At 39.5% G+C, this 72,089-nt stretch overlaps 1 protein-coding gene and 1 pseudogene across 1 annotated transcript; both read right to left on the bottom strand.

Moving 5' to 3' along the window:
* LOC141331547 (uncharacterized) overlaps nt 1-1,573 on the bottom strand; it is a 3,192-nt pseudogene extending 1,619 nt beyond the window's left edge.
* A 29,070-nt stretch (nt 1,574-30,643) lies between these two features.
* On the bottom strand, nt 30,644-68,761 carry lrrc4cb (leucine rich repeat containing 4C, genome duplicate b). Its single transcript, XM_073835933.1, has 2 exons — nt 67,963-68,761; nt 30,644-36,380 (listed from the first exon to the last, which is right to left on the bottom strand). Exon 2 carries the CDS (start codon nt 36,328-36,330, stop codon nt 34,441-34,443), a length of 1,890 nt encoding a protein of 629 aa, XP_073692034.1. The 5' UTR covers nt 36,331-36,380; nt 67,963-68,761; the 3' UTR covers nt 30,644-34,440.
* Nucleotides 68,762-72,089: the final 3,328 nt, after the last annotated feature.

Here is a 72,089-nt window from a genome sequence, read left to right as displayed (position 1 = left end):
ATCTCTTCAGCTGTCCCTCTGTTGTCATGATTGGGTTCCCTGTCTTATCCTTCACAGGTTTAACTGTCTGCTGAAACTTGCCTGCTAGTCTCTTTGTCACTGCATACAGGTCTCTCTGGTTTCCCTTTCCTGCTGCCTCTTCTGCGTGGCTGGCCAGATCATTGATGTAATCTCTTTTGTCTCTCTTTACACTCTTCTTTACTTCCTTGTCAGCAGCTGTATGGTCTTCTTGTGCCTTTGCTTTGGCTGCCCTAGTTCTGCTCATGTTTAAAGCTGTTTTCTTCCTCTTCCTCTCTTCCACCTTCTGTAGTGTTTCGGCTGAGATCCACTCTTTCTGTTTTATCTTGCTCTTGCCCAGGACTTCTTCACAAGTGTCAAGCCATGCTCTTTTAGTAACTTGCCACTGTCTCTCGAGGTCTACCTCTGTGTCCTCCAGAATCTCTTTTAGCGGCTGGAATCTGTTGTAAAGGCTGATCTGGAATGTTGTCTGTACCTCCCTCTTCCTGAGCAGTCTTACGTTGTATTTGGTGCGCGTGGTGGTCTGCGTGGTATACTAAGTCGCAGCCTCATTGTCATCAGTACAAGATGGTGGTCTGATGACACATCTGCGCCTCGCATCACTCGTACATCCCGCCATGAACGTCTGAACTTTCGGTTGACACAGATATGATTAATTTGGTTCTCCGTGATGTGGTCATGTGGCTTTGTGGATCCGCTTGTGAGGGAAGATGCTTCCTCCTATCACCAACTGGTTCAAGGAGCACAGGTCCGCAAAACGTTCACCATTTTCGTTCATCCGCCCCAGCCCGAGCACTCCCATGACGTCCTCATATCCCATATTATCATTCCCTATCTTAGCATTAAGATCTCCCATGAGGACTATGATGTCTTTCTCCCTTCTTCTATCCAGTACTGTTTGCAGATGATGGTAAAAATCATCCTTCTCTTCGTCTTTTGACTCATTGGTAGGAGCATAACACTGTATGATGTACAGCTGGATCTTCTTTTTATTGGTGGCAAACTTAGCTGTAATGATTCGTGAGCTCACAGGTTCCCAGCCAATGAGTGCACGTCGCGCCTCCGAACTCAACATCAGTGCAACTCCTTCAGTGTGAGTGGCACCATGCTCCGTGTGTCCAGAATACAGCAACGTCTCTCCAGATGTTAATCTTAGCTGACCTGCCTGTAGCCATCTTGTCTCACTCAATCCTAAAACAGAGATGTTATAGGTTTTCATCTCTTTTGCTATCTGGGCAGTTCTTGATGTTCCAAGTGGCTATCCTTGTTGGTTTCCTAGGAGTCAGAAGGGGAATCGGCCTTACAGCTTCCCTTTGGCTTTCACTGCATTGCGTCATACTCCTCTGTTGTAGAGGTCCTTCCGCTCCCAGGTCTCGATGATGTAGTATTGTTGTCGATGCTTCTGTAACTCTATATTTTTTTCTAGGACAAGGTAGTTAACCCTGTGCCGAACCCCCAACCTGGAGGACCAGGGACCACTCTTTGTCTGGCCTCTAGCCTTCGACCTTTCTGGCATGGGAGGCCCTACCAGGAGCATTGAAGCTCCAGTCAGCATAGCTCTTTGGGTCACCGAGACACACAAGCCCCCCAACCGCAGCAAGGTGGTGATCCACTGGGGGATGCGCTGATGTAGGGGCTGTTTTATTTATTTATTGGGGTTTTCTGACCCCAAGACTCAGCTAATCTCTGCAGTTAAACTCTCTTTCTCATTAGGATGATATAGTCCTCTTCCAGGCAGATTTGTAACATCTTTAGTTGATTGGAACTTGTTAATTATTACCCTGAGGGTGGAAATGGGGATTTCCAATGCTTTAGCTCGTTTCTTACAGCCAATTTTTGTTTTGTGAAGCTCAATAATCTTGTACTGCACATCAGAACTATATTCTTTGGTTTTACTCCTTCTGATGGATGATTAAGGAAATTTGCCCTTTGTGTTCCTCATATTTCTTCCTGTGGAATAGGAAGTCATGGCTGGAAAATGCTCATAGTCACCCTAATTATTTACAAATGTAAATATGAATGGAAATATACTTAAGAGATATTTTACTCTCTTAAGTGTGCCAATAATTGTGGCCATCAAACATTTATTTCATAATGTTTCATAAGTTTTCCCCCACTTTTAATTGTTTTTCTTCAATGAAAGATGGGAATTTTGTGTTTTTTTTTTTAAATGAAAGATAAAAAAGATTAATGATTCCAATTTTTTTTTGTTTTTTTTTGTTGCAAGATAACATTTTCCTCAAAATACTGAGTGTACTTGCAATTATAATTTTTTTTTTATGTTTCCACCATGGAATAATAGCACTAAAAAAAGGGAAATTGTGACTTTTTATGCCAGACTTTTCCTCTTAGACTGGATAGTTTATATCTTGCAATACTGAGTTTATATCTATGTAAAGATTTGTGAGATAAATATTTTTTTTATCCCGTGGTAGAAATAAGCTTCCACAGTCTCTAGCCTTTCAAAGCAAAGAAGTTTATTTGTATATGAGAGCAGTTCTGGCAGCTGAAAGGTCATAAAAGTGAACTGTTCCTTCCTTCCCAAACTGCATAGTCTTATTGATGACGGATGACTTAGGTGCTGTTTATCATCTTGTGACCTGGATTTTCTGCCGAGTAAGACTCATTCCACCCAGCACTCCAATGAACACAGATCATACGTAATAGTACCCTTTCCCTTCCTCTATTAAGCTAATATAGAAAAGCGGCATCTGTACACATAAACATTGCACAATGAATACAACGTCTGCCCTATTGGATTCATGTCCTGTTTAATTAATTCTTGTTTATTTCACCCAAAAGCAAAAGAAAATAAGCTCAATGCATATTATGCAAGCATGAAATGATGTAGGGTCTTATCAGGACTGGTAAGTGATACATGTCCATTCTCTGTTTTTTATAACTGGATTATGAATCATCATGACACCTACGACGGAGCATCGTCTTTGCTTGTTCATTTGTTTTGCTCTGGTACATATTTCATATAAATGGAGAGTGATGAGAGTGCAGAATTTCACAATTGAGATATCCATTTCAAATGACAACACTGCACGCTCTGAAGGGCCCTTTAATTTTTCTCTAGCCTCTGCAAACCAATGAAGGGAGAAAATAATAAAGTATTCAGCAGAGGCCCCAGGTCAGTGTGTTGCAGCAGCACAGTTTGCGGGCTCATTGTTGACCCACCTTCAAAAGGAAGACACTGTGAGAGAAGCTGTTACACTCCTCAGTGATAATATTTCATGAGCCAAGGATCATAAACAACTGTAAGCTTCTGTCAAGCAACCAAGGTAAACATAACTTTTCTCAGTTCTGAAAGGTTTAGAGTTGCCATCAACAGATATACAACTTAACAGCTGTACATTAGAAGCGATTGGACTTTCAAATTATTTTGAAGCATTGTTAAATCTCTGTTTTGTTCATCATCTTTGACAGCAAAAGGTCTTTATTAAATATTAAACCCCATTAGGTTTTTTCTATAAGAATGATTGAGAGATCTAGATAGACAAGTTAATTTGTTAATCATGTATTTTATTTTTAACTCTATGAAACATTTTCACTGCAAAAAATGCTTTTCTTACTTAGATTTTTTGTCTTGTTTCCAGCCAAAATATCTAAAAGATCTTGAATCAGGAAGGATTTTCTAGACAAGTAAAAATTATTATCTTGTTTTTAGTAAAAACAAGCCAAAATGAAGTGAGTTTTTGCTTAAAACAAGCAAAATAATCTGCCAATGGGGTAAGAAAAAAAATCTTATTTCAAGCAGACAACAAGATTATTTTTCTTACCCCATTGGCAGATTATTTTGCTTGTTTCAAGCAAAAACTCACCTAATTTTGACCTGTTTTTACTAAAAACAAAACACTCATTTTTACTTGTCTAGAAAATCCTTCCTGCTTCAAGATCTTTTAGATATTTTGGCTGGAAACAAGACAAAAAATCTAAGTAAGAAAAGCATTTTTGCAGTGTTGGGACATTAAAAAAACAAAAGGTAACTATGGAGGCCTGTTTCTGCCACGGAATTATAAGAGAAAAAAAGGTTATTGGTACTTTTTGTAATACTTTTTTTTTTTTTTTTTTTAATTTTAGACCTTTCAATTTTCTGTTTTCTTTCCTCACAATTCTGAGAAAAAAGTAAAAATTTCGAAATATAAGCTTAAACTTTCCTGAGAAAAAAATCTAAATTGTCAGATATACATTACCGGTCAAAAGCTTTTGAACAGTAAGATTTTCAACGTTTTTTTTTTTAAAGAAGTTTCTTCTGCTCACCAAGCCTGCATTTATTTGATCCAAAATACTGTAAAAGCAGTAATATTATGAAATATTTTTACTATTTAAAATAACTGCTTTCTAATTTATTCCAGTGATCAAAGCTAAATTTTCAGCAAGTGTGTTTTGAGCAGCAAATCAGAATATTAGAATTATTTCCGAAGTAATTATGCTAAAAAATCAGCATTGAAATTACAGGAAATTTCAAAATATATTCAAATAGAAAACAGTTATTTTAAATAACAAAAATATTTCAAATTTGTACTGTTTTTGCTGTAAAAAATCAAATAATGATGAATGAATTTGGATCAAATAAATGCAGGCTTGGTGAGCAAAAGAGACTTTTTTAAACACATCTTACTGAAACAAATCTTACTTTAAACAAAATCTTACTGTTCAAAAACTTTTGACTGGTAGTGTAAAAAAATCAGAAATGTGAGATAAAAAGTTGAATTCTAAGATGTAAACTTAGAATGTCATAATTGTGAAAAATAAACTAACAATTGTGAGAAAAAGTCAAAATTCCAATCTTGCAATTTCGACTTTTTCCTCATTTTTATTTTTTTTATTCATTGGCAGAAACTGGCCTCCATAGATAACAGATAAAGTCATTCATTTACGCTCTCCACAATGCTCTCCTTTCCGGGCCTCCAGTATTTATAAAAACTATGAATAGACGTCACTTTAATATTCTTTTTTTCCTGAAGCTTTTTTTCCCTTCTCTCACGCACATCTCTTTCAAAAGAAATGAAAGCGCCAGTGACACCTCTTGACATGTCCCAGATATCTTTGCCTGACAGGCAGTGTGTGGCGCTGCAGGCGACTCACTCCCCAGCGTTGACAATACTGTCTAAAACTGCCGCTTCCATATGTCCATTGAGCCCACTGCGAAACGAGGCCTGAGTGTCTTGGCTCGCAATGTGGATGTTCACACATTAATGCCAAAAACTCTTGAAAGGTTGTCGAGGGATGGTGTGATGGGGCCAAAGGGTTCAAAAGGAGAAAATGGCCATATGTATTTAAAGGAACCATTTTCAAAGCTCTTTTGACATGACCTGCTTGAATGGCTGTCATGTTGAGACTGTTTTTGTGTTTTTTGTTTTTGTTTTTGGACAGACCACCAAGCCACTGGCAGATTTAGGTCTCTTCTAGTGTGCTTGAAATTGCTGCCAATTCTGGGTTTTTTACACAGACTTGGGCACCATTTGAGCCACATCAGCTAAGTCTGTTGATGTTAGAAGATGAGCAGTAATACCAAATCACATATTTACCTCCAATTGGTAGTATCCAGATACTACTAAATGTGGCTATACAATACAGATCAAATGTAGAACAAGTGAATTTTTTTTAAAGGGGTCATCGGATGCCCATTTTCCACAAGTTCATATGAATCTTTAGGGTCTTAATAAAAAGTATGTAATATACTTTGGTTAAAAATTCTCAATAGTAGTGTAAAAAACACCCTTTTACCTTGTCAAAATCAGCTCTGCAAAATATAATTTTATTTGCATGGGCCCTTTAAATGCAAATGAACTCTGCTCGCCCACCCCTCGCTGCTGATTAGGAGGTGTAATGTTTGCTTTAGCCACATTTAGCCGCGTTCAGTGGCGAAACTTGCCAACAAGCACATTAAGAAAGGCCATTTGCAAAGATGCATAAAAAACCCTTAAACTCACTTCTGCTGTGGGTGAATCTGCATCACGAATGATTCACACGAACATAGACGCATATGTAGATTGGGATCAGCGCTTTCCTTTTAAAACCGAAAGTAATGTTAATCCTCTGCGTCTTCAGATGCTCAGATGTTGGGAGTAAATGACTACAGCTTTGTTCATTATTACATCCGACAACAGAACACCTCAATCGCTCAATTAGAGTCTTCCTCTGCACCTGAGTTGACACAATGGCGATCGTATTCAGACTGTTTCAGCTCGGTGAGGGCGGGTCTATGGTAAAACGCTCATGTCAATCAACTGTGTTTCGTCACAAGGACAAGAAGCTGAGAATGACCTGATTTTAAAAAGGGGATATTACTTTTAAAGATTAAAAAATACACAAACTACCAACACACATTAATGTTCAAACAACATGTGAAAGTTAGTTTTGCATCCGATGACCCCTTTAAGAAATTTCAGAGCAAAGACACATTCATTTGATAAAAAAATTGTGAAATATTACTTTACAGGGGACATCAGATGCAAAATTCACTTTTACATAGTGTTCACATATAAAGGTGTGTGGACATAGTCACCGTATAAAGATAAAAATCCATTCACTACTCTTTTTTTTAAATATCTAAAAAACCTAAACACACCTAAACTTGACACATTATCAAGTTTTGTTATCCTGAGCAGTATGATGCCACATTGCTTAAGTCCCGCCCACCAAAGCTGAAAGACTGCCCCATATTAGCATATTTCCTCTCTGAGCCAGTTGTACACTATCCTCTATTTTCTTCACACTTAAGCAGCTGGAGCAACAACAATGTCTCGTAAGCAATGCAGGTGATTTGTAATTAGATATAGAAGTGAACATAAGAGTCGTCATTTTCTCCCGACATCAGAGCCACTAAGGAGGCAATTGATTATTTTTGTGTATTTTATTCCTGTGATGCAAAGCTGAATTTTCTACTAGTAATGTTCTACCAGGATATTATCTGTTAAGTTTACATACATTTCCTTTAACCCTAAAATGCAATGAAATGCATAATTTAAAATACAGCTAATAACACCTGTCAAAAATCATCACAGAAAATTCCTTCATATTAGCACAGTACATAGTGACCTATTTTTATGAACTCTCCTTTTCTAACTTAAAAGCAGTAAATTGACAAATCTCTGCTGGTGTATCTAGCAGCATCTGACACTTTGCAAACATCTAATTATGTTGTAGCATTGCTCACTCATTACCGTTTGATCATCGCATGTCCACTACTAAAGTGGATAGCAGCTTTGCCAATTGACTGCCATCACGACTGCTGTGTAGCAAATTAGACCAATCGTTTAAAGGCTGACTTTTTATCTGGCAGGTTTACAGTGACATGCAGAGTTGTTTGAAAGATATCTGCTTAGTAAATCAAAAAGAGATAAAAAACACAGTAGAGAGTCAATTATGTGTAAGGTAGCCATTTAACACAGATAAATTTGACAGACGATACTGTTCCTCAGTTAAACCTGTTAGAAGTTACAGTTTTTCTCAATTGCTTAAACACATTTCTTGAAATTATGCCTCTTATTTGCGAAACTCTAAACACAAATCCACAACTCCTAACTCAATTCCCCAAACTTCCTATATTGAGGTCAAAATGAAGCTCTCCACTCAAAACAACTCAATCTTGCTGAAAAACCAAACTTTGCTCTCAGACATGACACACAAATCCTCAAAAAAACTCACACTACAACACAGTTTTACACACTGATGAGATAAATTCAAAACAATACTACTAAAACAATAAAAAAAAAAAACGTTTCACATGATGAACACAACAAATGTATGTATTTGCAAGTGTTTTATTTCTTACTTTACAGTAATGTACTGTAGAAAACAGAACAAAACAGCAAACAACAACAAAATAATTATTCTGCCCAACATCCTGTGTTTGGTCTGGAACAGGCCAAAGAACCTCTTCAGCATCACAGGCTAAATTAGCCCTGACCAGGCAGCAGGGGTCAAATCCTCTTGCATGCCTAATCCAACCCTGGCACCCATCAACTAAAATATATGAGACTGCTTGTCTTCTTTCCCTTGCCCTTCCTGTCTCTTCCATGTTGTCGTTGTCGTCATCATCCTTCTCCTTCTTCTCCTCCTCTTCCTCTTTCACCTCCTACTCTTCCTCTTCAAAATTACACATTACTATAGGTGGGATATTGATTGAAAAAGACTGAATAGGATTCAAAGTTACACTTGTACTAGTGGTCTGACAAAAAAAAAAAATGCATTACAACGTCATTGTGAAACAGAAAAGAAAAGGAAATATGGGCACAAAGGTGAAAATAAAAATGAGAAAGCCCACTGTCAGAATTTGTAACTCCTGCGTTGTCCTCTGTCTATATATGCTTTCCAATTGAAGGTTCATGAAATGTACCTTTGAGCTTTTTCAGAGAACTGCTTTATCATTGGTTGATCTATATTATTCTTCATTAGTGAAAGTCAAGATTCACTTGAATAATTCATGGCAAATTTACAAAAAGTCAATAGAAATGTGTAGAATATATGATTGACAGTTTATGACAACTAGATCAAAAATTTTGCATTTACAGTAGGTAATGACTTATACGATGAGCTAATGACTTGATGTTTTGAGGGGTAAGACTTTTGCACAGAGAAATATATAATACATTTTGAGCAACATGACAATAGCAACTGATAATGTAAGAAACCGCAGACAAATGTATATAATCAGTTGTATGAATGTGCCAAAGCAATCACAACTTGATCAGAAGAAAGAGACGCTTTTTATGATGTGCACAAGAGACTAGATGATGTGGATGTTGAACAAGTAGTTTTGGCAATTTCATTTCTGATCTGAGAAATGCACCAAAGTGACTGAGAAACACTGTAAGCTGACTTTGGCTCTTTTATCTCCATTGAAGATTCTGATTAGTGTGTGCTAAATTTTGACTCCTAGTGTTTCCAGTTGGGTAATTGTGTGCTAATTGAGCTCAAACTTCGCAGACTTGAGTGAACAATATTGAATGCTTGTGCTTTCTAAATGACCACATGGTGTAAGCACTGAGAAATGTAGGGATTTGTGTGTAGAGTTTTGCAGTAACAGTTCACCAAATATAACTCATGTGTCAAAGCAGGGAATAGTGTTTAATGTTTAGGGAAATGGGTGTGCTTTTTGAGAAATGGCGTTATAGTTTTGAAATTTTAGTTCAAAAGACTGGTTATAGTGTTTTAGCAATTGAGAAAAACTGTAATTCCTCAGATCTACTGCATCATAATTTTGGGATTAGTTAACTTCCAGAATGAAAATTTCCTCATAACTCACCCAAATGTCATCCAAGATGTTCATGTCTTTCTTCAGTCACAAAGAAATTAGAGGCAGGGTAGGTGATTTGGTTCAAAAACATTTTTTGTTATGCTGGTTGAAAGTCTCTTCATATCCCGATAGTGGAGGTCTTGCTTTCAAAGCTAGCTTGCTATTGCTAGCCTTTCCAAAATCATTGTTTTACCTTATTTTGTAAAGGGCATGTGTCTTTTTTTGCATGTTCGCTTTGTAAATACTGGGTCGGTACCTCCACTTACATCACATGTAAGGTTGTGGTTAGAAAGTATATAAAGTTGTATTTTTTTGGGGGAAATAACCGATCGTTTCGCTAGATAAGACTCATAATTCTTGGCTGAGATCATGTAGAGCCCTTTGAAGCATTGAAATTTGGACCTTTAACCTGTTAGGTCCAATTGAAGACCGCTATATGGAGAAAATTCTGGAATGTTTTCCTCAAAAACTTTAAAGGTTCCATAGAATGTAAAACTGTATTTAACTTTGCCTTGTTGAATAATAACAGTTCTGTACATGGACATGACATACTGTGAGTCTCAAAGTCCTCCTTCTTATATAAATCTGGTATTTGCAAAAGACCACTGAAAAAGAGGCCAATTTCAACATAACAGCGACTATGACGTAAGAGTCGCGATCATTAATAGTTACGCCCCCAACATTTGCATCGCCCAATCATCAGAAGTTCTGCAGGTAGGCTATTGTGAAAAAACAAAGCGAGGACAATAGCGAAAATGGCAGATCACTGGAATAAATGACATCTTCCTGGTTGTGCAGGGGATGTTAAGTGCAGGGATGGCTTAAAGTCTGTACTCAAAAAGGCACGGAAAACAAATAACGCGTTCTAATAAAATAAGGCGAGCCACTAAAGGGACACGGTTAGCTTCTTGCTAGCGCTAGCTTGTTACATTGCAGTACATAAGATTTCACTTACCATATGAACAGAACAAGGAGAGATGACTGCGCGGATGATGGCGAATGATTTGCAGATCCTGATCACCGCTGACAGCATCTAAACTTGTCACATGTGGCAAGTACTGCCGCTGTAGTATAACGTTACGCAGAGCACCTGTGATCACAAATCTCAAATGATTGTGCATTCAAAAAGGCAGTTTCAATGCCCCGCATATTAATAGCGACTCGAGCTCTGTAATTAAACATATGTTTTCCTCCATGTGCTTCCTTCCTGCTATGTAAGCTATTGAAATAAGCCGCTTTGTGAAACAGCCAATCAGAGCAAAGCTCGTCTTTATTATTCATGAACCTTCCAAATAAGGTAATAACAGACCATTTCATTCTATGGACAAATCACAGGGTTGTAAATGGACTCGTAAAACCGTTTCTAGAGAATTTTTGCCCTTTCTTATGCCATATACCTTCTATGTAGATATCAGAGAACAATTTAAAATATTGTATCGATGCATTCTATGGCACCTTTAATTTCTTTTTGATTGAACAAAGAAAGACATGAACATCTTGGATGACATAGGGATTAGTAAATTATCAGGAAGTTTTCATTTTGGAAGTGAACTTCTCCTTTAATTGCATTGTGTGCAGTGCAAGTAAATATGTAAAACAAATGTTTACTTAATCCATTTGTGTTGAGACTATATGCATAATTTTGTTGGCATTACCTGAAACTGAGCAGGGTATTTCCAGTTCCCAGCATGCTTTGCTCATTACTGGGGTGAATGTGTGGAATAATTGTATTGGTTTGTAAGTAAGTTGTAAAAGGAAGAAACTCTATTGGTAATTTAAGTCAGCATGAAATTAATTTTGTGCTCATCTTTTCTTCACTATTGTGATATGTATAGAAGTTAAACAAGAACAAGAAAATGTGGGGAACGGGACTTGATGTTGTCCATCGGGAATTGATTGGATTGTTGTTTGCTGCAATCTCTTGTGAGTCACAGGTTGCTGGAGGGGATGAATTGCAGAGCTGCTCTGAGAAGAAATGCCATTGTGCTAATGTTAATTTTAATGAAGATGATGTTATGATTAAAGCTTATGAGAGTGCAAAATAATGATGGATCAATCATTTAAAATAAATGCCAATCTTCTATAAAAATAAGAATTGCTGATATCATGGTGACTTTAATATCCTTGTTTTGTTAGGATTGAGAACTGCTACACTAGCATTTTGAGGGTTACCATTGTGCTGAGTTTGTGCTTAGGTTGAGAGTGGCTACATAAAGACTCTACTTTATGATTTACTCAGTGAGCAATTGCTGTGCAAATGCGAGTGCAATAGCCTCTTTTTATTTGATAATTATTTGAGTTACTTTAGCATTTCTTATTTTATTGGACTCAGTTCAGTTAGAAAGTTTCTGCTATAGACAATAATTGAATTTACATGGCAATTTCATGTAATGAAAACTCATTATCAGCATGTGGAACCACTGTCCACAATTGAATTTAGTTCATCCAAAGACTAATTTTCTATTGCTTCTGTGAAAAACAAAAGAGATTAAGCCACTCTGCAGGTGTACAAGTGCTCTCTACTAGTACTAAACTCGTTTGGTAAAGCAGAACAATCACCCACTCAGTGAGCTAGTGCCAAACAGAGCCTTAATACATAGAAGGAAATCAAAGATTTATAAAAAAAAAAAAAAAACAGATGACAGTCTGTCTGCACGGTGCGGTGCATCGTTTACAGTGTGCCTTTTTTGTATGCAGTCATAAAGCAAAAATATATTGGTTGAGCTGACTGAATTTATACTACTTGGGAAATCCAAAAATTTAAGCTTTATTTTTTATGCAGATTAAAGGGATAGTTACCCAAAAATGAATATTCTGTGATAATTTACTCCCAAACCTGTATGTGTTTCTTTCTTCTGCTAAACACAAAAGAAGATATTTTGAAGAATGTTGGTAACCAAACAGTAACCTGTGGAAGCCTGTTTCCACCACTGAATAAAAAAATAAGCTAATTGCGACATTGTATCTCACAATTCTGACTTTTTTCTTGCAGTTGCGAGGTTACATCTCGCAATTCTGACCTTTTTCTCTCAGAATGAGGAAATTAAGTCAGAATTGCGTGATATAAACCTACAATTGCGAGTTATAAAGTCAGAATTGTAAGATATAAACTCGCAATTCTAAGAACATATCAGCCCTTTTCCCCCCTCAAAATTGGACTTTTGAGCTCTTAATTGCGAGATTGTATCTCACAATTCTGAAAAAAAAAAAAAAGAATGGCAAGAAATGCAGTCAAAATTGTGAGTTTTTATCTTACAATTCTGACTTTATTTCTTGCAGTTGTGAGTTTATATCACGCAATTCTGTGTATAAAGTAGTTTATATCACAATTATGAGAAGAACAGTTTTTATCTCGTAATTCTGACTTTATTTCTGGTAACTGGGAGTTTATATAACAATTCCGAGAAAAAAAGTCAGAAATAAGGGTCTTTATCTTGCAATTCTGACTTTATCTCTCGCAAATGTGAGTTTACATCACGCAGTTCTAAGAAAAATAGTTTTTATCTTGCAATTCTGACTTTATCTCTCGCAAATGTGAGTTTACATCACGCAGTTCTAAGAAAAATAGTTTTTATCTTGCAATTCTGACTTTATCTCTCGCAAATGTGAGTTTACATCACGCAGTTCTAAGAAAAATAGTTTTTATCTTGCAATTCTGACTATTTCTTGTAATTGAGTTTATATCACAATTCTGACAAAATTGTTTTTATCTCGCAATGAGTTTATAATATGCAATTCTGAGAAAAATAATCAAAAATGTGAGTTTTTATCTCCTAATTCTGACATTATTTCTCATAATTGTGAGTTTATATCAAGCAATTCTGAGAAAAATTGTTAGAATTATGAGCTTTTATCTCATAATTCTGACGTTATTTCTGGCAATTGTGAGTTTATATTATGCAATTCTGAAAAAAAAAATAGTCAGAAATTAGAGTTTTTATTTTGCAATTCTGACTTTATCTCTCGCAAATGTGAGTTTTTATCACACAATTCTAAGAAAAATAGTTTTTATCTTGAAATTCTGACGTTATTTCTCATAATTGAGTTTATATCACAATTCTGACAAACTAGTTTTTATCTCACAATTCTGACTTTATTTCCTGCAATTGTGAGTTTATATTACGCAATTCTGAGAAAAATATTCAGAAATGTGAGTTTTTACCTCGTAATTCTGACATTATTTCTCATAATTGTGAGTTTATATTATGCAATTCTGAAAAAAGGTTTTTATCTTGAAATTCTGACGTTATCTCTCATAATTGAGCTTATATCACAATTCTGACAAAAATAGTTTTTATCTCGCAATTCTGACTTTATTTCTTGCAATTGTGAGTTTATATTATGCAATTCTGAGTTTATAGCACACATTTCTGAGAAAAAGTCAGAATTGCAAGAATTGAAAAAAGATTGCAAAAAAAACAAAAAAAAACAAAACAAGCAATTGCAAGAAAAATAGTCAGAATTGTAACACAAAAAGTTCAGTGGTAGAAACAGGCTTCCATGGTAACCATTGCCTTCCATAGTATGATTTTTTTTTTTTTACTATGGACCTAACATCTTTTCATACGTTTTTTTGGGTGATCTATCCCATTTGGATATTTTTTCAAAATGAGCATATCGACAATGTATTAAGACGCTGTTGTTTAGTCTGGTCCATTAGCATTTGATGAATGATATGCACTCTTAATTATTTCTCATAGGATGCAAGCAACCTTATTATACATTTCATTCAACAAAAGAGGGTTGGTCAAGGCTGTTGATCTGAATATCATAATGATTGCCATGCACTGTGGGAGTAAGCAAACTTCTATAAAAGGCTGAAGCCAACAAACGACTGCCTGGGGCTTGAGAATTTCACTCTGTAAAATGGCCTTTTTCTCAGATCTCAGAGGGCGTTTGTATGTTCTCTTTTTGTAACATGTAGCCTCAGGCGAGTTGAACTGTGAACCCAAGTGTAGATATTTATGATCTTTCAACATGGAATGGAAAACTTGATAAGAGAAAAAACTATAAAAACAAGACTCCACAAAAGACGAGCAAATGCAAAGTGTAATGCAGCTTAGATGTCAACCATACGGAGCATTATTGGTTCTTTGGTGTCATGAGAGAGATGAATGAGATATGACAGCTACTGTGGAGGGGTGGATTTTTTCATTTCCATTTATGTTTTGATTCATTATGAGTCACAACATCAGTGTAAACGACAGTAGCAGGTGCCAGAATCTCAGCAGTGTAAAAATACCGTTTGCACAGAGATTAATGACATGCAGTACGTAATATCAGCCTCGCCCCGCACTCCACGAACAAGCGCGGGTGACAAATGCTCAGAGCACAAACCTCCATTACTCATTCCAGTATCACATGTCCATCTCTTCCTCAGTAAGAGATGTCATTGTGACAGTGCCACCATTGTGTCTGTGTCAGACACCTCTCTTTGAACCGCCAAATCTTAGTGCTGAGGTGGATCTGTCCCACTCCTCTCTTGTTCAAATTGGATTTCTTCCCCACTTTGTTCCTATTTAAGCTACAGGGGTTGATGTCAGATCTCAGGCCTGCTGTTGAAATAAATTCCTTGTCAGCTGAGCTTTTACACTCTGCCATTTGCAAGGATTTACGACGGAAGCTGTTTTGTTGCATGATACATACATTTCTGTTCTGTAGCAGGGCACTTAGTGCTTAAGGAGCTCTACAATTCTGGCCTCTTGCATATTTTATGTAGCGCATGTGTTTGGCTCCTCATTTGCAAATGTCACACGGAGACTGGATTTTTCAGAGAATAGAGTAGAATAGAATAGAATTGAATAGTAATATCAAACAAGCATTTGTGCTGTTGTTACTTTGAATATCAGCATATGATTATGATTCAGACCTTCTGATATTCAGAACAACTGCTATATAAAAGTTTAACTAACAAGATGTTAATATTAAAAGGAATATTTCACCCAAAAATGAAAATTCTGTCATTAATTATTCACCCTCATGTTGTTCCAAACCTGTAATACCTTTGTTCATCTTTGGAACACAAAGCTTTCTAACCCTGCATAGACAGCAAAGCAACTGACATGTTCAAGGCCTAGAAAGGCAGTAAGGACATTGTTGAAATAGTTAATGTGTCGTGGATACTCTTTTGAACGTGCATCGCTGTCTATGCAGGGTCAGAAAGCTCTCAGATTTCATCAAAAATATCTTAATTTGTGTTCTGAAGATGAACGAAGGTCTTACAGGTTTGGAATGACATAATGGTGAGTAATTAATGACAGAATGTTCATTTTTGTGTGAACTATCATTTTGAATTTGACACTGGCAACACTAGCTATGTTTCCATCCAAAGCTGTGAATTTAACTCATGTACAAAATTTAGTACATCGCATCAAATATTTATGAATAAAGCACTATTTCCATCTAGTGCGTTGAAAAGAACAAAATTGCAACTTCCTGATAAATTGGCCCCAAATATCACTAAGAAAAATGGAAATTGCTGCAGCAGGAGAAGCTGGAGTGGGTATTGAGAATGCAGATGAAATGCAATCATGCACGGTCATATTATCTTATATTCTGATGTTTGGTAATCATGTGAGATCTAGGAGGCAATTATACCAAATAATTTTGATGGAAGACCTTGGCTCAGGCATTTCTGAATGATTTAAACAACATTTTATATTTAAGATCAATCCACTGGTTAATCTAGTTGTCCACTCACAAGCCAGTTGAAGTCTCCAAGCGGGAATGGGATCTCCAAGCTCAGTCCTGGGGGGCCGGTGTCCTGCAGAATTTAGCCTAGAAGTTTCTATCATGACTAGTAAGAACGTGATTAACTGGTTTTGGTGTGTTTAATAGGGTTGGAGCTAAACTCTGCAGGACACTGGCCCTCAAGGACCGAGTTTGGAGACCCCTCTTGTTGAGCATTAAGGGATTTATGTGGTTAATTGTGTTTCCATCGTAGTGTGTGTGCATTGTGTTTGTGAGTTTATATTACGCAATTCTAAGAAAAAGTTTTTATCTTGCAATTCTGATGTTATTTCTCATAACTGAGTTTATATCACAATTCTGACAAAAATATTTTTTATCTCACAATTCTGACTTTATATTATGCAGTTCGGAGAAAAATAATCACAAATTTGAGTTTTTATCTCTTTTACGCATTATTTCTCACAGTTGAGTTTATAGCACACATTTCTGAGAAAAAAAAGTCAGAATTGCAAGAAAAAAAACTTGCAATTTTAAGAAAAATAGTCAGAATTGTGACACAAAAAGTTGCAATTACCTTTTTTTTATTATTCAGTGGTAGAAACAGGCTTCCATGGTAACCATGGCCTTCCATATTATGATTTTTTTTTACTATTTTACTCATTAATTATTCACCCTCATGTCGTTCCAAACCTGTAATACCTTTGTTCATCTTTGGAACACAAAGCTTTCTGATCCTGCATAGACAGCAAAGCAACGGACATGTTCAAGGCCTAGAAAGGCAGTAAGGACATTGTTGAATAGTTCATGTGTCATGGATACTCTCTTGAACGTGCATCGCTGTCTATACAGGGTCAGAAAGCTCTTAATGACAGTAATTAATGACAGAATGTTCATTTTTGGGTGAACTATCCTTTTAAATTTGACACTGGCAACACTAGCTATGTTTTCATCCAAAGCTGTGAATTTAACTCATGTACAAAATTTAGTACATCGCATCAACTATTTATGAATAAAGCACTATGCATTGTGTTTGTCGTTGCTATCCAGTGTTTTTTTATGCAATGTCCCCAAAAATCCAAAAATAGCTACACTGTTGCCAGTTACTTGGTCTAGTTAAACAAAAAGGAATTCCAAACAATTTAGAACAGTTCAGATAGAAGTTTAAGGGTTGGTTAAGGGGTCAACAATGTACTTGGGTCAATTTGATTGAATTTTGATGTATGATTAAAGGAATATCCTGTTTCATGATACACAATAGTATACTTATATACAATAGTATAAATGTGACCCTGGACCACAAAACCAGTCATAAGTAGCATGGGTATATTTGTAGCAATAGCCAAAAATACATTGCATGGGCCAAAATTATAGCTTTTGCTTTTATGCCAAAAATCATTAGGATATTAAGTAAAGATCATGTTCCATAAGGATATTTAGTAAATTTCCTACCATAGATATACTAAAACTTAATTTATGATTAGTGATATGCATTGCTAAGAACTTCATTTGGACAACTTTGATTTTCTCCATATTTTTTTTTTTTTTTTGCACCCTCAGATTCTTGATTTTAAAATAGTTGTATCTCGGCCAAATATTGTCCTTTTGTGACTAGTTTTGTGGTCCAGGGTTACATTTGTTAGCATTCAAAAGTACATTAACAAATGTATAATTTCTGTTAAAATCATTTGTAGATAGAACGTGCATGATAATAGTTATTATAAAGTGTTAGATCAAATCAAATCATTTACTTTTTTAAAATTTGCTATTATTAGATTAGTAGATAGATTATTAGACAGATTACTTATTAAATATAATAGTAATATGACAATATTACAACATACTTTCAGCATATCTTCAAATTTAATTTTCACACGCATTCATTTATATCTTATATAATTGTGCAGAAATGCTGAACTTATTTTGCTGATTAATTCTTAGCATTACAATCCATCTGAAACAGATCAGCATTATACATAAAGTAATAATCGCCTTTATAATGCTGTGTGCACATCTGTATGGATGCGGCATTTCTAATCACTCCATTCTCTCTTTTTTTCCTTCATGCTTGCATTACTTATTTATAATAGTAAAGTGCCAAGCCTTTGCACTTAACTAAGAATCTGTTCCACAAAAATGCGGCTTTATAATAAATTCTTCATTATCTCTGAAAAACCTGAACTAAAGCATGTAGTGCATGCACTTTTATTGAACAGAGAAGTTTTCCTACAACCACCCCAGTCTTTACAGCTCTCATAAGTTCACAGTGTGATATTCCCAACAAAGAGGATGAGGCAATCAGAGGCAGAAATGGAAGCTTAAATTATATTATATTCATACCTGACATTTACAAATGAATGCAATGGAGAAGTTCCTCTGTAATCTGGAGTGCACAGCAGGTGTTTCTATCTACACAGATGGCAAACACCCACTGTTGTCTCCGTAGTAAGCCTGGAACAAAAACACTCACAAAGAATGCCAATTCCGGAGGCAACACATCATCAAGAATGCTTAAAGACACCACAATATGTGCCAGATAGTCAAAAGAGTGTCCCAGCAGTGCTGGCACTCCTTATGTAGGGTTTTTTTCAACTCGCTGTCTTAAAAACTATACTAGTTACTCCAAGCCATGTGATCTCTCTTTGAACAAAGTAAGTCACATATATACACTGAGCTAGGGCTTTATGCTGATGTTTGCCATCTGTGACCAAGAAAAAGTGATTGCACTTAGACGCAATTAGAGGAGTGAAACGACGAATTAAGCAAGGACGCAGGCTCATGTAGAATACAAAACAGGTAAACAGAAGAAGAAACATATCAGTCAGTGGTGGAGTCTAGACAGTTTCCTGCTCCACAGGTCTGAGGAGTGATTCATAAATGAGAACAAATGAAGATACTATCTGTGAATATGAAGACTTTTCAGTCTCACTGAAAAAAACAAATATTACACATTTCAAATAATATCACATTAAAATAGACAATGTAAGAAGGTACAGATAGTGAAGTTTCACAGCTTGTATAAAGAACCACAAATTATGGTAATTACTGCTTTTCTGTATTCAAAACTGAAAGTATCAGTTTTTGAAGATCTTCTTCAAACCAAAGCACTTATCCTCTTAGGATTCTAGTAAATTAGCAAGCACTGTCAAAGACTCTAGAAGATGACTAAGCTATGACAAATTTTGAGAGTAGTTCTTTCACTGTAGCTTTTGTACCGTAAATTGTAACCATCCTCTCTGAAGAAAACAGCTAAAGAGTATTAGTAGGTTAAAAACGCAATGAATGGACCGTAATTTTGTGTAGGAGTGGCATCGACGTGTAATTCAGTTTTGTTGGAAGTGGGTAAACATCAAGCAAATCTCCCCTGAAATTCTTGGTGGTGCAATAGTTTGCATAAATCTTGAGAATGTAACACCATCAAATTGAATGAAATGCTCTCATCTTACTTTTCAGACCGCTGTATGAGAAATGCTAATTGCTTTGAACGCCCCCTTGGAGTAATGGGACTTGTAATTACAGTTTAGCACCAGACAGACTCTTCGTGCTAGCTGTTAATTACTCTCTGCTAAAGATGAAGAGACCGAAGATAAGCATTATAATCACAGCCGCTGTTTGAAGAAGGATGTTGTGACTTCAGAGAGCAGGGAACATCAGTTGCCCGAAATGTCTGCCCCCCGGGTCGCGGAGCAATCTCTGCGGATGTTCCAGGGTGACCCTGGCCTCAAAAACCCGGAGCGCTCAACTAGAAGCTGCTCAGCATGGGACCTATACAAATTACTCACATCAAATATTACGCAAATTGCCATGTCAGTTTCTTTAATCAAAGAGGTGGAAAACAGACCTTGGAATTTATGCAGCTGCAACACTGAGTCGGGCTGGTTCTCTGGCATTGAGGCAGCTTTTCCTCATTAAATAATAATGTCAAATAAATAAAAACAAAACATTCTGAAAGTTGCCTACAGCAGATATATCAGCATGGAGTTCTGTGGCCAGTAAACTGATTTAATTATTTACTTTGGAACACCTGATTCTGATTGGTCAGTTGCAGCATTCTGTGATTTCAAATTTCTTATTTGCTGTTGCCATTGCAACAAAGTATATCAGACCACTCTTTAGGTACTGAAACTGGCGCTATTTTCATGTTTCTTGTATCACACTGTGGACTCATTTTCTCCTGTTTTATTTAAATGGCATCTTACGACTCAGTGATTGTAATGAAAATGACTGCAGAGGACTTTGCTATATGTGTGGTGTTTGTTTAGTTGCATGGCTGATTGTTTTTTACATTGTAATAGACTATTACATTTTATAGCAGAATCTTTAAAGGAATAGCTCACCCAAAAATAAAAATTTGCTGAAAACTTACTCACCCTCAGGTCACCTAAGATGTAAATGAATTTGCTTCATCAAAACAGTTTTGGAGAAATGCAGCATTACATCACTGGATCCTGTCAGAATGAGAGTCCAAATAGCTAAAAACATTACAATAAATCACAAGTAATTGACATGACTCAAGTCCATCAATTACTATCCTGTGAAGTGAAAATCTGCATGTTTGAAACAAACAAATCATCATTAAGATGTTATTAACTTCAAACCGTTGCTTTCAGCTAAAATGTGAGTCTTCTATCCTTAATTCTCCAGTAAAATAGTCATCTCGACTGAATGAGTGAAGTATTCACAAATCAAGCACTGTTTACAAGTGACAAAAAGTCCAGAACAGTTATTTCGGTGGAACTGATGTGAGAGGACAATGGAGGATGGGGATTGCAGTAAGCAATATTATTGATAATGGACTCCATAGCCAGAAGTAACGGTTTAAAGGATTAGTTCTCTTTCAGAATAACAATTTCCTGATAATTTACTCACCCCCATGTCATCCAAGATGTTCATGTCTTTCTTTCTTCCGTCAAAAAGAAATTAAGGTCCAGGATTTTTCTCCATATCCACCATTTTCTTGAGTAACTGATGAGCACCCCCATTATGGAATCTAAGGCCTGTTCACACCAAGAACGATAATGATAACTATAAATACATTGATAACTATATTTGCGTCCACACCAGTCCCTGGTGAAAAAACAGCTAAAACCAGCCTAGGTTTGTTGGCTGGTTTTAGCTGGTCAATCAGCCTGGTTAGCAGGCTGGTTTTAGAGGGGTTCTGGCCAGGCTGGGAATCCACCAGCTAAAACCAGCCTGACCAGCCTAGCCAGGCTGGGAGACCGGCTAAAACCAGCTACTTACAGCTTAAACCAGCTAAGACCAGCCAACCAGCCTAGGCAGGTTTTATCAGTTTTTTTTTCAGCAGGGGTGAACGATAACTGTCTGTTTTTTGTTACTCTATTTGCTGTGCAATGTCTTTTTGCTTCTTTACAATGTTGCCTGCTATTTTAAACATGCAAGCCATTTAAATCTGAATGAAGTCTGATTCGCAATATGTTTTATCGTTCATCAGCTGTAAAAAAAAATCTGAAAGTTATCCCAATGTTATCGTTCCTCTGTATCATTATCGTTATAGTTCTGGTCTGAACTCTGCTATTCTCTTAAATTTGAAACGATTTTTACAACATTATTTTTATAGTTATAGTTATCGTTCTTGGTGTGAACGGGCCTTAATTTCCGTTCGGGTGTTCTCATGTTCCGGTCTCCATAGAAATCCATGTTAAAAAGGGGAAAAAAGAGCGACTGAATTAATTAAACTGAAACTTTTTAAATACTAAATATAAAAATGTGTGCAGGGTTAAGCTGTGCGTTAATTTGACTAGAAACACCAATTCATACGTATTTTATGAGGTGGCTAATTTGTATGAATTCATATGACCTTGCTTGTATGATTTTGTACATTTTCTGTGAGGGCAAAGTTTAGTAGTGGTCATTCATACGAATTCCTACTAATTTGCCACGTCATAAAATATGTATGATTTTTCACAAAACATATTAATTCATACGAGCCAGGTCATGTGAATTTGTACGAATTAGCCACCTTGTAAAATATGTATGAATTGCCATAAGATCGGGTTGCATGGTTAGTTCTTTGTCGGTGTACTTCCAGTTTAAGGTAGGGTAGGGTGAAAAACTCCATCTCATTTTCTTGTAAAGGGAATTTGAAGTTTTTTTGCATGTTTGCTTTGTAAACACTTGTTCAGTACTTCCACCTACATCATGCATAACCTTTGCAGCGTGACTAAGTAATGTGTGAAGTCGAGCTAGTGCAAGAGCAGAATTTATGATTAAAAAGTATTATATATATATATATATATATATATATATATATATACCAATATTTTCAACAGATAAGACCCTTATTCCTTGGCTGGGATTGTGTAGAGCCCTTTAAACCTGCATTGAAACTGCAATTTAGACCTTCAACCCATTGATCCCCACTGAAGTCCACTATATGGAGAAAAATCCTGAAATGTGTTCCTTTAAAAATCCAGAAGATTCATTGGTCAGCAAGTGATGAAATAGTAAATTTCTCCAAATCTCCAAGGTCCCATAAATAACCTTTCTGTTTCACAAAAGGTTCTTTGTGGCGAAGGAAGGTTCTTGAGATTATAAAAATGTAAGAAAGAGATGTTTTTTTAAGAACCTTTGACTGAATGCTTTGTGGAACCAAAAATGGTTCCCTTCCGGAGGGAACTTTACGCTGCGTCCTGGTTCAGGACACTATGGGAACTGCCTTCAGCATGACCGGTTCTGAAACAAGCTATAGAACAACGACAGTGAACTTGACACTGTCCGGCGCCAGCCTATGACATCATCAACAGGCGCCTGCTAGTATAAAAGCAGGTGCCTGAGAGCACAACACCATCTTTTTGTCTTCAGAGTCCTCTGTTCTAAACGAGTGAGTACAGCGATGCCTAGAGAAAGAAAACTGTTTAGGAAGTGTGCGGATCCGTGTCAGAGAAATCTGACACTTGATGACGCACACGACCTTTGTTTGGTGTGTTTAGGTGTAAGAGCACGCGCGCTTGGCTCTAGAAGAGCTGAGCGCGTTCATTGTGAGAGTTTCACTTTGAAGAAACTCCGTTCTCGTCTGGCCCTTTTCTCGAGGGAATCGGGCCATCCATCTGCCCCACGCTGCTCCGGTCCCGCCACAGCTGAGGCTGCTCGGCGGCTGAGATTGCGGGGCTTACAGGTGGAGCTGGCTGACGAGTTTGAGAGAGCGTTTAATCGCTCGCGCACGTCAGCCGGAGACGAGAATGCGCTGCTAGCGGATGATGTGTTGTCTCTCACATCCTCTGGTTCTGCAGCGAGTGCTCTTTTGGCTTCAAGCCAGGGCGAGCAGGAGGTTGAAATGGAAACAAATATGAGCTCGTTTGAGCCCATGCAGCCTCTCTACCCCGCATATGAAGAGTTGATGTCTGTTATGGACCGCGCGGCTGTCCGCTTGCATCTGCAGTGGAAGCCCGCGAGGGAAGAGGCCGCTCTCGGCAGACTAGACGAGCGGCTTCTTCCGGGCCATGACAAAGCCAACTCCTGTGAGCCTCCCATTCCTTCCTGATCTGCTTAAGAGATCGAGAGGGAATGGGACAGGCCATATTCAGCCCGCATTCACAGGCATCGGCATGTGAATAATGCTGATGTCGAGGGAATGCATGGGGGCGGATATGTGACGATGTCTCTCGCTGACGGTTGCGAACTAACTCTCAGAGCGAGGGACATCGACCCTGAAGGCTCCAAAGGCACATATGCGGCAGTGGCCGGTGCTCCTCTGCACACGACGGCAGTGTTGCAGAGGCGCACCAGGCTGATCTGCTGAAGGATCTGGACCGAGCCCCGGGGGTTTGCATCCCTTGCCGGTCCACGCCTCCACCTAAACACCGGGGGGAAACCAGGCCCGTCCTGGCCCAAGGGCCAGAGACGAGGCCAGGTCGCCAGTGTGGGGCTACCTGCCCCTTCCTTTTTCCCCTTGACTCCGGGGCTGGGCCAACGATGAGACTGAGGCTCCATCTGTTGGCCCGGTATGTGAACAGTAAAGACACTTTAATAAAATATTCAAGCGTGTATGTAAAAACCCCCTCGTGGGTTAAGCGTTGTCAGGTTTTGAAACCTCCGCTAGAGTGAGCTTGGTATAGACATGATCCAACATACATATACATACGAGAATAACCCTAAAAAACTTGAGCATTGTCAAGCTGCTTCAGGCGGAGTATCGCTCTGCCGAAGCCTCCGCTCACTCAAACCCTGCTAAGAGTAATACTCTTTTTGCATGAGTGTGGTCAGGTACCTTCCCTGTGTATTTTCATATACACATATGTGAGACCTCCACTCCTGGGAGTTTGTGTGCTAGGGTGAATAGAGCGTTGTCAAGGCTCCCTCTCTGAGAGAGAGGTGTATTACTGGAGCCTCCGCTCTCTTTAAAAAGCCCCGCTTTGAAGTAGAATTGAGTGTAGCAGGCCTAGAAGGCCTCCTCTCTGTGAAGTCCTCTGTGAAGAGAGACATATAAAGATAATACTTCTTAGCGCTGAATGTAGCCAGGTCATTTTTAGACCTCCATTCATGAGAGCTTTTTACTGGGTCGAGTGTTGCTAGGCTCCCTCTATGTGAGGTGTTTCTGTTAAGCCTCCACTTCCCAGAAATACAGGCCGGGAGAACACAAGGTTAAGGCAGCTTGTGAACTCTTTCTGTGGACCTGTCACTACAAGCGTTGAGTGTAAAACAAAGTAGGCCTCCCTTCCATGAGAGGGCGTGTATTCCAAGGCCTCCACTCGATAGAGCTTCCTCAGTTGAGCGTCGTCAGGCTGGTTACGTTCGAGAGCTTGTAAAACCATTAAAGCCTCCCTCACTGAAAGCTCCGCTTCCGGGTTCTGCTATCACCCGGGTTAATACAGGTGTCTTTCTCGCGAAACGCTTAGAGCACCTTCTTAAATCCACGTTTGTGGTGTTTGCTCACGCAAAGTCTTTGAGCACTCTCTGAAATCCACGCGAGTGGTGAGTGCACTAATTCAGGCACTTAACTAAAATCCATACTTATGGTAAGGTTCCTCCCGTAAAGGCAGGTTCCTTTCTCCTACGGACCACGCAGGTAATCCTCCGTGCCCGTTTTTCGAGTTGGTTCCAAAACCCTTAAGTTTTACAACTCCTTCGATAGCACAGTGTAATAGGTCTCCCTCTGTCACAGCCAACAGTACTGAGACCTTCACTCTCACAGTTATAGCAGCTAGCAGGCCCATGAGTGCCTCGCTGACTATTTTTTGGGGGAGTGCGGTCTTCCACTCACCAAAAACTAGTGTTGTAGGCTTCTCTCCTTGGAGATGTAGTCTCGGAGCCTCCACTACACAGAGCTAGATGATAAATGAGAATTTTTCATTATTGGCTCTGACTGTGAGTATCTGCCTTTCTTGAGCGTCGAGTGTAGTCAGGCCTCCTCTCGCCTAGAGCGTTTTACCTGAGGCCTCCACTCTGAAGAGTTTCCTAGGGAGAGCGTCGTAGGCCTCCTCTCGCTTAGAGAGTCTTTCTGCTGAAGCCTCCCCTCTCCAGAAGCTCCGCTTTCAGGCTCCGCTATCGCCTAGAGACTGCAAATCTGGTGATCCTCGCTATGCTCAGGACACCTACTCAAAACCACATTTGTGGTGTTTGCTCACGCGAAGTCTTTGGGCATTCTCTAAAATCCACGTGAGTGGTAAGTGCATTGTTCAGGCACTTCACTAAAATCCATACTCATGGTAAGGTCCCTCTCGTAAAGGCAGGTTCCTTTCTCCCATGGACCACGCAGGGTTCCTCCGTGTCCATTCTCTGAGCTGGTTTTTCTCAAAAACCTTTTAGTTTTCCAGCTCCAATCCAGATAGCGCTGCTAGCAGGATCGAGTGTCGGGCCTCCTCAGGCCTCACTCTCCAGAAGAGCTCCAAAATGAAGGTATTTCTGTCGCACAGGCTAATCAGCCTCGCGGATGACCTTCAAGGCTAGAGTGTAGCTAGGTCTTGAGACCTCCACTCTCAGAGCTCTTCCTTGCTAAGCACGGAGGTGTGTTAGGCTCCCTCTTTAGAAAGCCTCCACTCTCCAGACTCCACTCAGGCAGTACTGTCGTTTAGGCTGTTCAGCTTCGATGAACGCCTGCAGTGTTGAAGTGTAGTAGGTCTTGGGACCTCCACTCTTAGAGTCCTTCTGCTGCTCGCAGAACATTGCCAGCCTCACTCACAGAGTGTTGCCAGGCTTCCTTTCGGCGAAGCCTCCACTCCTCGGGAAGTCTCCACTTAGACAGGCCTGCTGCACAGGCTATTCAGCCTCACAGGCCGTCGTCAGTGTCAAGTGTAGTTAGGTCATGAGACCTCCACTCTGTAGATTCCCTCTGAGCAGAAGCTCCACTCGGGTAGTTCGGGTTGCATAGGCTATGCAGCCTCACTGAATACCCCCAGTGTCGAGTATAGGCTTTTTCCTCCGGTCGTGAGTGTAGACAGGTCTCCCCTCACTGAAGGGCTAGTGAGACCTCCACTCCTAAGAGCTGGTGGACTGAACGTTGTCAGGTTTCCTCTCTTTTTAGAGAGTCTTCTGTGAAGCCTCCGTTCTCCAGAGGCTCCGCCTCCAGTACTTCTAGGCGTGAGTGTAGCCAGGTCTCCCCTCACGGCAGGGTTATTTGAGACCTCCACTCCTAAGAGCTAGTGGATGGAATGTTGTCAGGTTTCCTCTCTTTCAGAGAGTCTTTTATGAAGCCTCCATTCTCCAGAAGCTCCGCTTTCAGTACTTTCAAGCGTGAGTGTAGCCAGGTCTCCCCTCACTGGAGGGTTATTTTGAGACCTCCACTCCTAAGAGCTAGTGGATTGAATGTTGTCAGGCTTCCTCTCTTTAGAGAGTCTTTTATGAAGCCTCCATTCTCCAGAAGCTCCGCTTCCCCATCTATACCTGTAGCACTGAATGTTGTCAGGTCCCTAGAGCAGGCGTTTGCCCTGCCGAGACCTCCATTCCCTAAACTCCGCCCCTTATGGTCAGGGCGTTTATGAGCTCCTTCACTTAGGGAGCTAAGTGTAGTAGGCTTCCTCTAGGCCTCCACGCTTGAGAGTTGTGTGCACAGGTAGCCGGGCTAGCCGTGGCAGGTCACTGGGCCCCAGCGACTCTCGCTGATGCAGGGGTGATTTCCTTCTTGACTCCTCATTCAGTCAGTTTGATCACCTATCCCTCGGCATGGCGGTGTTGGTATAAGCGTTCCCATAGTGTCCTGAACCAGGACGCAGCGTAGAGTTCCCTCCGGAAGGGAACGTCTCGGGTTACGTACGTAACCTTAGTTCCCTGAGGACAGGGAACGAGACGCTGCGTCTCAGGGCCATGCCTCGGGCCCTGCACAGACCTCCGTCCGACAAAAAGATGGTGTTGTGCTCTCAGGCACCTGCTTTTATACTAGCAGGCGCCTGTTGATGATGTCATAGGCTGGCGCCGGACAGTGTCAAGTTCACTGTCGTTGTTCTATAGCTTGTTTCAGAACCGGTCATGCTGAAGGCAGTTCCCATAGTGTCCTGAACCAGGACGCAGCGTCTCGTTCCCTGTCCTCAGGGAACTAAGGTTACATACGTAACCCGAGACGTTCTTCTATGGCACTGCTGTAAAGAACCTTTTAAAACACCTTGATTTTTAAGAGTGTACGTCTAAGGTGCCCTGTGGGTAAATAAATTTTTAGCAAATTTTTATTTTTGGGAGAACTATTTTGTTGTGATAATACATAGAAGTAAAATGATAAAAACATGTCAGCTCAAATATTTGATGTTCTCATATTTTTATTTGTTTGTTTGGTTAGTTGCTGTGTAATAGGCTTAAGTGTGAGTCCTGATCTCCTTGTCAGTGTTTTGTGTTAAAAGACTGTACATGACTGCTTATAATCTATGCAAAAGTTTTTATTTTACGTTTATAATTCTTTTGTCAGATTGATCTATTCATACTGTATATCTTCTCCTCCGGCAGCCTAAAAATATGAGATGAAGATGAATTGATGTGATGCCTAAATGTTCTGCTGAGGGAGGAGTAAGTGGACTTCCTGGCAGAGGAAAGCTTAACGTATTTCATCGCCTCTTCGCTGCCAATCCACCAGAATAGATCATAACGGCAGATAACTATATCAGCACTATTTAAAAGATAAAGATGCCAAAGTCTTCACGGTTTCTTTGTAGAAGAACCAGTCATCTCTTGAATGATATGTTGTTGTAATTGATCCCTTCCATATCACAGTAATTGCAGTGATAGGAGATACTGCTACCTGTAAATGTGACGAGGGGCTGCTGACAGCTTGTGTGAATCACTGAAGAGATTAATTATTACAGGCGGCGCTGTGGGCTGGGACAGGCAGACACACAGACTGCACCTGTATTCTATTCCAGCGCACACCCGTCCTCTTCCTGTGTGGCTAATGGCGTTGTCCCGGCAAAATTAATTAACTGATGTACTTCCGTCTGTCAGGAGGCCCTGCACAATTAATCACGTGGGGAACGAGACAATGCAGGGCACCTATAAATTCAATTCACAAGTTTCAAGCGCTGTGAAGACCTCAGTCTAAACCCAATGGATTAGATGTCAAGTGGCTCATAACTCAACAGAAGGTGCTGTAAAATCAAGTTCATCTTAAACCAAAATATGCCTGTGGAAGTCTAGGGGTCACTCGTCTCTCAATTTGATGTCGGTGCTATAAAGTGTTCGCTGTGAACCTGTGGCTTTGCGTCATGCAGGCTTCCTCATTTACATTAATTAATGCATGAAGACTTCTTGGCATGGGAAAACGATGTCTAAATGGGTTTGTGGATCCTTGGGTGTTCCTTAAATCATCCTAGATACATTACTTTGTGCAGATGTTTGTATGGATGTAATATTAACATAAAGGGATAGTTCTCCCCAAAATGTCCTTATTTACTAAGCCTAATGCCATCCCAGATGCATATGACTTTTTTAGAAAATGAATCCATGTTTTTGAATCCATTTAAGCGGAGTCTTCATAAATCACACAAAAGTGAACACAATGGAAACGGAACAGAAACAGAATGGAAAATACTAACCAACTAATAACACATTTTTTTTAAACTATAAATGATCATTTCTGGTCTTAGACTGTCCTAGACGTGTTTGTTTTGCTTCAGAAGACATTGATTCATCAACTGGGGTCATATGGATTACCATTGTGTTCCCTTTGTGTGTTTTTTGAAGTGTGAACTTCAAGGGTTCCATATGCTTAAAAACATCATCTGAAGAAAGAAAGTCATACACATCTTGAGGGTGAGTAAATGATGAGAGAATTTTTAATTTTAGGTTGGAGTAGGATCATTCACCCCAAAAAAATGAGAATTCTGTTAATTAATTACTCTCATGTGGTTCCAAACCCGTAAACCCATTGTTCATCTTCAGAACAGAAATTAAGATTTTTTTTTAAATGAAATCCAAGAGCTTTCTGACCCTGAATAGGATGGGATTTCATCAAAAATATCTTAATTTGTGTTCTGAAGATGAACAAAAGTCTTAGGGGTTTGGAACCACACGAGCGTGAGTAATTAATTGACAGAATTTTCATTTTTTTGGGGTGAACTAACCCTTTAAGTGCTTTTCTGAAAAATAACTTAATTGGTATTGTGCAGGACACCCAACCTTATTGTGGAAGACTTATATTCGTGATTGCAGGATCTAAATAATCTATGATTCACACAGGAAATCATAAACGTGGCTTTCTCCAAAGTCCCGTTAAAACAAGTCAGTTCACTTGGCAGCCATATTCTTAACGCCCACAGAAAGCTATTTCCAGCTTTGCAAGTTCAGCTCATATTTACTTGAATGGGGAAAGACAGAAATCTCTGCAACAGTTTGTTGAAATTACATTTAAGTGACATATTTCAAACCAGGAATCAAATCTGACGACAACAGTAGTATCATATTGTGCTCATGATTTCTTCTATTTATATATGTACTGTACAAGTGTCTCTGCTTTTCAAACAGACAGGGTCATCCTTTGCATCAATTCATTTTCTAGTTAGAAAATTATTCATGCAAATTCAACACCTGTTTAACACAACAACTCAATGAATATTAAGCTGTTGTTATATCCAACTTTATCTTCAATGCAGAAGTAAGCCTATAGGTGAGACTTCCGGTTCATTAGCCGCTATAGGGAAATAACGAGAAGAATAAAAACGTGCTGTAAACGGTAAAACTGTTTGCTCTACAAACCAGTGTGCTCATAATTAAAATAATATGGTAAGACACACCAATGAACAATATCAAGCAGCAAAACAAGCTGTTTTGTATAGCTAAAAATAGCTGGACGTGGATGAGACTGGATGCCTGACCCATAAAATTTACAAATGGCCGCCCAACTCATTAGTACTATTGGTGTGATATGAACAAAATATTGAAAACATAGTTAGAGCTTATGCATCCTAGGTCCTGTTTAACAATGTATCTCACTACCAATCAAGGCTTAGGCCACAAGTCAGAAATCCAGTATTTCTATTTATGTAACATATTATTACGTCTCAGAAACAGCTTATTATATACGGTTTAAAATGTAGTTCAATGCTTAGACAAGGTTAACATCTACTCTAGCAGAGACCTTATGGCATTCTATGGTATGGATACACCAGCTGTTATTAGTCTGAATACAGAGAGAGAAAGAAAGAAAAACATGTATATATAAATTATAGGTTTTGTGGAAATGAGCATTAAACCAAAGCAAGTAATACTGAAAAGCACAGTTTAAAAGTCCCCACACTTGACACTTTAGAAAAAAACATTTTATTTACATTTACAGCATGTACCGTATGAACTACAATCTCTGGTATTTTATATATTTTTTTATGGTTAACGCTTAGTTAGCTGTATCCCCATACAGTAGCATTATGAATTGATCAGCAAGTGTGTAGTTTGACAGAAATATTATTGGTTATTTTTCAATAACAGTTCTTGTAGAAATATGTCAATAAAGAGACATTCTCTTGCCAAAAAAATCACTTCAGTTCAGCATAGAAATCTAAAATGAGTTACCAATAACAAACAAATCACAAGAAGAAAACAAAAGAGAATCTGCTTAGTCCAACACCACAGATTTTCTATGTAGGCCATGTAGGTATCAATGATCTAGTCATAGTAGCTTCTGTAACTGATGCAGTGCTCGGGAACACTGAAGCAGATAGGAGCAAGCTAGCATTCATATACAGACCCTCTGAAAACAGAGACATTTTAGTCTTTTTTTCAACAGCTTTTTTCTGCTGTCCCAATTTATCCCACCTATTATGTACAATAAAAATGGTAGGAACATTTTTTAATTGGATACAAAAATTAACTAATTAAAAAAACACATATGCTGGGAAGCAACAGTTTATCCTTTTATGAAATGTTTAACGTGGTTACAATTCATCTTCCATATATGAACAGCAAAGAGGGTGAAAGTAAAACTCCGCTGCCACCAAAAATGAAACATGTAAAATTAAATATAAAAGGAATCAATACGTTTTCTTAAAGTGCCCCTATTATGCCTTTTCAAATATGATATTTCATGTAGTGTGTCATGTAGCTGTATGTGAACATAAACTATCTGCAAAGTTGTGACGCCGACAGTGCACGATAAATGAAGTTTTTGTCTATCAAAAAAAAGAGTCGGCTCACATTCGCCTAAACGAGTCGTCAGCAATTCGAATCTTTTTCTGTTACGGCCACACGTCACGAACTACCACATTTGCATAATGTCCGCCCACGTTCTATGTCGCGAACAACTTGCCCGCCCACAAACAGTACAATTTTCACGTGGATTACATCATGCCAAGAAGACGCTGTATCCTGCGCTTTGAGAGTAAATTTGTTTTATATGCCCTTCTGAAAGATGAATCTACAAAGAATGAGTGGATACCATTCATTTTTTCAACAACACCTCAGCAGTACAATTCCAATCTTGTGTTGTGGTCATTTTACTGATGACTGCTTTAGTTTTCCAATCTTCCAATCAACGTGGGATTCACCAAACGCTTGGTTTTAAAAAATGGATCAGTGCCCAGTTTATTTGGACCGGCTTGCTCCTCTGAACTTCTACCTGTAAGTAGGCTATGATTAATAATTGATGATTGTATTTTCTAGCGATCGTTCAAAATATGTCTTTGTGTACGTTATGGTGTTGTGTTTAACAACCACGCACACGTCTTGGTAACCGGCTAACTTGCGTTTCTGTAGTTCTGTTGTTCAGCTGTGAGTGCAATGTAGTCTAAAAATTGTGATTGATGCAGCTTGACTGTCTGTCTGCCTTATTAGTTTAAGTAATGATAATGATAAACGATGGCTTAACGCAGTGTTATGCATTATACAATGTTGAAGTTCACAACGTAGAGGTGTGCCCGGTTCGCTTACAAAAGTGAATTGCAAGCACTTTCCACAGTTAACATATGACACTTACCACTGAGAAACGTCCTGCTCCAGTCATGCTTGCAAAACAGTTTCTTGTCGATGTGCCACTTCAACCATTTCATCGTCAGACTCTGGCTCGAATTGATAGGGTAAAATCGAGGCCATCTTTTCTATGTATTGACAGGTCTCCACAGCTGTCATTCAGTTATGGCAATGGGCGTTTCGTTTTGCGCTGTAGCGGTAGACCAATCTAAAAGGACTGCGCCATCTGACCAATCACAGCAGTGAGGGCTCACGGAAAGGAGGGGTTTAGAGAGACTGATTCTTCGAACTGCTTCACACGAGTCGTTTACGAATCATTTAGAAACGGGGTAAAATTAAATCTATTTTTGGAGAAAACTAAAGTGTTTTTTGAACTTGCATACATGTAAACCTGTTTTAAGAGACTCATAAAACAATATTAGCTATCTTTAAAATGGCATAATAGGGGCACTTTAAATCCTGTCACATTCAGTAGATGATTCTGTTAATTTAATGCTAAAATGTAAGATTAAATCCTTACATACACAATGCTGTGTGATGAATTCCCTGCTGGCAAACACATCTATTCAAAATGACTTGTCAGCACATGTGATGAATTAGAGGTATATACTTCATGTACCGTTCTGATGCCTTTGACATATGAACCTATTAGGTTTACTTCAGCAGTTGACTGGTGAGACCAGTATCACATCTTCTTATCATGCCGTCCAAAATGATTAAAAGGGGGGAAAGAGACATCACACATCAGCTTTTATCAACGCTGAGAAACATTTTGAGAAAGCAATAGACAAGCAGGTAAAAAACAAGAGTTTCATGGTAGGGCATATAAGCACACAACTCTTTGCACATATGGACACAGACACATTCACACACTCATCATCATCATCATCATGTTAGGTGAGGTATGCAGTTGCCAGTCAAATAAACCGTTCCAGAAATAAAAAGCGATTTTTTAAAATACAGAATAGAATGAATGTAACATTCCATAGACAAATAATAATTCACAAACATACAAAAGCACACATACACAATAAAAAACAGTGGTTTACAAATCACGTCTATTGAAAATAATGCAGTTCTCAAATAAACAAAGCTCTGGGCTGCACTCTGATTTTGTCCAGTGTGTGGTTTTTTTTTCACTAGGTCATTGGTTTCCATAGTGACATTAGCAGGCTATTTTTATTTCATTATTTATTTCCCCATAGCCATTTTTGTCTGAAACTCGCACAGCAAACAATCTTAGAAATCATGTTCCCTTGTCCTCAGCCACTCAGGGTTATTTCATACCTTGCATTTTATTATCATACTATTATATCCCACACACATGTGGCATTGGGGCTATAATAGTACTAGCCTGATGTTCACTGATGTATAGAATTCATTATTTATTCATAGGTTGTTGGCATTTAGAGATATAAACAGATTTGCAGATTTTGTGAAAAAATGCAGAATTTCCAGTGCCGCATTATAGATAGTACCTTGACTTGAGGACTGTAATTCAAGGCAATTATGCAAACCCATTTTCTGAATTGAAGTTAATTGATGTGTGTTCAGAACACTGGCTTCTATAAATACTAGAAATGTTTCCTATCCCACAAGCTGCATTTGCAGCATAATCCAGGCGCTGACAATGAAAGCTTTCCCTTTTTTTGTTCAGTAACAGGATTTTTCATGGGGAAATGTAACCATTTATACACCTCTCTCGATCCGCGCCATCCATCAGGCCCACCATTCATATCTAAGTCTGCTGTTTTCAGTGGACAGTTTTTGTTTCCAGTATCTCAAAAAAATGAAAACACATTGGTGCAACAGGATGTAATATGCCTAACTAAAAAAAAAACACACTCTCTCCTGCAGTTACCTTAATTCTACCAACACATGAAAGCAAACCATTCATTCCCCTAGTTTACAAAATGTAGAAATAAAAGGAAAAGAGTAGATCTTTTTTGTCTTGTGATTTCATGATACAGTCACTTCACATATCTTTAAATAAATAAGATTTGTAAAGACACTTGTTAAAATAATTATACATACACCCTGGCTCTCGCTGACATTGCTGAAGGTCTTAACACACACTGTCATCTTCATTACGACAGTGTGTCCACAACCAAAAATTAAACAGCATTAGTAGTTCAGTTCATCCGACATGGTTAAATTTGTGTCTCCTGCACGTTATCCTTTGAGCTGGCTTGGATTAGTAAAGGTTCATGCACTGAACTATGCAGCGAGCTGAGAGCGGACACATGGTTATATTTGTACGAGTTATAGTGGTTGTAATGCTCATGCTCCAGAGGAGGAAGAGTCAGGTGACTCTCCATGGCCGGAACCCTCGTCAGCTCCTCGTGTACATTGATGATCTCGATGGTGCGGGCCGGCCCATCGTGATCCTGCTGGTGGTGCTGCTTGCGCATCTTGTAGAATATTATGAGCATGACGGCCGCCATGAGCGTGATGGCAACAAAGCAGCCAATAATGATCTTGGTGGTTTTCATCACCTCCTCCAAACCATTGAGAGCGCCGTCAATGTCTATGTCAGTCACGGGAATGGTGTACGCTCTCTCGGTGGCAATAGGTGTTCCCCTTGTGGTTGAGGAGGACGCCCAGCCGAAAGAAGGCTGCACAGGTGTCCTACTCTCCCCATCGATAGAGGTTTCAATTGTCTCTACAGTGACCGTAGTGAAGTAACTAAAGCCGCTGTTGTCAACAGACGTCACATTAAGGACAGCAGAGGCTGAAATGTTGCCTAGCATGTTGGTCACGATGCAAGTGTAGGTTCCCGTGTCCTGGATGGTGACGTTGGTGAAGTTTAACGTTCCGTCGTTTTGGACAGAGATGCGCATCTTGAGTGCCCCATGCGTTATGATGGAGCCATTTGGTGTTAGCCAGCTGACCGAGGTCACTGAATTCGTCCGACATTTGAGCTCTGCCGCCATTCCTTCAGTCAAATTGAGGTCGGCAGGCGGCTCGACGATAACGGGCGCGTAGCACTGAAAGTAGCTCTGATCTAGCTCGCCGATGTAGCGCCCCTTAAAGCTGGGAGGGGAATTGCAGCGGGCGCAGCAGCTGGTGTTCGTCGGAACGGTCTCTCTCAGCCACCAGCTCAGCCAAAGGATGTCACAGTTGCAGTTCCAGGGATTGTGATGCAAATGCACTCGCTGCAGGTGGTGCAAAGGCGTGAAGAGATCATGGGGCAAAAAGGAAAGGTTGTTGTGAGCCAGGTTGAGCTCTCGCAAAGAGTGCAGGTCGTCGAAGGAGTTCCGCTCTATGGTTTGGACTTGGGCATGCATCATCCACAGCTTCTGAAGATGGACGAGACCCTTAAAAGAACTGGGCTGAATGACGGTGAGCTGGTTCCCAGACATCTCCAGCTCGTCCAAGCGAATCAAGGGCTGAATATTGGGGACCTCTTTGAGGTTACACATGCCCAGATTCAGGTAGCGAAGATTACTCAAGCCCTGAAATGCTCCGCTTGAAATGTAGGAGAGCCGCTTCAGCTCTCCCAAGTCCAACCGCCGTAGAGAGGGCAAGCGACTGAAGGCATCAGACGGTATGCTCTCAATAGGGTTATTCCTAAGCCAAAGCTCTTTCAGTTTTGATAGATACTCAAAGGCGCCATTTGGGATGGTCGTGAGGCGATTGTCAAAAAGCTCCAGAGTGTTAAGGCTGGTCAGCCCGTTGAAGGCGCCGATCTCGATGTTGCGGATGTGGTTTCTGCTAAGCTGAAGAATCTCAAGGTGTCGCAGATGCTTGAAACTGTCTACTTTGATGACCTGGATCTGATTGTCCTGAAGGTTTAGATACCGTGTGTTGGTGGAGACGCCGTCAGGGACATCCTTCAGACCTCTGCGTGTGCAGATGACCTTACTAAACTGATTACTGCAGGAACATACGGACGGGCAGGTTTGTGCTCGTACCAATCCAGCGACGACAAGCAACTGCAGGGCTAAAAGCAGGAGAAATAAGGGGTCAAACCAAGCCCCTTTCCATCTAGGACCTCTCAACATCTGGCGCTGATGGTAAGAGGTCATCTTGTTCAACATTCATAATTTAATGCCCGCTGATTTTCTCTCCCCAAACATTTATAGGCAGTCTGAAAAAGAGGAAAGAGGAAAATAAATCTGTTAGCAAAGTATGTCATGTCGAGTTGTCAGCGTAGCATGATGACAGTCAAACAGAACATCAAATTCCGCTGATGTTCTGCAATTTATCAAGAAGAACATTCGTCTGTCAAATGGAAATGCGTGTACATTTCTGATCTTCTGATGATGTCAAAGAAAAACAAGCATTGCTGTTTAGGAAATGCACATGAAATGTGTTTTCCAATGTGATTGATGAATTGTGCATCATTACTGTCACTGTTAAATGAGCCTGTACATGGAAGCACACATCACAATACATTCAAAGAATAAGTGACTCAAGGATGACATTTTTTCATTTCTTTCTAGCAAACCTGAGCTTAGTCAAAACTTCCTGCAATTAACACAGGGGAAAAAGATGGTGAAAAACTGGGTTTTAGTTAGTTTCAAAAGTAAATAATAATAACAATTTCTTAAGAGGAACATCATTTTCTAAGAAAAACTAGCCACAACCAGTAAAGTGAGTTGATGTGACGTTACTTTAATGCATACAAACAAGATAATTTTTGTCCATTTGTTTCATGTGCCTTGAATGTGAAATTCCCTAAACCATTCCTGAATCTTTTATGCTCTGCAGTAAAATGAGATATATGGAAATCATGTCACAGCAAGCTGTCAGAGAGGTGGATTAAGGTGCAGACAGGTCCATCACTGAGCATATCTAGGAGATAAGGATGTGTGTTTGGCTTGTATTTTCGGCGCTATGTGCTTGCACATGCTATGAAGATACATAGCAACCGAATTGTCAAAACCCACAAGAAATGTGCCACTGCTACAGCACACACTAAATTTAAAATCCCTTCACCCTGCAAGTCTCCGCTCTCATTACCTGCTCAAGTGTTCTTATGAAAAATAAGATGTCTTATTACCTACGCTGTTTGCAAATAGGTTACTATAATCAGTATTGCTACAAATAATGAGAGAGAAATAAAAGGAAAAAATAGATTCAGGACATTCAGGCAATTGAGTATCTTGAAATACATAGAAATGCATTCATTCAAGCAAGATATGTTCCAATTACTCTCATAATCTCTTAACACAGTAGGACATGAAATAAAATATGAGATAGAGAGCTTTCCGATCAGTAAGTCGCATGACACAATAATAACAGCAAACTCAATGCATGAGTGGGCTGTATGTACAGTATTATACAGTAAATAAATGTTGCAGATGATTGTGAACTTGACTTTTGTCAGTATTAGATTAGTCTGCTGTTAGAAGCAGTCTGAATCCAGACTGAAAAAATATCACATGCTTGATGATCAGTCAGTGATGATCAAGTCTCCTTAGAATAAAATTAATGATTCAATTTGAATTATTCGTCCTTCTTGTCTGTGATATCCTATTATATTGTGAAATGTCTCGGATGGTCTCACTGTGCATCTGTGCTGCTGATCATCTTATAAAATTGTTAAAACTCAGGACTCTGATTGATTTAGTCACAGTGAGACGTTAATCTCACTAGTAGGCAATGAATGTTAGTTAGCAGCAGCAGTAATTGACACCTTACTGTGAGAAGCTGAGAGAACTTCCAATGGGCGCACATTTAATGGGATGCGTGAGGTAATCAGGGCATGTCCTGGCAGGGGCCTCTTTTTCATTACCAAAAATAACCAAGGAATTTACAGAGGCACACACTAATGTCTTAGGTATTGATTGAGTGATTAGTTCGAGGCCTGCATCAAAAAATTAGAGCCACGAGAATTAGTCTAAAATGTAAAACTAACATTATCATGTCATTAATTACATAATAGCAATCCACACATCATCCTACAAGCACAAGTATAAAATAGCAAGTCGTAGGCAGTAATTAAGTTTTCTGACACACACTTAAGATGACATTTTCACAATTTTCACATTCAAACTCACGGATTTGACATATTTCAAACCAGTCTCTATCTGTCTGATTGTGCAAGGGCCTCATTATGCATTCAGAAAAAAGGTACAAAACTGTCACTGAGGAGTGAGGACAGTTCTAATATGTGCTATAGGTACTAATATGTACCATTTAGGGGTACAATTTTTAATATGTACCTTATTAAGAGTGTATGTTGTTATATACTAAGCATTTATTAGCAGAAGTTACAGTTAAAAGGAAGGAAAAACTATGCATTAAGAGACAGGGGTGTAAACATTTGAACAGAATAAAGATTTTTCTATCTTTTGAATTTATAGATCAGGGTAACTTATTTTGTCTTCTGGAAAACATGTAAGTATCTTGTAGCTTCTGAAGGGCAGTACTAAATGAAAAAATATGATATTTAGGCAAAATAGAAAAAATGTACACATCTTCATTGTGTTCAAAAGTTTACACCCCTGGCTCTTAATGCATCGCTTTTCTTTCTGAAACATCAGTGAGCGTTTGAACCTTCTGTAGTTCCATATTAGTTGTCCTCAGTGTGAAAATATGCAAAAATCATTGTTGCAAAGGGTTCAAATAAACAAAAATGCTAAAAAACACAGCATTTGTGGGACCTGAAGGATTTTTCTAAAGAACTGCGGGCAGTTTAACTGTTTAGGACAAATGATTTATGAACCACTAACACTGAAAAAAACAGCTGTGGATCATACAGGTAACAACACAGTATTGAGATTCATGTGTATGTAAACTTTTGAATAGGGTCATCTTTATAAATTCAACTATTATTTTCTCTTGTGGACTATATGTTAACGCCTTTTATGTGAAATATTTTTTTCAGGTCTGTTAAATAAAAAATAACATATTTTATTATAACATATAACTTATTTTGGTAAAACAACATTTAGCAGATTCTGCAAAGTGTATGTAAACTTTTGACGTCAACTGAATATTATGAAGATCTAAATAATTTGATATTTGCATAATATTTAGTTTCTTAGAAAACTGCTGCCATTTCCTATAGGAATCAATACTTTTTTTAATCACAAGCAATAGGAGCATTTTATTAATCCTAAGCAATTTCAAAATTATTCAAACACATATACAAGGCTTGTCCTTGCTCTTTGCTTCTGATGATGATGAATCTTGAGAGTGAGGCACTAATTTAATGCATTTTGACTGAATTTTTCCCTGCAGTACACTTTCCAAAGCCTGCATATTCCTTGAGGTCTCTTATGCCAATCAAATTAATTACTTTAGTGCTCCACAGATAAAGCTTTAACGCATATATAATAACACCCACACACACAAACACACGCACAAATAAATAAAGATAAAGATGAAGCTGATGAAACAGATTCTAGAGTAAACAAATTAAAATAAGCTTGTTTATAAAGTTCAAGATGAATATAATAAAGCAACGTCAATATACAAATCTAACAAACAATGTGTTTTTTCAGCTTTTTTAGACTAATTTATTTTAATATGTTCTCAAACAGACAACCTGCTCTTGCTTAAACATTATGTTCACATGAGTGCTACAGTCTAAGCTCATTCGCAATCAAAAAGCACGGCTGAAAGAGTCCTGTAGGTTCACTGGTGGCTGATATCAATCTGATAGCCCTTTGAAATGCTAGGATTTAGAGGTTAAATGAGTGGACTGGCAAATGATGAATGTTTCTTTTTTTTATCAGCTCCTATAGGACACTGGGAGGAACACTGATTAAAATCATTATATCAACTGCACTCTATTGCACTATTGCTCATTATCATTTTATGTTGTTTATCACCAGATTACAAAATAAATATTTTAAAAACAAATAAAAACAGCTCATAATGATCTGAATGATTAACCGAGAGTTCATTTCTAGCAGGGTTATGTATTTGGTGGTAAATCAGCCAATTAATATTCACAGAATCTTATAGCTTATCCTTGCGAGCAATCCTTCGGTACACTGTGCTCCTCTGTTTGTTATCTCAGTAAATCTCTGTTTCCTACATTTAGGACGCCAAGGGTCTCCACAAGGACATCAATCGATTCAGTGATATGGAGGAACATACATCCAATGCTGTCAAGTCATGGCTGTGTTATGAGTACAAAGCACACTAAACAAATGTGCACCTAATAAAATAGCTGTGAAATATTTAACGCTTTCAAATAAGGTAAATGGTATGTGCGTAATTTCTCTTTTGCATTTTTATTGTTGGGGTTAGAGGCAACATAAAATTGCATAAACAGTTATTAACTACATCTAAATATTATGTAAAAACACAAACACACAGTACAATGTTGTGGAGTGTGCTCTGCTTACTTGCCCTAGAAGTATAAAAGGACAAACCAAACAACACGCTAAAGTGAGTTCTCAGGAGACATTGTGTTGGCTCCTCAGGACCTGGAAACAATGGCTTACAGAAAGGATTTTGCTTATGGGATGCTTGCCAAGGTCTTTACTTAAATGGGAAGACTATGTTGAAGCCAAAGCAGAGGCTTTACAAATGGAAGCCCTCCATTTACATTTACAAAGACTGAAGTGCACAATAAGTACATGTCATGTTCACCTTGAGTACACAATAACATTAAACAATGGGATAAAACTGACGTTTCATTCTGAAAGAGTGTGATTTCAAAGCAATTATGAAAAGTATGATCCTTCCGCAATCTATTTCACGCTCATTAAAATTATCGCAGTGTTCCAGCTCAAAGAAATCAAACCTTTACTGCATTAAACAACAGGGAATATGGTTACACAATTAAATCCAGCATCTGAACGTCAGTATATTCTAAAGAGAGTGATGCACATCTTTCAAATGATCGAAGTCCCAGCCTACCGGTGTGTTTAAACAAGTAAAAAATCAATAGCTTACTTGCCTCTTAGAAGGGCTTTTCAAGCAGTTTAGCCGGAGAAAATAGATACAAAACGAGGGAGTAATGCAAATTACTCCCACATAGATCTTCCTCGGCTTCCTCTGCGCATCCAGTAGGAGTCTTATGCTGTAAAGTCATTTAGACTGAAGCATCTATGGCCAGGTATAATCGCCATAATCATTGGATTGTGCCAAAATAACTTATGCTGCCTCCATTATCATAATGACACTGATGAATAATCAGATGAAATGGCCGTAATCACTCTTTTTTTCCCCCTTGCTATTCTCTGGCTGTGTGGGTGGATCAGGCTGCAGGGAAATATTGTCCATAGATCTAATGTTCCCTCCAAATATGTCTAAAGCCAAAACTTTATAATGTTAGTAACTCTAGATTAGTTTTGGTCTCAAGAAATGTCGTTCTTGTCATGTTATCAGCTGCATTTGCACTTGGTCTTGTCTTGGTCTCAGACTAATACACTACACGGTTTTCAAAGTTGTCAGATCGCTGTTTTTTTCACACTACATGACTGTTCATGAAGCTGCTGTGGTTTACACATTACAGGACAGATTGGCAGCCATGGGTTACACCATATTTCTCTATAGGAAGAATCCCATACTGCATCGTTTACAAAATGCATACGCTAGAAGAAACTTGCGATCCAGTTTTTCTTTGTGCTGCAGTGTAAAAAAAGAAAAAGAAAAACAGAAATATTCTTTGCCCTGTATCCTGTTCTCTCATTGGCTGTATGTCATAGCTGGTGTCAATTTAAGTCATAACACAGGCTCAGAGACAGATATAAGGCCTGCTAAATATGTGCCTTTATATTGTGCCTTTTTTTATAATTCACACTATGCAATCTTCCATAGATTACTATAGATTTTGTGGATTGATCGATCTTCAGAAAACTGTCAGAGAGTAAAAATTGACCCTAAAACATCCATTGTAAACCCGGTTTATAAGGATTTAATTTCAGATCACTAAATTGCAGATGCAAAAACTATAACATATTAAGATGTTCAAAACTATCGTATTACTTTAGCTCGACTAATGTTTTCTAATTTGAGTGATACCCGTAGGTTTCTGTGGGAATTTTGAGCATGCTGTGGTGTCATTACCGGCTAGTAGGCTATATTGCTACATTATATCGTATATGAGGATGTTATAGCCTTTTCTCACAGCAGCTGGAATAATTAAAATTATTAATTTGATTTCAGATTGTAATCCAGAAAGGATTATGAGTTTATGAAACACATGTGACTGAAATTAAATTATATTCCAGTTTTAAAAGTGCTTCTGATTACAGATAGACTATGAGGGATTCCATAAGATTTGTATTTGAAAGAGAACCAGTTCTAAGGAAGAATAAATAGCTTTTTGGGTTAATATTTTTTTTTATATGAAATTATAATGGTTTGACAATTAGAGATTATACTGTACAGAAATTGAAATCTAGGCTACATGCTAATACACACTATATAAACATAGTCACGCAATCATGATGTTATTGACACAATTTGAACAATTGAACAATTTGGGAACAAAGTGTATCGTGATAATAGTTTACAGGGTTTGATGTGATGTGAAAACTTGAAGTTCAAATAACACGTTGTACGTAAATATATACACTTGTTTCTAGTTTTAGTTTTGATTGTTACTTATGTGCTGAATAAATGAATTGGGTTGACATTTTGGTGATATTTTTGACACAAAATGTCTCCAAAATGTCCCCCTATTAATTAAAAAAAAAAAAAATCATCAATTAAAAGCCTACAAAATTCAAGATACGATTATAAAAAAGTACTTGTATGAGATCATGTTTTTTATATTCTAACATATGATGTAATTAAGCTTTAAAGGGGTCATCAGATGCAAAACTAACTTTTACATGTTGTTTGAACATTAATGTGTGTTGGCAGTTTGTGTACACAACTACCCTACAATGATAAAAATCCACCCAGTGGTATTTTTTTAATCTTTAAAAGTAATACCCCCTTTTTAAAATCAGGTCATTCTCAGCTTCTTGTCGTTGTGACGAAACACAGTTGATTGACATGAGCATCTTACCTTAGACCCGCCCTCACCGAGCTGAAACAGTCCGAATATGGAAGAGGCAGAGGATAACGTTACTTTCGTTTTTAAAAGGAAAGCGCCGATCCCGATCTACATATGCGTCTATGTTCGTGTGAATCAAGCTTCACCCACAGCAGAAGTGAGTATAAGGGTTTTTTATGCAGCTTTGCAAATGGCCTTTCATAATATTGTGCTTGTTGGCAAGTTTCGCCGATAAATGCAGCTAAATGCGGCTAATGTGGCTAAAATAAACATTACACCTCCTAATCCAACAGCAGAGAGGGGCGGGGCGAGCAGAGCTCATTTGCATTTAAAGGGCCCATGCAATAAAATGAGCTGATATTTTGCAGAGCTGATTTTGACAAGGTAAAAGGGTGTTTTTTTACACTAATATTGAGAATTTTTAACCAAAGTATATTAGAGACTTTTTATTAAGACCCTAAATAATCATATGAACTTGTGGAAACTGGGCAGCCGATGACCCCTTTAACACTTAACACTTTACAATAAGGCACATTAGCTCACATTAGTTAACTACTTTAGCTAACATAACTTAAGAAAAAAATACTTCTATAGCATTTATTAATCTTAATTTCAACATTCACTGATGCATTGTTGAAATCAAAAAATGTGCTTGTTAACATTAGTTAATGCACTGTAAATTACTGTAAAATGAACTCAATGAACTTCATTGTTCATTCATGTTAGGTAATACAGTAACTAATGGAACCTTATTGTAAAGTATTACCAATTAAGCAATATCACAAGAGCAAGAGAGCTGTTTTCGCAAACTAGCATGAGTGCAAATGTGATACTGATTTTACACAAACATTCGATAAACAAAAAGGTATTATTAAGTGACTTTTTAGGCTTTTACCCCAATAAAAACAGTTCTAAACAAACCCATAGCAGAACTGTTGTGTATTTCTAAGTGACACACACCACTGTTTTGTTACTGACTTAGCTTGATTTAGCTTCTTTGAACAAATCGGTTGAATAAATGATTCTGTGACTCACTCATTAGGTGATTTGCCACCACCTTCTGCTGGTTTTAGTTTCAAATTATTTAGTTATACTTATGTTTCATCATATTTCTGTCCACCTTACTTTTACCATAAGAGCAGCTGAGGCCATTTGTAAATTTTATGGGTCTGGCTTCCGGTCTCATCCACGTCTAGCTATTTTTAGCTGTACAAAACAGCTCATTTTTGCTGCTTGATATTGCATGTCTTACCATATTATTTGCATGTCTTACCTTATTGCATGTCTTACCATATTTGTTAATGTATTATCCTAAATATGAACACTGGTTTGTAATGCAAACAGTTTTACCGTTTACTGTGTGTTGTTATTCTTCTCGTTATTTCCCTATAGCAGTCTTCCGCCTTGAAAAATAAGGTGGATATTTAAAATGTAATATTTCAAATACTGATCTTATAACATTGTTTATGCATTTGTAATTGTAGTGAAAGTTACTTATTTAAAAAAATAAATAAATTCTTAGGCGGTAAATGTGGATCTTTCAGATGAACTTCAGCTGGTCTGGTCTTGGTCTTGACCTGGTCTTGCTCTGCCTTATTCTTGTCTTGGTCTCAGTTTAGGTGGCAACACCAGTTAGTACTGGGATCCCCTTATGGGATCCTGCTAACATTCATCTACAATTGTCTAGCCTTTAATTATATGTTCACGTAATTACTATTGATATTTGATCATTCAGTTACTCTTGCAGCTTTTAATATCACTACTAATAGTATCAATCTGATGAACTTGTTAAAGAAACTACCTCAGAATTATCATTAGCTCAGCCCAGATACCCTTGGGCCTTCAGCCGAGGGCTCAAACTTTCAGGAGTTTGAGTCTGCGGAGATAAACATAGGCACAAACACACAGAGAATCACTTGCAATTTAATTGTTTTTCCTCTGGCCTATTAAATCAAGAAAATGAAATTGCAATCATTACTTGTAAGCATGTTAGCAACCCTCACTTGGGAAATTATGACCTTCCACAGTTAATTTAGTCACCTATTTATATTCACAGCAAAAGAGAACTTGCATTCTCTAATGAACAACACTCAACTCTGCAATTCTACAGGGAAACTCACAGTTATAGATGAGTTACAGATATTGACTTAAATCAAATCCGCTGTCTATATTTACGGCCGGTTGCTAAATCATTAGAGGACCCCATGCCGATAGTCAGTTTTATGGTCGTGCGATGGCCTTAAATATTGACTGGAATCATTTAACCATGAGATATGGCATGTACTGTCCTACAGAAGGCTATTTGGATTTGCTGGAGAATAGATGGTGCAGTGCTGTATTAAGCACGTGACTGCAAAATTGTGGCGGAAACAGGCGGTGGGGGGTAATTCATTTGCTGTGGGATGGTGCACCCCCATGTTTCCTGATGTCGTGAGGGCCTTGTTAGCAAAAATATTGGTGCACTTTAAACTGTCAGGATTTCTGCCAAAAACGCATCCCACAGCACTGCAGCAGGTTAGTAAGAAAAAGCTGGTTAGTGAAGATTTAATCACCATCTTGATCATGTTCTTGCACTGAAACCATAACGCCATAGGAAATGAAACTAAAGCACGTATAGTTCTGTTGCGCCAGTTAACGCGGTTACTGAAAGCAGCTTTCGACAAATTGATGTTGTTGTGGCACCGAACATTTCTGTGTAGCTATTCTGAACACGCTACGTGGGAACATCAGGACTTTATCAGATTTGCGCATATAATGGCATTAGTCATCTTCATCACAATAGACCCTAGCAGATAATCTTTTAGAGAGGAAGTGTTCGAACGACTCGTATGTGGTTCTCCAACCACATCCCTGGGAGACAATCCATATTGTAATGGGCTAAGTTGTTGAGTAAGAATACAATTACTAGACAAAGAGAGACTTGGCAGGAGTCGGCCTGGGTGGAAATACACAGCTAGAGGGATGAGCATCTCGTATTTTCTCATTGTGTTTTGGAGATTTTTTTAGGGAGCTGTTCACAACTCAACTGTATCTATGTGAAAATACAAAAATACATTACAAAAACTCCCCCAAAATTATGTTAGTTACACTAACTTCCGCTTAGTTAAACACTCATTGTCCCTGCTGTTTCCCCCTGCGGTTAATCCAAAGTACTTGTAATATCTGTAGTGACAGAGCACAAGACGCTTCTTCCAGACTATGCGAACAGAGCGATAACTCCTGGCCTGGCCCCTTCAGTTTACTTCAGTGTTCAAATTGAAAATCAGGGAGGCAGAGTGCTGACCATGCTAAAACACAGCAGACAGCAATCTTTAAAAGCGCACTGCACTGACCCCTGAATGCAATATAAACGAATCCAGAATCAGAGGGACTGTACCTCATGAAATATGAAATGTAAAATCAAGAGTCACCTTTCAACATGTACCTGCAGTATTCTAGACCTCACACTATGCCCGTGTGCACAAAATATACTGTACAATGAGAATCTTATATATTGTATTAGGACCTTTTTTAAACCTGGAAAGTTTTTGCACTGAAAAATAATGCAAAGAATGCATAACAATATTAAAGATACTGCACTATTTTAAGCCATTGATCCAATGTTATTTATGCCAGTAAATGTAAGGCTCTTGGAGTTCAGCCTGCTCAAGTGCATTAAAAAAATAAATAAATAAATAAACAAACAAACAAACACATTTTTGACTCCAACTGTTATGCTGCCAATATATATTATTTAATAATAAAAAATGACACTAGAAAAATGAAAAAAAAAAAAAACTGCCGCTCAAAAGTTTGTGATCAGTAAGATTTTTAATGTTTTGTAAAGAATACTGGAAAAAAATATAGTAATACTGTGAAATATTATTTTCATATAATCTACTGTTTTTCTATTTTAATATACATTAAAATCTAATTTATTCTTATAATCAAAGATACATTTTCAGCATCATTACTCCAGTCTTCAGTGTCACTTGAACCTTCAGAAATCATTCTAATATGCTGATTTATTATCAGTGCTGGAAACTGTTGTGCTGCTTACTTTTTTCAGGATTCTTTCTTGAATACAAAATGAAAAAGAACAGCATTTATTAAAAATATAAATCTTTTCGAATAATACACACTACCGTTTTAAAGTTTAGGGTCAGTATATTATTGAAAGAAATGAATACTTTTATTCAGCAAGGGCAAATTAATAAACGTTGATAGCAAAGACTTATATTGTTAGAAAAAAATTATATTGTGAATAAATGTTGTTCTTATTCATCAAAGAATCCTAAAAAAATCTCAGAGGTTCCAAAAGAATATTTGTCAGCACAACAGTTGCCAACACTGATAATTGTAATTATAAATCAGCATTTTAGAATGATTTCTGAAAGATCATGTGACACTTAAGACTGTTGGTGCTGATGAAAATTCAGCTTTGCATCACAGGAATAAATTCCATTTATATGTATTATAAACTATATATTAAGTATATATTATATACTATATTAGAATGTATATTAAAACAAAAAACATTATATTCAATTGTAGTAACATTATATAACAGTTTTTTTCTGTATTTTTGATCAAATAAATGCAGCCTTGCTGCAAAAAACATTACAAGTCTTACTGATCCCAAACTTTTGAGCAGCAGTGTATGTTCCTCTTAGGAAGCTAGGCCGTTAGATGGTATGTGGAAAGCTTTTCCTGTGATCTTGCCACATCTCATGTGCGCAGGTGCTTTTTACACACTAGAAACGTGTTCAAAGCACAACTGGTTGCTGTGGTAACAAACACTGATGCGTAAGAGTGAGGGAAAATATCTGATACTGAGGCTATATGTACAGTCGTGGCCAAAAGTTTTGAGAATTACATAAATATTGGAAATTGGAAAAGTTGCTGCTTAAGTTTTTATAATAGCAATTTGCATATACTCCAGGATGTTATGAAGAGTGATCAGATGAATTGCATAGTCCTTCTTTGCCATGAAAATTAACTTAATCCCGAAAAAAAATTGCCACTGCATTTCATTGCTGTCATTAAAGGACCTGCTGAGATTATTTCAGTAATCGTTTTGTTAACTCAGGTGAAAATGTTGATGAGCACAAGGCTGGAGATCATTATGTCAGGCTGATTGGGTTAGAATGGCAGACTTGACATGTTAAAAGGAGGGTGATGCTTGAAAACATTGTTCTTCCATTGTTAACCATAGTGACCTGCAAAGAAACGCGTGCAGCCATCATTGCATTGCATAAAAATGGCTTCACAGGCAAGGATATTGTGGCTACTAAGATTGCACCTAAATCAACAATTTATAGGATCATCAAGAACTTCAAGGAAAGAGGTTCAATTCTTGTTAAGAAGGCTTCAGGGCATCCAAGAAAGTCCAGCAAGCGCCAGGATCGTCTCCTAAAGAGGATTCAGCTGCGGGATCGGAGTGCCACCAGTGCAGAGCTTGCTCAGGAATGGCAGCAGGCAGGTGTGAGCGCATCTGCACGCACAGTGAGGCCAAGACTTTTGGAAGATGGCCTGGTGTCAAGAAGGGCAGCAAAGAAGCCACTTCTCTCCCAAAAAAAAAATCAGGGACAGATTGATCTTCTGCAAAAAGTATGGCGAATGGACTGTTGAGGACTGGGGCAAAGTCATATTCTCCGATGAAGCCTCTTTCCGATTGTTTGGAGCATCTGGAAAAAGGCTTGTCCGGAGAAGAAAAGGTGAGCGCTACCATCAGTCCTGTATCATGCCAACAGTAAAGCATCCTGAGACCATTCATTTGTGGGGTTGCTTCTCATCCAAGGGAGTGGGCTCACTCACAATTTTGCCCCAAAACACAGCCATGAATAAAGAATGGTACCAAAACACCCTCCAACAGCAACTTCTTCCAACAATCCAACAACAGTTTGGTGAAGAACAATGCATTTTCGAGCATGATGGAGCACCGTGCCATAAGGAAAAAGTGATAACAAAGTGGCTCGGGGACCAAAACATTGAAATTTTGGGTCCATGGCCTGGAAACTCCCCAGATCTTAATCCCATTGAGAACTTGTGGTCAATCCTCAAGAGGCGGGTGGACAAACAAAAACCCACTAATTCTGACAAACTCCAAGAAGTGATTATGAAAGAATGGGTTGCTATCAGTCAGGATTTGGCCCAGAAGTTGATTGAGAGCATGCCCAGTCGAATTGCAGAGGTCCTGAAAAAGAAGGGCCAACGCTGCAAATACTGACTCTTTGCATAAATGTCATGTAATTGTTGATAAAAGCCTTTGAAAAGTATGAAGTGCTTGTAATTATATTTCAGTTAATCACAGAAACAACTGAAACAAAGATCTAAAAGCAGTTTAGCAGCAAACTTTGTGAAAACTAATATTTGTGTCATTCTCAAAACTTTTGGCCACGACTGTAGTTTGAGTGACAAATGGAGCTCAAGCGCGGTTCAGGCAGAACACGATGTGACAGCCAGCATCAGCTGATGCTCAGCTGATTGTAACTCTTCCCAGTACAATTAAATCAGTTAATCCATACTCACACTTGCCTTAGTCTGTCACAGAGACAAGTGCCTATCCTCCTCCATCCCCAGCTCCTCCTTTTTACAGGCACATGATCACGTAGCATCTTGTCCACAGAAATTAACAGGTCTCATTTACTGACCTGTATCACTTCTGCATGGAATGTTATATCTGCATATACAAAATTCTGGTAAAAGGCTTTGGGGAGTTTCCAACTGAAATACTGAAAATTAGTAAATTCAGGAATTTTGCATATTTTTTCATATATGTTGTTTTTGATCATGCATATGCTCATTTGTTTCTGTGAAGGACCCAATTAGGGGTCATTTGCAGTTCCTCAACTTTACCACAGTCACTCTATCCTACCAGCTAAAGTTTTTAGCGATTTCTCTGAGAAACTTACACGTCAGTGTTTTAAGTCTGGATGTCCTGTACAGAGCACATTCAGGGCTTTACAGAGATACCAAATAATTGGGCGTTTCACCATGACCACTCCCTCTCCTTGGTCTTTAAAAATGGCTGACATTAATTTAGTGATCAAATTTAACACCCTTATGGAAATATGATAATATTTTGTAATGATAATTTAAATCTGAATAATTTTCACTTTGTTTCTTATAAAACAACATCTCAGGAAAATGTTATGGGGTTTCAAATTAAAATATTACTTTCTGTTATGAAACGGACATTAATTTAATGCATGTCCACTGTAGACTTGGTGCATGTTTTTTACACATTTTGGGAAACACAACAAGTGAATAGGGAAAGAAATTGTATTTCAATATTGCTATGAAATATTAGACATTATTATGAAAATCTTTCCAATTATTACTCCCAGTATTACACTTATTTGTTTATAATGGGAAAACCTGTTCATGGCCATTTTACACAATTTTTTTTCATAAAGAAAAATGTATTATCAAATCATTCTGTAAATATCTTTTAAAAAATAGTTGAGAATCATCTTTATATAAAGTTTGGTATGAAAAATAAAAATTGGTTTGTGATTAAAACAAAATTGGACTGTTTTTGCCTTTTTATGTCTAGTCATGTCTTTTTATTAAAAAAAAAAGATTTTTTTAAAGCCCCGATGTCCTCTGCAGAGGACATAGCATAACATATAAATAAAATATCATTTTTCAAAAATATTTTTTCAATTTTGTCCTTATACTCTAAACCAATGGTTTTCAACTCTGGCCCTCAAGGTCCACTTTCCTGCAGAGTTTAGCTCCAACCTTGATCAAACTCACCTGCCTGTAACTTTCTAGTGATCCTGAAGACCTTGATTAGCTTGTTCAGCTGTGTTTGATTAGGGTTGAAGCTAAACTCTTCAGGAAAGTGGACCTTGAGGGCCAGAGTTGAGAAACCCAGCTCTAAACAATGTAATGACATGAAAAAAAAAGTAAAATCTGAAAACGTCTCGGGTTACGTATGTAACCTCGGTTCCCTGAAGGGAACGAGACGCTGCGTCGCAACGCTGGGAACGCCTCCTGCGTGAGCATGTCCTGAATCATGTGTGCAACTAGTCCAATAGGAGTGTGAGACGTCACGGGCGTCATGACGTCACCGACTAGGAAGTATAAGAGCATGTACGGTGAAACACAGCGCCAGCTTCTGGAGACAGCAAGCGCTGCAGGGATGCCGAAGTATGGCTTCGAGACGCACCGTCTCGTTCCCTTCAGGGAACCGAGGTTACATACGTAACCCGAGACGTTCCCTTACAGGTAACTCAAGCTGCGTCGCAACGCTGGGAATGAGAATACCCATGCTGCCATAAGAAGAAGCCTGTCCCAGCCGGTCACGGCGAGAGGACGAAGGAGCCAGGAGAGGCTCTAAGATCCAGGCCATAGTACCTGGTAAAGGTTAGGGGTGTAGACCAACCCACTGCATTACAGATGTCAGCAACAGCAAGGCCCGAAAGTAGGGCTTTAGAAGAAGAGACGCTTCTAGTAGAATGAGCCTTGACTCCCAAAGGTGAGGGGAGACCAGAGGACTCATAGGTTACTGTGATGGCATCCAAAATCCACCGACTTATGGAAGGCTTAGCCTCTGGACGGCCTCTCCTCGAAGGGCCGTAACAGACCAAAGGTTGGTCAGCCTTCCTCCACAGGGCAGTTCTGTTTACATATGCGTCCAGTGCTTGCACTGGACACATACAATTAAGCTTCACCTGGTCGATCACCCGAAAGGGAGGATGAAAGGCCTGCAGCACGACAGGCCGTGGTGCTACTGTGGGGACCTTCGGAAGGTACCCCACTCGGGGGTACAGAAAAGCTTTGGCCATGCCGGGCGCAAAGTCTAAAAAGGAAGGGGCCACTGAAAGGGCCTGAAGATCCCCAACCCTCTTGAGGGAGGTAATAGCCAGCAGGAAGGCAGTATTAAGAGTGAAAAGACGGTCGGAGACCTCTTCTAAAGGCTCAAATGGAGGCTTGCATAGAGCGTCATGCACCACAGCCAAGTCCCAAGGAGGGACGCGAGAGCTTGCTGGAGGTCTCAATCTCAGCGCACCGTGGAGGAAACGTGTAACCAGGGGGTGTCTGCCCACTGAAATGCCACCGAGAGGGGTGTGGTAAGCAGCTATGGCCGCCACATACACCTTCAGGGTGGAGTGGGTCAGCCCAGTGGAAAGACAGGCCTGTAAAAACTCCAGTACTGTACCAACTGGGCAGTTAACTGGGTCTAACTGGCGATGTCCACACCATGAAGTGAAAAGTTTCCACTTCGAGGCGTACAGTTTCCTCGTAGAGGGAGCTCTGGACTGGAGGATGGTCTCCACAACCTCGGCTGGGAGACCAGAAGCTATGAGTTGTGCCCCCTCAGGGGCCACACCCAAAGTTTCCATCGCTCCGGGCAAGGGTGGAGAATCTCTCCCCCTGCCTGCAAGAGCAAGTCCAGTCTGACAGGAATCTCCCATGGGGAGCCATCTAGGAGGGATATCAGATTTGAGAACCAGACTCGACCCGGATGAAGAAGAGAGAACCAGAGAGGACATTGCGCATTCTCCTGAGTCGCGAAGAGGTTCACCTGAGCCTGGCCAAAAACTCTCCAGATCTGCTTCACCACCTGTGGGTGAAGCATCCATTCCCCGGGCCTCAGCCCCTGCCTCGACAGGATGTCTGCTCCCAAATTGAGGTGCCCAGGGATGTGTACTGCTCTCAGCGAGAGGAGTTTCCCTTGGGCCCACACAAGGATCTGGTGCGCCAGCTTGTACAAGGGGCGCGAACGCAGACCTCCTTGGTGGTTGATATAAGAGACCACCGCTGTGTTGTCGGTGCGCACCAACACATGGTGACCTCTTAGGTCTGGGAGAAAGTGCTTCAGAGCCTGAAGCATGGCCATCATCTCCAGGCAGTTGATGTGCCACGTGAGGTGATGGTCCCTCCATCGACCATGACCACTCATGACCGCTCCCCATCCAGTGAGAGATGCATCTGTCGCAAACGTGATGCGGCGACAAGGAGCTCCCAGCACTGGGCCCTGAGTCAAGAACCAAGGCTTCCTCTACATGTCTAAAGCACGAAAGCATCGCCGTGTGACTTTGATCATGCAAAGTTGATTTCCCCTCGGGGAAAACCCCTTGGCTTTGAGCCACCACTGTAGAGGTCTCATGTACAGCAGACCAAAAGGAATCACGTTGGACCCAGCTGCCATCAGACCTAGCAGTTTTTGAAACTGCCATACAGTGAGTGACCGGCCCTCCTTCACTCTCACGACCTGGGTGCGAATTGACTTGATACGAGCGGGGGACAGGGTTGCCCGCATCGTGGTAGAATCCCACACCACACCGAGATAAGTGGTTCTCTGAGCTGGAGAAAGCACACTTTTCTTGGCATTTAGTCTTAACCCCAGCACTTTTATGTGTGACAGAACAACATCTCGATCTCTGGATTTGAAGGAACAGCTAGCTGGGAGTCCCGAAACTGGGGACTGAGAGACCCTAGCTGTTCGAGGGACCTCCGAAGAGGTCGCGAGCCTCCTAGCACCGCTACGAGATTGGGCGGGGACTGAGAGATATGCTCGCTGGGGGCCACTGCGCCCTGAAACACCATAGGTGGCAGGGTTAGCAGGGTGGCCCCCTGAGGACACTGAGGAGAGACGGGCACCATAAAACGAGGTGTGAACCGCTCTTTCCCAGAGGGGACTGTCCTCATTGGCCCTGGGCCACAACCATCAGGGCTTTTTGGCCGAGCTCTTCTTGGCCCGCAGAACTTCCCTCAGGTCAGTCTGGGGCTTTGAGGAGCTCGCCTTAGAGCGCCGCTGGAACTCCCACTCCCTGCTCTGCGGGGGGAGATGGGAGGCAACGCTCTGCTTCTGTGCCTCCCTGTGTGAGGAGCCAGGGGGCCGCTGGAGGACGGCGAGGGAAAAACCGCTGGAACGCTGCCGCTTGACGTTGCGCCTCCTGGTGCCTGTCGATGACGGCGCTCACAGCGTCGCCAAACAGACCAGAGGGCACAAGCGGGGCGTCCAGAAGGAAGACCCTGTCTTTTTCTTTAATATTAGACAGGGTCAACCATAAATGTCTCTCCGCGGCCACCAGGGCTGCCATAGACCGCCCAATGGAACGAGCGGTCTCCTTGGTGGCACGGAGAGACAGGCCGAGCCTTCCGCAGAGCGGGCTTCCGAACCCAAAGAGAAAGCGACAGATCGAGCAGGTGAGGAAAGAGATAGGGACTCGCCCGTCTCCATTCCCTCTGCAAGATCTAATTGCGAGCCCCACGAGTGTAATCGCCGCTCCGCCTCAGCGGAAGTGGGACCAGACCCGCGAGGAGCACTAGTGAAGACTCCCTTCTCAAAGAGAGCCTTCCTAGAGCGAAGCACCTGCAATGGCATGCACAAGCAGTGCGGGCAGTCAGCCCCCTTGAAGGCTGAAGCCGCATGCTGTGCACCCATGCAAGCAACACACAAAGTGTGTGTGTCCTCACTCGTAATGAAGCGAGTGCAAGGAGGAACACACACTTTGTAGTGCTGCTGCTTATTTTGTTGGACAGACTTAGACATACTCTCAAAACAAAAGCTATGCTAACTTGCACAAAACGGAGAGCAATAAACAACACACAGACACAGAGCGCTTACTGAAACGACAGAAGCTGGCGCTGTGTTTCACCATACGTGCTCTTATACTTCCTGGTCGGTGACGTCATGACGCCCGTGACGTCTCACACTCCTATTGGACTAGTTGCACACATGATTCAGGACGTGCTCACACAGGAGTCGTTCCCAGCGTTGCGACGCAGGTTGAGTTACCTGTAAGGGAACATTTTTTTTCTGGTAGTCAGGAGGCTATTCTCTCAGACACATCACTGCGTGTATTTCCTTTCTTAGTTGAACTAATCCTTTAATTGGGTATTTATTTTTCGTTACATTTGAATTTTTTGTTAAAATATATATATTTTTTTACATTATTACAAACCCAGGCCTCTATATACATTTCTGAAACACCGTAAACAGACAGTCAATATGTATGTTACAAACGGGACTCGACGACAGCGTTGATAGATACAAATGCAAGCTTTTATTAAACAGATCGTGGTCGAATAGGCAGGGTCAAACACCAACAAACAGGAATGTCCAGGGCAAGACAAAAGAATAATCCAGTAACACAGGCAGGGGTCAAAATCCAAGAGGGCAGTCCAAAGTACCAAATGAAATAAAACAATGAAACGAGGCAACACTATGACTACGACTATGACTGTGACTATGACTAAGACTATGAAACAAAACAAGGCGAATCAAAACAGGCAAAATGCTTGGTAGAGTCTGCAAGAGCAAAACAATACTTTGCGAAGGCTTGTTTGGCATGGCCCTCCTTAAATGGCTGGCAAACAGGAAATAACCATAGAGGCAGCAGAGGGAGCAGCAACAGTCAGTGTGAGTAAGGGCTCCCTCTGCTGGCCTGGCGTTACAATGTGACTGTGGCATGTTTTTATTATGTATTGCTGCGTTGAGGTATATTGTGGCTTTTTAGAATTCAAATATCTGGGGATTGTCGCTAAAAGGTTAATGCTCTATTGTGTTGGACATATCCCCTACACCAAACCCAACCCTAAACCTACTTGACAGTGTTGACAAATGCAGAAGTGATATAAAAACGCATTTGTTGATGCAGCTGTGTTATTTCTGCTAACTTCATTATGCAGATTTAAGCTGTTTTGTCGAACCATAGTTTCACTGGGTTCATACTAGGGTTGTGCCAGTAGACGATAGTCGCGCAGGATGTTATATTTGTTTTGAAGTCATAATATTCTGCAAGTGATTGTGTGAAAATTAGGCTTTATAAATCAAAACTCTGTACCTGTTAATCAGACTTTGTGTGAAAAGGAATAAAACATGTCAGAGTTTTATTGCCTCTAGTGTTCATTTCAACTGGAAACTGCAGTGATTCGTACATATAGGCATGTTTCTTCAGTTTTACAGAAATGTATATAGAAGCATGTATTTCCAATGAGCCTAAGTTGATTATTACGTAGGCAACTGCACAGAATATTTACCTCACAGCACCACCTAATTTCAAACCACTAGTAATACCAGTTTAATCCATCCAACCATTCTCCAAATCACTTGTCTTACTGTATGTAGGATCGCAGGGATGCTAAAGCTTATCCCAGCTTCTTGTGCCGAAGGCAACTAATTGTCTATAGCTATGTATGCATATGTACAGTACCATTTAAAGAGTCAACTAAGTGTATGTTTAATAGCCTCCTGGCTATAAATTAACTTTAACCTTTAACCCGCTGAATTTTCATATGCCTAATTCAGCAAGCGTCATGTATTCTGAGCTGCCTGTACTGATACGACTTGTAAATGTAAATGTCCATTCTTAACTCCAGGGAAAAAATGTTCTAAAGATGTGAAGATGCTAAAAAAATGTAGTGTCATATGCTGAAATCGATCCTTGGGTATTAGTTGTAACAAATTAAGTCTATTTACAGTTTTCTCCTCACAAGTTCCATAGTACAAAGGCAAGCTTCAAATCTAAAAGAAGACATCTAAAACCAGGGCTAAAATGTCCGACCAGCTCTGCTTTGCTGAGGCCCCTGTTTGACGTGAGTATGATTTAAGAACAAGAGGGTGGGTGGAGTGAAACACGCTATGTATCATGGTTTTTCAGAGAAGCGTGCCATGTTTTGCTGCAGTGAATGCAGGCTTTCCTCTTTTAAGTTGCTGTGATTTTAATTCAACGACTGGACCCCACATTGTGTCCAGGCTGTTGCACAGCAGTTGTGAGTCAGAGCTTAAACTCGCTCTCTCTCTCTCTCTCTCTGTCTGTCTGTCTGTCTACTTCTTTCTGTCTCCCTTTCTCTCACACAGACAGCTTGCTTAGGAATAATTCATGGTTTTGCATTAGAGCCTCTACAGTCACTACTAAACAATTTCAAAAGCAAATTGAGATACCGTTGTTTACAGTTTTTATGGTCTGTATCTTTGAAATGGGTGTTTTAATAATGGCTGAGATCAACCAAGTTCAATTCCACTTTGAAGTGCTTGTCATTGTTTCCTGTTAAATCTATTGCACAGCCAGTCCATAAAGCAGTGCTCTGGCAATGAGAAAGAGATACTGTCACGAGTATACAGCATGACTGTTTTCATCTCACATCAAACAGAATGCGAATTTACAATGCTGCATGGCACAATATGTTATGTAAACACCTGGGGTCCTTCTCCTCCATTTGTGCAAGATACCTCTCATATTCAGTGTCCCTTTAAGGCAAGTCACTCTGCGACCATTTCGGTGATGCCCCTGGGCAGCTATTTTCAGTGTGGGCAATGAGCATACGAGTACAGCTACTGAATGGGGAAGACTGAAAGCTCCCAAAATTTAAATAAAATTTCAGAAAAATGATACTGTAAGTTTTACTTCTTTAGCTGAAATCACAGAGTTTGTCCGGCTGGATCAGTTAATGTGCATGCTAGAGTAACAATCTCTATTTACAATTTGCCTTTTAAACTAAAAGACAAGACTTTCTATTCCTATACAGCAGCTTCTAAATTTCTATGTGTGGCCCATTTCCATCCTCTATACTGTCTCTGTAGACACAAGAACACTTTTACAGACCTTGAGAGTCACAAAACTTAACTGTCATTTAGGCTAAGCTTCAACATGTAGTTGTCTTCTCTCTAGGGCATTTTCTAAGGGAAACATCACATTGATACAAATGAATTGTAATGGTTCCTGAGGAAGAAACTTTTGAATATTTAAATGAGCATGGGATTTGAGTGTTGTGGTAGAGGGAAAGATTTTCAGTAAATATCCAACCTGATCTCATAGCAATTCGTACATATTTTACAAGGTGGCTAATTTATACAAATTCGTACAAACTCACTTGTATGAATTTGTATGATTTGTGAGAAATCGTACGTATTTTACAAGGACCACCCCCAACCTTAAATGTGAGGTCATGCAAATTTATACAAATTAGCCACTTTGTAAATACAGTCCAAACCAAAATTTATTCAGACACCTTCAACATTTCTCATATTATCACAGTTTATTCACTATAGTTTAGAAAATGGTAACAAAATATGACAAGAACTCAGAGTTAAACTGTCACAACAAATTCATCTTAATAATGTCAGATAACTTTGTGTATAATAAAACTTTTTTTTTTTTAAATAAACTTTTTAGTCCCAAATTTTTTTTTCAAAATATCAAAAATTATATCTGGTGTTTAAATAATTTTTGGTTTGACTGTACGTACAAATTGGTTAGGCTTAAAGGGACAGTTCCCCCCAAAATGTTATCATTTACTCACCATCGTGTATGACCCATATGACTTCTATGACTTTTTTATGTGGAACTTACTAAGATATTATGAAGAATGTTTTACTTAATCCATACAATAAATCTTAATTATTATTTTTTTTATTTTGTACTGTATTTCTGATCACATTAAGTCAAACCAAAATTATTCAGACACCAGATATCATTTTTCATATTTTTGTTTTACTAGTGGGTGCAGGACACTATAGTTCATTTATGTAAGTGAGGATGGCAAAATAAAGTAAACTATGACATATTATACCCAAAAAAATTCATACCATGCACTACCAGTAAAATTGATAAAAAAGTTGGGACCAAATGTTCTTACATACCTTTCTATCAAAGTTATCTGACATTATCAGGATTATTTTTTCTGACAATCCTTCCAAACAAATAGAATCTACACTTCCATTCATTTTAATTTATGCTATTTATTTGTTTTTAAAGAAATTTTTATTTTATTCAGCAAGGGTGCATTAAATTGACCAAAAAAGCAGAGAGGCTTTTACATTGTTGGAGAATATTTAAAATGTTTCAATATTTCAAATAAATGCTGTTCTTTCGAACTTTCTGGTTTTGACCTTGATAATAATAAGAAATGTTTCTTGAGAAATATACATTTCTTTATTTGTTTTTAAATATAAATTTTATTCAGCAAGGGTGCATTAAATTGACCAAAAATGGCAGTGAGGCTTTTACATTGTTGGAAAATATTTAAAATGTTTTAATATTTCAAATAAATGCTGTTCTTTTGAACTTTCTGGTTTTGACCTTGATAATAATAAGAAATGTTTTTTTGAGCACCAAATCAGCATATTACAATGATTTCTGAAAGATCATGTGACACTGAAGACTGGAGTAATGCTGAAAATTCTTGCCGTAACAGAAATAAATTACATTTTAAAATGTAAAGTTATTTATTTTTAATTATTTTTTATTTTGTACTGTATTTCTGATAACATACAGTCAAACCAAAATTATTCAGACACCAGATATCATTTTTCATATTTTTGTTTTACTAGTGGGTGCAGGACACTATAGTTCATTTATGTATATGAGGATGGCAAAATAAAGTAAACTATGACATATTATACCCAAAAAAAATTCATACCATGCACTACCAGTAAAATTGATAAAAAGTTGGGACCAAATGTTCTTACATACCTTTCTATCAAAGTTATCTGACATTATCAGGATGAATTTTTCTGACAATCCTTTCAACCAAAATTGAATCTACACTTCCATTCATTTTAATTTATGTTATTTATTTGTTTTTAAAGAAATTTATATTTTATTCAGCATTAAATTGACCAAAAAAGCAGAGAGGCTTTTACATTGTTGGAGAATATTTAAAATGTTTCAATATTTCAAATAAATGAAGAACACTGAAGACTGGAGTAATGCTGAAAATTCTTTCCATAACAGAAATAAATTACATTTTAAAATGTAAAGTTATTTATTTTTAATTATTTTTTTGTAGTACTGTATTTCTGATAACATACAGTCAAACCAATTCAGACACCAGATATCATTTTTAATATTTTATTTTACTAGTGGGTGCAGGACACTACAGTTAATTTATGTAAGTAAGGATAGCAAAATAAAGTAAACTGTGACATATTATACCCAAAAATTCTTCATACAGTGCACTACCAGTAAAATTGATAAAACAAAATTTGGGACCAAAAGTTTCTACACTTGACCTGACCATGTTTTCTTACATACCTTTCTATCAAAGTTATCTGACATTATCAAGATGATTCTTTTTTTTCCTGACACGGTTCTTGTCATACATTACCATTTTAGTGTATTTCAAATACAAGAGCAATGTTTTGGCAGTGCAGCATAAAAGTCACTAAAGCGAGTTTTACTAATGAGTCTATGCTATTCTGCCCATAATCAAAAAGAGTCATTAGCTTTGCTTCAATTTCCTTTCAATATCTTCTAAATCCACTTTTTTTCTGGCAAGCTGATGTGAAGATATATCCATTCTGTCTGCCTCTTAAACCGAACTCAAGAGACAGAGGAAGATAGAGCAGAATAGAGAGAGTCAGGAGACTGAGGCAAAGAGTGATAGTGGTGCATTAAAAGGCAGAGCACATACAGTGCAGAGCCACATTCATTATTCATTAGCTAAGTTACCATGTGTAGTAATTAAAACACAAAAACAGAAATCGCTTTTGTAGAAGTTTCTACACTGAATTGCAAAAATCATTCCAGGCATTAGATTCATAGATAGCTTGTCTGAATGTACATCAGGCATTAAAAACAACCATTCAATGGTGGTTAGTCACTGCACAGATACTACAGATGTGGCACATTCAGTGTTGCCATGAGAACTTGGTGTTTTGCTTTGTGCATCTGCTTAAATTAAACTCGATGATTGTGGAAGGCAAAAATAGAGCAGCCAAGAAGGAAAAAGACGGCCTGACCCTCCTGGTTGGGCACAAATGAAGGAGCCACAGCTAGCATGGTGCTCATCCCGTGCATACAGATTGCATTACACAGCCAATCCACTCAAAGAGCCTTTGCTCTTCTAATGCACTGACATGCCTTAGTGTGTGGAAGCGGCCAGTTTCACTCAGTTAAGTGGTCCCCCATGGTCGATTAATACAAGGGAGACTGTTTTACTCATCAACCACCATGCTCAATATCGATGAAGGCCCCGTTAGTAAGACACTAGCCGTTGTCATTATCACACCTACCACTGTTGCTCTCTGAAAAAAAAAAGTAGGACATATAGCGACTGACGCTTCTTATATTGACTCGTGGTGGATGAACCAAGGCCTGTGTTTAAGTGTTCAAATGAGATGGGTGGTTGGTGATGACAATCTGCTTGATTAATTTAGCGACGTATGGCACGCCCTCATTTGTTTGCACTCCTGTCAGCAGAGGGATTATCCAGCTGGACACTCGGCATCCATTTGCGGGAATGAGATGTGGCTGGAGCGCCGCCTCTGCCGAGGTATCTATCACACCGACACGCCGCTGTCACATACAAAAAACATGAATAACAATGTGAGCTTCTGCTGCATGTGCTTTCAAGCAGCAGCGAAGTAAGGGGAATGTGCTGCAGCAGCCCAACATCTTACTTCTAGTGGAGAAACATGGTGTGAAAACCGCACACTGCCCCAAATCTCATTCAGCACACCTACATGTTCCTGTGAGCTATGTTTTTCACTGTTCAAAACAAATATTTCCGCCTAGTCATTAACCTTAATGACTGCACAACAAAGACAATGCAGAAGAGAACTGGGGAGGCAAACAGTGGTAACCATTACTTTCCCTGCTTGAGATGACAATAGGAGCAGCTGAGGGCCTCCAAGCTATAATCTGACTGTGGCCGTATAGTCTCCTCCGTCATTAGTATTGACTCTGCATGAAGCCTGGCCAATTGAAGCACTCAGCTGCAAGCATGCCGGCACACATAAATCCAGTGTGTTTCAAGACCCTGAGTGGCTCTCCGAGGAGGTCGGTACATTACCTCGATTCGTTCTGTTTTCCAATTTCATAAAACAACTGGAATATTTGGATAGTGTGGGAGAATCTCTGATAGAAACCAACTGAAGTGGCTTAGGATGAAATTGTTGAATTTGTTCAAAATTTATTCAACATTTTTCAAATGATCACAGTTTATTCGCTGAGTTGAACTGAGAACAAATTCATCTTGATAACGTCAGATAACTTTGATAGAAAGGTATGTAATCGATACAATCAAACTGTTAGTATGACAATATTTGCACAACTATCAAAACTTTGTTGACCAATTACCAAGGAAATGCTTAATTTTGTTCAGTCTGTGGTGTAAAAAGGTCGCATTAGCAATTAAAGTAAAAACTCTTGAGCAAAGCATGGTCAGGTCAAAGTGTCTGAATAATTTTTGGTCCTAATTTTTTATCAATTTTACTGGTAGCCCACTGTATGAAAATGTTTGGGTATAATATGTCACAGTTTACTTCATTTTGGTATTCTCACTTACATAAATGAACTATTGTGTCCTGCACTCACTAGTAAAAAATATCAAAAATTATATTTGGTGTTTCAATAATTTTTGGTTTGACTGTACATTACAATTTTCTCAATCAGTTTTTCTCTTTTTTTTAAATATTGGACTATATTCTACCTTTTTATTGACACTGAGTATTCATTTTGTCTAGCTGAAGGCTACAGATTTTTATATACAGATGTCAATACTGTAGTACTCTGAAAAAAATGCATATTTGTATATATAGAATACATGTATTTTTTGCAGCAATGTGTTAGATGTAAACAGAAAACATTCTATGTCCTAGATATTTATGGAATATAAATTTATGCCTGACAAATTGATCAATGATTCTGCATGTGATGACTCATACAACGAAATATTATTCACAAGCTATGAAGATTATACTGAAGATTGCACTGAGAATCATTTCATTAGTTTTGATTAGCAAGCTATTTAGTTCTTGCGCAAATTGCACAATAATTGTTTCCCATTCTTTTGCACATGTGCCAAAACACATGCAGTTTACTTAAATTAATAAGAATCTGGTGCGAACAAGAAACCAGTTGTCTGTAGTATGAACAATCAATCTCCTTTAGAATTGAATTGAAAGCCTATTTATTTTCAGTTAATTTAAAAGAGGTAGACTGTAAAGGTAAATGACTGCAATTGTTAAATTAGAAATGTTGGTCAAAAAACAAGTTTTAAAAGTCTTGAAATTTTAAGTTGTATACGCAAATAAAATGTTTGGACAACAGTATGACAAAACAACAGAATGATAAAGTAAGAACAGACAGACTATGAATGCCCGTGTCAACCACAGAATTATTATTATTATTATTTTTTTAAAGGTAATTGTGAGTTTTTATCTTACAATTCTGACTTTTTTTCTTATAGAATTCTTAAATATAAACATGCAATTATGAGTTATAAAGTCAGAATTGCAAGATATAAACTCATTGCAAGATATAAACTCACTCAAGTCAGAATTGCAAGATATAAACTCACCATATCTTGCAATTCTGAATTCATTTCTCATAACTGTGAGTTTATATCTTGCAGTTCTGACTTTATAACTCACAATTGCTATTTTATATCTCACAATTCTGAGAAAAAGTCAGAATTGCAAATTTGTATCATGCAATTTTCAGAAAAATGTGATTCAGAGAAAAAAAAATCACAATTGTGAGATAAAAAGTTTTGAATTACCTTTTTTATGTTTCATTCAGTGGCAGAAACGGGCTTTCATAGACAGACAGACAAATAGACGATAGATGCTTTATTGAATAAATGTTAATATGATCACCTAATCCAAAAGCATTAAGACAAAGTGAATATTTTTACATCTTCCAGAATTTGCTATGCAACCATTCTGTCCAGACACTGTCTGATGGATGGCAGTATGTGTCAGTATGTGTCTGCCGAGATGCCAAGCTGTTTCGATCTATATCCGCCTCTACCATCATATTAGGAGAGTCTGTTGGTTGGCACATGTTTTTATTGTGGAACAAGCTTCGACCCTGGACCCTGTCACAACAGTATGTATTCTAGGAAGTCTGTGATTTATCAGCCTCAAAGACACGGATCTCTTTGACACACTTCTGTTTGTGAATCAGGGCCAACTGATCTGAGAGGCTTGAAAAAGCCAACTGCCTTCAAGTTCCTCTCCCATATCTGAAATATGCTGAGAGTGGGAGAAGACATCCTCTAGGGGAGGGGAGGGTGGCTGTTTGAAAAGGGGTTCCAATATAATGAGCAACCCAGATTTGTACTGTGCCTTCCACGGCAGTGATGACAAACATACAGTGCAATCAAGGCAAAGTGATATTTATAAGCTGAGCTGAGCTCAGAACACCTCCCTCTCTGTCTCCACTGACTAATCTCACTGAACAGTACAATTTATGCCATTTGGCTCATCTGTAGGATATAGTGTTGACATAGGATTTCTGAATTAACAATCAACACCAAGGCTGTCGCTATTGTGTGACAGCACAATCTCCATGCTGGCTCTGACTGAACCTGCAAAGCCAGAGCATTTCAAACACACAGACATTTATTACAGTTACCGAGGTCTGAGGGCATGGGAGTCAATTTTCATTTTCACTAAAATGAGAGGTTTGCTTAATAAGCTGTTCAGAGGACCTATCTCCATAGATTTAAAATGCAAACTCTAACCCCTCCATTCCTATGCATCTGTGCAACACTCTGGCTCCTCTCCAGTGCACCAAATGTCTCTCAAAAAGGGTTTTTGCGTCCGCGTATGGCATTAGACATCTGCTGCAGAACTAAAACCAGTGCGGCATGTTCGCTCCATCATTTATCTGTAGCCATTTGGGCTGCATCCTGTTCCCCAAGACCTACATCTTTTTCTTACGTAATTCACATTAGGCGATCAGGCAGACTAATTATAAATCACAGGCTGATATCTACATCAACAACTGATTCATTGCACTATCACGTAATAAAAGAGATGACAAAGGATCTAAAATGTGTTCGAGTGAAAAACATCAATAGGGCGTGCTTATATATCAGTTGTCACAGCTTCACGGGTCTATAAAAGAAGCCATTTTGGATGGATCTAATTGTTAGCTTGTGTCACTATGCAGGGTAGCTCATTACATATATGCTTGATGAATTTTGCTATGGCTCCAAGGGGGATTTGAACCCGTGACCCCAATATTACTCAGCGGGCAAGTAGGCAATGAGCAAGGAAACCAGGTTAGGCCATTCCAGGAGCACATTCACCTCAGCACGGTCGAAATTGTTAAGGGAGATCTACTGTGACAACCAACATACTGCAGGTAATAAACCACGGTATCTTCGCTCCAGTACAAATTCACAGAAGAGTAATGTGAACAGGCATTCACAGAGACCACATGACCCAGCAACAGCCTTTGGTGATTCCAGAATTATCATCAGCAAGAATCTGCCACTGGAGACCTTATTAAACATAAACATAAAGCCTGAATAAAACACATAAAAACCAGAGGGTTTCTTCATAGCTTAGACATCCTGGGTACTAGATCAGATATCAGGATTGTTAAAAGTTATAGGATAAACAAAGCTTTACAAGCTTGTGCCTTTTAGTCTTATGTCCAGTATTTTTTAGCAGAATGATTCTTTAATTCATTGGCAGTACTAATGCATGAAACACTTCGACAGAAAGATATTTATTTTTTGAAAAAATTTGAATTAAGAAATTTTGAAGTAGAAACATTTGTTTTATTTACAACATAGAAAAATATTTTTTTATAGAGTATCTTTGCTAGTTTGGTATTTGGGATGTATAGCGTAGATGATATTGTCTTCGAACACAACAGATAGATTTCATTAATAACCACAAAGGAATTGAACGTTTGTTGTTGCCATTTCGCAATGGCTGACATAAGCATGAATTTATCTAACAAGTGCTATCGATTCTACAGTAACGGTCCAAAGGTCAAACATTTATCTAAAGAGGAAGTCAGACATTTATCCCACTTAAAATTCCATCATTGTACTATTGTTACTTTAAATTCTGCTGGGACAGTAATAGGGACGCCTCACGATTAATAAAACACCATTTTTAAAGAGAAAGCCAGTGTGGCTGTGTGTTTGGCAGAAGCAGGGCTCACTGCTGGCTGGATTATATCTTGTCTAACAGCACTTTCTCTGACCCGAGAACAGTACACCAGTGGTGCGGTCGTTCATTCGGCCTCACTGCATTAACACTTTAGCACTGAGAGAAAAAATTGACATTTAGAAATGTGCCACAATGCAATTCTTATTGTATCTTTAGAAGCGAGTCTATACAATTCCTTTAGTCTATGTCATTAAACTTTTTTTATTTTTGCACAGCCTGACCCACATTAGAGATGGTCTTTATAAAGCATCAGGGTGGGCAGAAGCATTTCAACTGCTTCATTTTTTCTCTAAATGGCAGAGATTAGAGAGGTTAATGTGTGCGATATTGGTTAAATGCTCTCGTTTACAGGCTTCTCCTTGCCTTAGGGGAACTGAATGGTATCTGGCGTTTTTTTGGCTCAGCAGACACATTCAATACATTAACACTCATCTTCATGACAGCACACCAGTGCCCGCCTTACACATTGAACCTTGTTTCTTTAAACTGCTTCTGGCATAATATCAATCAAAAAAAGAGCTTGGGGATCAGAAATGTCCAGCCCAAGAATTAGTTTCAGGTCAAAATCACAGAAAGGTGTGATTATCAGGAGATACTTTCATGGTAACAGTATCACTCAATTCTTGCAAACTGCAAATATAATGATTTTTTAAAATTGTGACCCCAGTGGATATGTGATTTTAATCACACATTTAATTTTAGAGAATTCATTTTCTCTAAATTACTGTAATTGAGCTATTTGATGCTTTCATTTAAGCTGGCTAAGATGATTATGGTCCACAGTGGACTGGAAATGCTCAGAACATCTGTCATGGATTATTTGCAGTGAAAGGAAAAGTTAAAGCCCATTTAGTATATTTATCTAACACAGAGAGAATAGTTATTATATCTGCAAGCATTAGCTTGTCAAATATTGTTGCTGCTCTTTTATTATTGCAACTTTTTCATCTTAGGTACTTGAAGGAAAGTATGCATTAAGGACATCCATAAAAAAACGAAAAACATGAATTGGCGCATTCAAACCTTATTTGATTGAACTTTTTATAAAGCGAAATTACCAATACTTGTGTCTACCTACTGAACACAATGCAATATTTTGATAATTAATGCAACCCTTCTCATAATGTTTTTTCCTACCATAAACAGTAATGCTTTTCAGCACCTTCCCAAAAAAGACAGCTCCTTAATCCTCAACACCACTGGTGAAGCAACAACCCACGAATCCATGAATCATCCATCATAAATTACGTAAGATCTCTCGAAAACCAATACATGGCACAGAAGCTCTTCCAATGAATCAGACTTGCATATAGTGTCCATTACAGCACCTTAGTGAAGTTCTGAAGCCTTGTGAGGGTTGAATGTTAAATGCAGATTAGCACCAGTGTGAGCTGCCAGCCAACTTCCTGTCTTTTTTTCAATCACAAATTAATTAGAAAATGGGTTATGATGCAGTGTTTTAACTAATAACATTTACTTAAGCCGTATTGAGGAAGCCTCAAAAGTCACTGGGGTCTATTAGAAGCAATGAGGAACAGTTGTGTCGACCATCATGGATACACTGCCTCTTTCCCCTTGTCTCTTTAGAGCATAGCAATGCACATGTGAACAGAATATGAATGACCCAACGCCATATTCTAGCAAAAGTAATGGTAAGTAGAGCAACAGAAAAGCATAAAACAGCTGAATAAATATCCCTAAATCTACCACATCACAGCCACAGAAATAATGCCATCAGAAACCCCTGCAGCATAGATACATATATAGATAGATCGATAGATAGACAGGCAGATAGATAGATAGATAGATAGATGGGAACAAATTAAAGATGAAATGCAATAAGAAATCCGGTTCGCTTCAAAATAGATTTGCACAGACCGGTTCGATTAGGCTATGGTTCCTTACCCATTTCTGTCAGGAAATGCGAGCTGTGAGGCGATATCAGTAAATGGGAGCATCACTGCAGCCCTCACAAAACCCCCAGTTCATGTAGAATCCATGCACGATGTACGGAGATGCAAGTAAGAGCAGCGCGCTCTAAAGCGCTCGGTGAGCTTTGACAAAGCAAAGCAGGTGCAAAAAAGGGGGAGGGGGGCTGGAAGAGAACAAATCTTCTACAAAATCTGTAAAGAAATGGGGAATAAATCTACCACCGTTGATATGTTGTGCTGAACACATAAAATAAGCCTAGTATCCACATCCGGGAAGGAAATGTCTAAACCACATGGGTTTTCACCAGCCTCCCTTTGAGTAAAATCCAGTAGAGTTAGTACTTGGTAGGTTTCTGTGATGGAGAAGTGCCCTTTAAAACCACTGCCATACACCGACGTTCTTCAACGCGTACTGGCCCCATGCTCCTCAGATCTTGCCCACATCCACCACCGCAGTCCATAGATGTAACACAACGTGCTGACTCCGCTGAATGCTGTTGAATGTGTTACAGCATCAGAGCCTCCTTGAGTGTGCACTCCTTCCTTTCGCCTTCATCATTTCTCGTGAGCGATGTCCACTGCAGAGCCTCCTCAAAGTTGAGCCATCGGCTCGACTGAATACTTCAGTCTCAACATAGCTATAAGGTTTTAAGTCGTGTTGCTACGGGACGTTCTTGCTAATTCTGCCGTTTAATGTCAGCGTAATAAACTTAATAGGCTACGTTCCCTTCGTGAATCTCAGCTCAGCTCGCCAGGGCTCATTTAAAGCGACGTTTGTTTGGCGCTGCAGTTTTCTGCTCCTTTCGTATTGCTTACAAATCGCTGTTGCGCCGACCAGCTCTATATTTCGTCAGAAAATGTAAATAGAAAGTGTGAGCACACGGAAAGATCCGCCGTCTGTGAAAATGTGGTTTAGGAGTAGGGAATATTTGCAGCGACTGACGGATGATATATTAAACCTGACACTGCGCGTTTGAAACGCATCTGTTGCTGAACGATGCGCATCATTGTGTGTGCGCGCCCAGACTTTAGTTACTCATTTCGTCTAAAAGCCAAAAGAAGCAGCGTGATATCATTATTTAAACTTGGCTTTATTAAAATGTGTGGATTTTCTCCGTAATGTTTTTTTCTTCTCCTTTTTTGGCTCAAATTGATGTGGGATTGCCACCTACCGGCATTGCATCGCCCTCTCGATATTTCTGTTCTCTGCCAACCATCAGCAGGATAACACTACATTTCTAAATGGTATATTTAGGGAAGCATTATTGTTCCTTTAATACAGTACCTTTCCCTTAATTAGTTTTTATTGGCTTATCAAAACCGTGTGACCCTGGACCACAAAACCAGTCATTAAGGGTCATTTTTTTAATTGAGATGTATACATGATGAATAAATAAGCTTTCCATTGATGTATGGTTTAGATTGGACAATATTTGGCCGAGATACAACTTTGGAATATGAGGGTGCAAAAAATTAAATATGGAGAAAATTGCCTATAAAGTTGTCCAAAGGAAGTTGCATGTTACAAATCAAAAATTAAGTTTTGATTTATTTGCAGTAGGAAATGCAAATATCTTAATAGAACACAATCTTTACTAAATATCCTAATGTCCCTTAATATATCTCTTTTATGCCAAAAATCTATGTATTTTTGGCTATTGCTACATATATAACCGTGCTACTTAAGACTGGTTTTGTGTTCCAGGGTCACATATATTTTTTCAGATGTTCCAAATGTTTGCCCAAGGTACTGTAAGCAGCTTTTTTAGTTTTTTTTTTTTTTTTTTTTTACTTTTATTTGTGAATATATGAATCAAATTTGAACCAATTGATTTTATTTTCTAAGATTTAGTCCCTCGTACATACTGTTACCCCTTCAGTCGAGTCACTTCGACGTTACATTGGGATCTCGCTTGAGAGACCGATCATCTCTGAGCCTTATTAAAAAGGCCAATTGAAAATTGGCGAGTGGACGTGCGCGCCGGCCACGCCCCCGTACATATGGGTATATAAGATGGCGGCGCGCATCACTCAGTCAGACTTTTGCTTTCAGAGCCGATGTGTCGAGCCTCTAAACAGCTGATAAGACTTCAAGAAGAGTTCTTCAGAGTTCATGCTCCCTCCTGCTGGTGCGCTGCCAAAACTAAAAGAGTGTTTCACAGAAAGAGCATTGTTTGGCAGCCGCCAGTGTGATCCTGCGGGCGGCCATTTTCACGGCCATATAAAGCCTTTGCATTTCCAGCGAGCAGCCCCGGCGAGTGCACGGTTGCCCCGCGGCGCCTCCCTGGGCAACCAGGATCACAAAAGAGCAATTTCTAGGGGCCGTTTCAGATATTCTTTTCAGAATGTCTTTTCGGCTGTGCGTTTCTGGGTGTGGTAGTTTCCTCTCCTCAGCAGACGGACATGAGCGCTGCCTCACGTGTTTAGGCTTTGAGCACGCTGGGGCGGCGCTCACGAATGGTTCATGCGGTGAAAGCATGACCATGGCCACGCTGAAGTCCCGCCGCTCGTTCGCGAGCTGGCTCCCCCCGCCTCCCTCCCGCGGTCAGCCGTTGAGCCGCCAATGCGCTTCGGCCACCGCAGTGAGGCCCAGGGGGGGGACATTCAAATTATGGTAGAGAACGTTCCGCCGGCTCAAAAAGCCCTGCGGACCTCTCTGTCTCAGCGTGGTCCTGTTGAGTTTCCCTGGCGGGCCGAGCGTCTTCTTCGGTACTCTTGCAGAGGATGAGATGTCTGTCACAGCATCAGAGGGAGAGTCAGACGGTGACACATCTCTTCCCGCGGCGCAGCGCCCACCCGCGGTCGCTGCCCCTCCGGAGGTTGATGTCGAACTGTCGGCTATGCTTCTCCGGGCAGCCGGGGGGGATCGGTTTGGAGGTTCCCCAAGAGCCTCCGGCCGATCCTTCTAGGCTGGACGACTGGTTCCTGGGGGGGCACCGGCGGCAGCGCCACGCTCCCCCCCCGGTCCCGTTCTGACCGGACATGCATGAGGAGCTGACAAAATCGATGTCGCGCTCCCTATTCATCTGAAGCGCATTCCAGCTCCTCTCCCCTCGCCACTCTCGATGGCGGGGCAGCCAAGGGGTACGTGGCGGTCCCCCGGGTCGAGCACGCCGTCGCGGTGCACCTTTGCCCGTGGGGCGCGGCTGCCTGGCGGGGCCCTCCGCGTCTCCCTTCCAGGGCGTGTGGATTTTCTTCCGCCCTCATCGGCTGGGCTTTCCGCGCCGCTGGACACGCTGCCACTGCCCTGCATGCCATGGCAACACTGCAAGTGTACCAAGCACAGGCACTTAAAGGCCTGCACGAGAGTGGTCCTGACCAGGGGGTATTTGAAGAACTCCGCGCCGCCACTTACTTCGCCCTTCGGGCCACTAAGTTCACAGCGCGTTCCCTTGGTCAGGTGATGTCCACCTGCGTGGTCCAGGAACGCCACCTATGGCTGACTCTGGCCCAGATGGCAGAGGCCGACAAAGTTCGCTTTCTCTACTCTCCCATCTTCCAGAGCGGCCTATTCGGCGACACCGTGAAGGGTTTTGCTCAGCGGCGTCGAACGTACCGCCGGCCCCAAAAGCCTGCGATCTTCCGCCCATCAGCATACCCCCGTCGAGATGCCAGAGCAGTACGCCTCCCCGCCATTCGGGCTGGGCGTCTCTTTTGGCGCTCCACAGGAGGGAAATAGTCCTCCAACAGTTCAGAGGCAGACGGAGGCCATCCAACATATCCTGCCCCGCCGCAAAGTTACCATTCCGCCTCCGCCTGCCCGTCGCCGAGGGCGTCCCCCCGCGGCTCCGAAACCAGCTCCGTCCCCTGCTGAGCCGCACGATCCAGGACTCGCAGCCCGACGTCGAGCTGCCCGTGGGAGAGGGACGCCGCTCGCCTCTCAGGGTCCTGCGAGGGAAGACTCTCGCAGGCGAGCTTCGAAGCGTCCCTGATGCGAGCACCCCGGAGGTGGAGAGAGCTGCTCTGTCGGCACTCCCGCTGGAAGCAGGAGTTAGCCGTTCATTTGAAATCACAGAAAGACCTGACTTTCTCACCTCTGGGGTCCCGGCCCCGAGTTTCCTTCCTGAGCAGCACATCCACTCCTCGGAACCAGACTCGGGA

This window comes from Garra rufa, chromosome 3 (genome assembly GCF_049309525.1).
Source record: "Garra rufa chromosome 3, GarRuf1.0, whole genome shotgun sequence".
NCBI lineage: Eukaryota > Metazoa > Chordata > Actinopteri > Cypriniformes > Cyprinidae > Garra > Garra rufa.
Note: the sequence above shows the minus strand (reverse complement) of the source record. Positions and strands in the feature narration are given on the sequence as shown.

Bases quoted from the DNA above. Each gene is read 5' to 3' on its own strand.
- lrrc4cb (XM_073835933.1), bottom strand. From the start codon at position 36,330: ATGTTGAACAAGATGACCTCTTACCATCAGCGCCAGATGTTGAGAGGT.